The sequence below is a fragment of the Sceloporus occidentalis genome, unplaced genomic scaffold, assembly GCF_023333645.1.
Source record: "Sceloporus occidentalis isolate IW3139 unplaced genomic scaffold, rSceOcc1.0.p SCAF_74, whole genome shotgun sequence".
NCBI classification, from domain to species: domain Eukaryota; kingdom Metazoa; phylum Chordata; class Lepidosauria; order Squamata; family Phrynosomatidae; genus Sceloporus; species Sceloporus occidentalis.
In genome coordinates, this window is record NW_028317054.1 from 216,271 (window position 1) to 288,359 (window position 72,089).

At 38.0% G+C, this 72,089-nt stretch overlaps 2 protein-coding genes across 2 annotated transcripts; both read left to right on the forward strand.

Moving 5' to 3' along the window:
- The first annotated feature begins 27,116 nt into the window (after positions 1-27,116).
- Positions 27,117-46,717, forward strand: LOC149285903 (ubiquitin C-terminal hydrolase PSMD14-like). Its single transcript, XM_089494642.1, has 10 exons — positions 27,117-27,467; positions 28,986-29,057; positions 29,236-29,355; positions 30,647-30,717; positions 32,667-32,817; positions 43,300-43,407; positions 44,319-44,393; positions 44,641-44,766; positions 46,163-46,225; positions 46,619-46,717. Exons 1-10 carry the CDS (start codon positions 27,117-27,119, stop codon positions 46,715-46,717), a joined length of 1,236 nt encoding a protein of 411 aa, XP_089350768.1.
- Positions 46,718-52,787: 6,070 nt separating this feature from the next.
- Positions 52,788-58,298, forward strand: LOC149285904 (T-box brain protein 1). The gene is made up of 6 exons (XM_089494721.1): positions 52,788-53,476; positions 53,916-54,070; positions 54,295-54,416; positions 54,956-55,114; positions 55,611-55,672; positions 57,464-58,298. Exons 1-6 carry the CDS (start codon positions 52,788-52,790, stop codon positions 58,296-58,298), a joined length of 2,022 nt encoding a protein of 673 aa, XP_089350847.1.
- Positions 58,299-72,089: the final 13,791 nt, after the last annotated feature.

The window sequence follows — 72,089 nt, forward strand, 5'->3', positions numbered from 1 at the left end:
TGACTTTAATTAAATAAAATGAGTTCGCATCATGCGGAGCTATACGGTATCATAAATTGAGCTAGAGCGCTATTTTTGTAGGAATGCTTTGGGAGATACTATGGGATAACCACAATGGCCAATTTTCACTTTTACACTATTTTTGTTCCTCTTTTCCATCTTTTCCAACATATAAAGGCTTTTGGTGTATATTTATCATGATGAAAGTAATGGTCCTTGTGCTTCGGAGTCCCTCCAGGGTTGGCCCTGGCACTTTAAGGCATATTCGTGGGCAGTTTAATGGTAAAACATAGTCTTATGTTTTTTTAAATGCGTTGGGTACTTTTTAATAAAAAATGTAAATGTTAAAAATAAATTTTACAAACACAATGTAAAATATTTATATCTAAAATTGTAACATGTTGTAAATACATATTTATAGACTTGAGTACTTGGCAGGTTGATACAGAGGTTTTTTTCCAATTCTACATTATATTATATATGATCAGCAGGGACCTTTAAAAAAAGATTTAGTAAGCATTGTTGTCAAAGGGCCGAAACTTTTAAAATATATATTTTTTTAAAGCCCTAACAGAAAACACAATAATACAGATTTTTTTGTATTTTATTTTTTAATTTTGACATCAAGCCAATTTCTAATATCAACGGTATTATAATCAACTGCATGATTTTAGTTCAAATATTAACTATTATTCCTGGTTATCCGATCTATTTATTGTGTATAGTGGAAAGTATAGTAAAAATATTTTAGTTTTATGAAAGAAACATTGTTTTCTTCGTTGCTCGTCCTGATAGACGTATTAAAACATTGGTTACGAGACATTGTTTATTATTGGGATTTTTAAGATGGCACATCCTCTTAATTATAAACATGTATACTGTCAGGACAGACAGCCATTTTGATGAGGCAAGCTGTGAATCCAGCCCCCAGCCACCACACAATACACATACATGGTCTCTTGGCTACCTAAACTTTTGGCCATCTGTCACTTTCAGTCTGGGACCGTTCGCAAGTTGGTTGGACTTTTTCACCGTGGCAGAAGTGCCAAGGCGTTATACAATGTGTCAGCTGCATAATATTGTTCTGTAGGACGGTTCTTATTTGTGACAGCTATGCACATTGTGGCCACATGCCTCCGTATACACTTGCTCACACTTGTTAACACCTGAGTGTTTCAAACAAAAAAAAAACCCAAAAAAAAACCAAAAAAAATTCAGCCGAAAATAATAAGAATAATAGGAAATAGAACATAGTGGTCTGAGTTAATCCTGGCAACAACAAAGGCAAATCACATTCAGAGAAAACTGTGGCAATCTCGTAGAGAGCAGAATGTAGACGACAAGCATAATGTAATAGAGTGTGATAACATGAATTATATTGAAAGATCTCGGCGAGAGATCGCAGTCCGCGTGACAAAGGTTCCAATTTATTGTATTCCTATCAAACATTTAAATGGAGAAATGCTATAATATGATAATGTTCTACGTGCTCTACATACACAAAACGTACTGTAAAGACAAAGATCAAACTCACGTGTACGAGATTGTTCTGAACGTAAAATGTATGCATTTTAATGTAAGTGCTCTGTGGCTTTGACATACGGTATATATATTACGGCCGTGCATCAGATACTCGTATGGTATTTAATATTTTATATTAATTGTTAAATTTCTCTGGAACGTGTTTCTGAGTTTGGTCAGTCAGATAGAGAGTTCCAGGACTGGAAAGTCTTTACAAGCATGTACCCGGGTAATAGACGTGTGGTTGACCTTTTCATTGTAGGATATGTACTCACAATGTATTTCCCTTTTAAGCTAGTTGGTTAAGTGCCTTTCTTTGGCTTTCCATCACTGCCAGCGAAGAACAAAATGGGAAAGAGCCCAAGTATTGGCAAACTCAATGTTCCTGAGTCCAGCTCAGCCTAGCTAACTAGGCTGAGTTGTAAGACTCTGCATATTGACTCTGCATATTGGCATGAGCGTTCATATGCAGACCACCATCATTGTGCCCATCACATATTAATGTGGAATCTTATTCTAGACAGATCTCAGAGTAGGGCCTTGCTTTTTTGGGTGGTTCTTCTTGCTTAGATGACCTGATCTGATGCTGATGTTTGATCATTTTACTACTGTTCCTGAACTTCTCGCTGTTCTTTAACTTTGGCTTTACTTCCTGAACGTTGATATATGCAATATGTGTTGCCTCCAGTTCTGGATTATCTCGAGTATTATTCTATTGTGGGCCTGTTATCAGTAAAATGAGCGTTTGTGCATGATGTGTGGATTTCAGCTCACTAACACTAACTTCACTGTACTGTCAGGCTCATTATATTGCAGCCCTTAACTGGATGTTGGAGTCCAGAGCGCAGGAGTGTAAGAACGCACTGATTTAAATAAACTTCACAAAGGACACAAGCAGAGTGTTTGGTTATAGGTTATATTACAAAAGTAAAGCAAGGCATCTCACCAGAAGCAGCAGAGTAGGAGGCATATCATGCATATGAGGGTAGAAAAGTCCAGGCAAGTACTCAAAAGGGTCTGGGACAGGTAGCAAGCAAAAAAGGGGACATCCAGTAGGCAGTCCAGGTGAAAGCTGTAGGCAGGCAGGCAGGTAGGTAGGTCCGGCAGGTAGTTGGGTGGGTGGGTAGGTAGGCAGGTAGGTAGGTAGGCAGGCAGGCAGGCAAATCCAACAGGCAGATCCAGCGTCTGGCATGAACTATGGCTCCAAAGAACTTAATGAACTCACAACTCTGTTACAGGGAGGCAGGGATATAAAGCCTGTTCATTAGGTCAGGTGTGAGTCGTCTAGGCTTCAGGTGAGGGAGGCAAGGTAATAGCAAAACCAAACAGCTGAACAGAAATACACAGCACATTAAATTATATACATAGCAAGATATGCATACATGGTGCAGGATGCCACAAAGAACAGGCAACAAGGCAAAGAACACAGGGGATGGAGTGAGGAGCTGAGATGTATAAGGGAAAGAGGGCAAAGGTACATAAAATACAGACAGAAATAAACAGGACAGCAAGCTGTGGAGAGGAGTTTAACTCCAGGCAGACCTCTTAAAGGGACGGCCACGCCTGGCAGTTTCCAAGGCTGGGGCTGAACCCTGACATGTACCTTATGAAGTACCAACTCAACAAGTGCTCGGTTGGCTCGCAGTTAACGTGGGAAGATGCTTTCAGAGTAATCTCATTGTTATCAATAAACATAATGTAAAGCCATTTCAGTCTCTGGAGCGGGACCTTCATATTGTATAATAAAGTCAGTAAAGCTTGAAATATCCAACTCTCCTACAAACTCACGGTTTAGTGAATACACAAGGGATGGTCTAGCCCAGACGCCTCGCTTTCCTAAACTCCAAACCTAAACTTGCGTAACAGGGCCAGGGTTCGCCTTAATGTGTTTCAAATCCAGATTTTAAAAAAACCCTAATGTCTAAAATAGTCTATTGTCAGATGGTTGATTCTTAAAAAATACATAATTTTGTAAAAAAAGTGAGTTCCACTTGTGTTCTAGAACCTTGCTTTTGTTCAGACTTCACAGATTTGACTTGCCCTTGATATTCTGCTAGGAAGCGCACTGTCCCTTAATGACTACTGTCGGCGAAAAAATCTCCACACCCATTACTACCTAACGTGTGTCGAGCCAACCTCTGTGTGTATCCTTCATGGTTTATCTGTGTTACATTCTTATATACGAGGCAGGATTTTAAACCATTTTCCAGTTGAGTATCGCTAATCTACCATGAACCCCTAAGTAATTCCCTTTTACTTTACCTAACAAATTCCCATAATATTTGTGTTAATGAAATAGCTTTAAGAGAATTCTGAAATATCCCCTGAATCCTTATATTCTATTAATAGTATATGTATCACATGTTAAATAATAGGTGTTTCTATTTTTGGTATATAAGTGTCACTTTTTATGTATTTTCTTTTAATACGGTTCCATAAAAGTGGATCTTCTTGTCTTCTGTTTTTTTGACGAATTAGCATCCACATGGACTATAATGACAGCCAATCGCATGCTAGCTGAAGGGTGTGGTTGGCTGAAGCTACTCCCATTAATTTTAAAGGAGGTGCAACAGAGCATACTTAAGTACTCTTCCTGCTTTCAGTGAACACACGGAAGTCTCATTTTCGAATGCCAATCATTAAAGAACGCATGCGCTGATTTGCATGCAGCAAAATGCATTGGTGTCAACGTAAAAAGGACTCCAGTATGCATTCATCTACTAACTGTAATGAGGTGTTATTCCAGTGGAAAAGCAGAATAAGGCATATGTGTATAATATATACTATTTAAATGTCATCTTGGATGAATTTTGGAAGTGTGATAGCAGCAAGTTAATAGCATCTGGTTTCTTGGCGTATTATGGATGACCCCAACTTAAAAAGTTGGACAACACTGTTTTAAGTCCCTATTACTGGCCATAAACTTCATATTTTACACAACATTCCCACATAGACATATGTTTTTAGTGTGTTTCACATAAATACATAAACCTAAGAATGTTGACCCTTCTTGCATGCCTTATGTTATCAATATAAAGAAAAGAGAGATTAAAGTTTTGATAAGAAAATACATTTGGGTTAATTTCATATAATTCTACACACCCTGGTTAGCAGAGAGTCAATCCAGGCCCAAGCAAAAACAATGAAAATGTCATACATGTGAAATTATTTGTACATGTTAATTAGTAATACAAATAATTTTTTATCATAAAACACAAATGAACATAACAAACCTAAACAGAGTAAGTAAATATTGTGAGTATATTTATATTTAATATGTACGCATGTATACTTAAATTAGAGAGTACTGACTAGAATTACTTCTTGTTCCATATATATATATATATATATATATATATATATATATATCATGGTTTTGTGTTTAGGCAATAACATCTTCCAATTCATTAAAGTAACTTTAGAAAATATGATTTTATGTAGTATGAGATATATTATTATAATTAAGATTATAGTTGGTCATTCAGAAAAAGGAACTATAAAAACATGAAAAATGTAATAATAAAAAATACTAATGGTGAGTGAATATATGTATCGGTTTGTCTTAAGTCTGTCAATTCTCGTCTTCTCATACCCCTTGAATATATGTATTGTATGAAACGCTGCTTAAATTGTTGGCGCTTTATAAATAAAAGTTAATAATAATAATAATAATAAAATAAAGAATATTGATACTATATAAAATGTGTGTTTCATCTCATCATCAAACAAGTATTTACTATCATATAAAGTATTCCTGTTTATTACTCAGCATAGTTAATTATATGTGTTTTAAATAACATGCTCCATAAGACCTATTTGGATGCTATACTGCAATCTACGACTCTCTAGTTGGCCAAACCATATTGAATTAGCAAAAGAAAACATTTCCTACACTCCAGTGACCCCACATCCCATTTTGTGGAGACCCTTCACATTTAGCAGGGAACTTTGGAGTAGTGAAGAGACGGACTATACTAGTTATACCATCCCTATACAATGAAACACTTAAAAGTGCCTGGATGGTCTCTACAACATTTTATGTCGACTTATATGAATTAATAAATGCTAGCAAGTTTTTTTCCATGCCGAAACTGGACTTACAATCTATGAATGTTCCTCTTTCCTTGATGTTTAATATAAAGAGATTAAGGGGCAAAATATTATTATTATTATTTATTGTTTCATATAGCGCCATCAAATTCCGTAGCACTGATCTCTTTTCTTGATGACCATAATGGCATCACGGTCCTGTAAAACCAACCGTGAACCGTTCTTTGGCTTTACCCAGTGGCATGCTGAACTTTAAACCGCAACCAGAAGTTATTTTATAGCATATATTATTTTCAGCAGTCTACAAAGCACATTTTATTAAAATATTTGGCAATTGTGAACCATAATATCCAGCCATTCTTCTATTTCTCCATATCATTAAATATTATTATTATTTCAATAATTGTTTGCTGGGCTATTTGTGTTCTAAGAAAAAGTTCTGTTCCTTAAAAAAATAAAAGCACTTCTTGTTCAATTCTCTAAAATCAGCTAAACATATCATCTCGATGTAATACATTTTATATCAAATAAAGCTCAGCATACATTTGGATGAGTTACAGCAAATTTGGGCAGATGAAAACAGAAACACTACCCATCGATTTAATACCATTTTATTTACACATTCAGGCATACAAATGGTAGGCTGTAAGCTTACATGTTTATATTAATCCAGTCCAATAATTATTATGTGCTTGGTTTGTACACAATTATTCCGGATTCCAACAAATAATAGTATTGGATTCGGTGAGAATTAACAGCACATCATGAAGCCGTGAAGACTTAACCTTCCGCCATTATCTTGTCAAAGCATGATTATTTTTCTCAATATCTTTTTCTGTTCTTGAGGTCTCCTGAGATCCAATAAAGCAGTTAGGATTTTCTTTCAACCAAATGCGGCACCGTAGGGGGTCATTGAATGGCTAGTCAGCGTGTATTGTGTGGGAGTAGGACATTATTAAACAAGACAACTGCAGAGCAAGTTGGGAAAAAGGAAATCTATTCCTTATAGCCTAAATTAGGTCATCTTAACCCTTGAGCTGTCAGAAGGTATATAACATATTTGATGGTGCCGTCTGCCCTTACATACAGTCACATAATTTTATTTTTTAAATAATATTTAAAAGAAACATCTGCTTTTTTTTTTAAATATATATATTTGTTATATTTTTCTTCATGGTAAAAATGTATTTATATATATATATTTTTATTATTATCTTTTGTTTATATAGCACCAACAATTTACACATTCTTGATATCTATTTATATATCTATATATCTTGATATATATAATTTATATATATATATATATTAATTTCTACATAAAATAATGTCAGGTAATTATTAAAAATAATTGTAATATAAAGACTAATTAAAAAAAACGAAAACTTTTGCTTTCAGATTTGGAATGCTTATTTATAGTTATTATTTAATGCTACAATTTATATGTATTTCATAGACTCAAATTCTGGTACACATAATATAATAACAATAATAATAATAATAATAATATATATATATATATTAAAAAAAAATGTTGTAAAGTGATTTTAAGGAACTCGTATCTCAAACAATAATACATAAAAATTGCGTCCACTGGTGTATAGCTATCCTCACCATTATTTTAACTCCTATTTTAACAGTAGATATCAAGGATACATTTAAGATGGCAATGATATGGCTGTTAGATTTCCTGCTTGAGTTATTAGTCAAAGTCATTATGTAATTAATAGCATATTTTATAACTGCCTTTGCCAGAAAACATTTTTTTTCTTCATTTCTTGCGTTATCAGCATTACACAGATTTTTTTTTTTTGTCTGTAAGAGTGAGAAAACATAGATAATTAGGTTACTGTACATCATATTTGTATTATTTGGCTAATGAGTGTTTTAACAACATGCAGATCCCATAAATATGCTTCATTTATATTACAAAACTGGATACTAGAAGAATATTTAAATGCTATAATAGGATTTATAGTGCTGCCTCATGCAAAGATTTAAGTTGCAAAAGCAATGTTTTTCATTACTAATTAAACGAAGGAAACCCTGTGACTCTTTATATGAAAACTGAAAATACTCACAAATTATTTAATAAGTGAGGTGTCTGACAACTTTAACACTTCCTCTCTGCCTTGTTAATAATTGTAATTCGAGGTGGACTTTTTTAACCCAGTCTTTAACCCAAAGAGCGAGTTTATTACATAGTAGTATTCCGACCTCCGGATGCCTATAGACTTCGTAGAATTAGGTGTTAAATAGACAAAAGTGAACCAACCTGCCTTTAAAAGCACAGCATGACCATGTAATTCTCTTTCCAGTTTGTGGTAGGAAATGATGAAACTTCTTTCCAAGTAGCTATCACCCAGATTTAGTGTGAAAAGTAGTGTAATTGTAATTCACGCCATCAGGGTCTATCAGCTGTTCTGTAGTTAGGCAAGGCTTGCTTTTCAAATAGGAAAGCTGCCAAATGCTCGGTGATACCTCCACCGAGCTTATCAGATTCAGATAGGAGCCAAAACAGCAGCTGCACACATATGCAAATTGGCAATTAATAGTATATAACGTTCTGCGAAAAAAAAATCTTCCAAACCGAAAAATTCATCGGAACTACCTGAGCTCTAACCTTCGTACTGAATGAGGCGAATTTATTTGTCCGGTGGTCAGGGATTAATTACCCTCTGGAGGTTGCTTTCATTGTAACGTAATAACATAATGCCTTTATTTATTGAAGATGCGGCATGTGGTTTTAAGCTGCCTACATTCATTAAATAAAGTTGAAAGTAATATAAATAAATATATATATATATATATATATATACACACACTATGTGTACTGTATATACAGTATATATATATATTCATATTTTCTTGAAGAAAAAGTATTTTCAAATTGGATATTTAATTACAGTACAGCATCGCTACAATCAAGTCTTCCATCACTCCGTCCGCCATATTATTTCCCCTCAACCGCCCAACGGATTGTTAGATCATAAGTACAGTGCCCTCTTCTCCTTCTGTACCAATATGTCTTAAAATATGGTAATGTTATTGCCAATTTTAAATTGCCTGTGTTAAATATTTTCACTGTCCCCTAACAGCGCTACAGAATCTGCTGGTGTTGTATAAATAAATGTAATGTATTTGTTGCCCGATCTGCCATCTCATGTCTATCATGATTAAATAGGGCGAGCTTAGGCATTGTTTCTCATGAGCAAAACGACGGACGGACAGATAAAGAGAGAAAAAACACTTCCTTCTCTATAGATGGATCTCATATAGGCAAGTTAATGAAGTGAAATTGGTATTCCTGTAGCATGTATAAAGAAAACAGCGGGTTATCTTTCTATCTGGCAGCTGTTAAGTGGTGTTAATTACATGCCATATAACATGGGATATTGCATACAAACACAATATTTATAAATATATAGCAGAAAAAACATTCTTGCATTTTGAATATTAAGGTACACACAAAAGAGGCATTTTTAATAATTCTATTTTGTACAAACTCTCATTAAAAAATCCTGTATAAGAAAAACTTTTAGTATAGCATAGAACTTTACCATAACTAAGTTCATTTATTAAACCAATATATAACTTGTGTTTTGTGTTTGTCAATCCGCGTTTAAAAGTACGGCGCTATGAAACATCAGGAAAGTTGAGATGCCAAGCAGTAGTAGAAATAGCCTATCAATTTCCTGTCGTGAAGTTATCTTCTTTCTCCATACCCTATCTTTATAAATTCTGCCAAAGAAATCAGGAAAAGGAACGGTTACTAACGCAGAAGAGATGAAGGAATTAATATAGAGGAATAACCATGAAACATGGTTCCTCCAATTGGTATAGACAAAATATGGTTCCTATTACATATTTATTGGTCTCTGTGATCTGTTAACAGACCCGTACTGGCCATCTAGCTCACCAGGAAAATCCCGCACACAATGATCATGAATAGGGTAAATCATGCTTCTATGCACTTAAGGGGGCCAAAAAATGGAACAAGAGTGTGGGTGATGGCAAGAGAAATTAGGAGGTGATGGATGGGAATGCCTTGTAAACAGAAACGCTTCCGCCTGAATGTGGGGGGGTCTCCTGTTGTCCTGAGGGACGAGGTTCCAGAGCCGTCCACCTTCTGTACTCTTCATTATTTTCTTGCAGTATCCAAGGGCAGTTGAGGACAAGCAGAGGTCTCTGGGCAGGTGTAAGGGTGAACATGTGCCAGTCTATGCATCAAGTAGTGATTTCGGAACAGTTTTCATAGTTGGCTCGATCTGAGGTTTTACTGAAAAACTTGTCCATTACTGCTCCACGTTGTTGACCTGTTGAGAAGAGGAGACAGTTGATGTTGGGGGTTATCTACGGTGGGACAGAGTTCTGCTGCTTGTCGGGAAGTAACGCTTGGATTCCAGCACCATCAGTTTCATCTGGGTTGAGTCGTAGTAGGCTGACCATCATCTTATGTTCAATGTCTCTGGGGTGGGCATGAGGTGGTGATGGTTGCATGCTTTCTGTTGTGTTCTGATGTTCTGTCCACCTTTTTCAGGTTTGGGGGTATATTTACTGAAATTTGGACTCGTATAGCTTCCCAGTTGACCTGCTCATTCCATACATACTTGTACCAGCTGTGAGAAAGAAAAGCTTAGTTATTGACTAAAGACAACTCATCTGAACTTCGCTACAACTCACATATCCTCAACTTCACTGTACTTCTCCATCTCAAAGTTTAGTGAATAGACCAGTTGTGGTCTAAAATGAAATAGACAAGTGCAGTCTAGTTATTAAAGCGATCTGTGTACATATTTATTTGAAGCACACTTGCGTTTCTTGCTCCCTTTAATGTACATATATGTACAGTAGCAACCAGTTCAAAAAATAAATGTAACAAAATAAATAAAAAATCTTAATTATACAACAATTAATAGTTTACATTTTTGTAATGAGTACCTTATGCACTTCATGTACCTAATCATTGGTAATTGTCATGACAGAACAAAAGATTATCTTCCTAGTTCCTAGATATATGCTATCAGCAGTTCACCTGGAAGGATTATGCAATTAATAGATAATAAAATTTAAATGATAGTTTTCATAGACAGGTATTTCTCTAATGGCATATGTCTAATTAAAATCAACATTACTTACAATTAGGCATAAACAGTCAATAGCATCTGTAGTTAGAACATGTGACATAAAATTGCAGAAGCAGAAAGAATTAATTGGAATAAGCCGCCTACATAATAATTAAAAATTGTTATTTTTTTAAAGATAGATGTCTCCGATTTTCAAGACATATTGAATTAAGTAACAGAGTTTAGATTATGAAGACCTTTTTTTCATTAACGGGTACTATCTGGATAAAAGCACTTACTGCAGCAATGCGTGGCGCATATTTTTATAATTAATAAATAACAATGAGCAAAGCATTATTTTTGTAAAAGTGAGTGAAAGCTTGTTGTATCTGATGGAAAACCATCTGTGTTCATATCTATATAAAGGTCTGCGTAAAGGAATATTCTTGTAGTGAATCCTCCCCCTCCTTACGTTATATACAGTGAGCTGCGGAAACGTATGCGCCAAGGCTCGTATGTATATATGACGAGCTGTCACTAGAGAATGCCTTTTCGAAAGTGATCATTTTTTTATTATTATAGGATGAGTATTTCTGCAAAAGACAGACTTCAGGGATGCCAGTGCAGGTAAAAAGGTATAAAGGACTAGACAGCAAGTGGGGCTAAAAAATATATATTAAAGTAAAGAATGATCAGGAACAGGACAACACAGAAAAAAAAAAGTCAATGAGGCCAACATTGCCACATGAGTGGTAGCAAAGGTACCCATCGGGTCCAAATATTAGGACCAATCATGGCATGAATGCTGATAAGGTTATAGTGAAAATGTATTGCCTATATTCTTTATATCCAAGTAAACAGTAAGCCGAAAAACAGGCAGGTCTCTTTGCTTCCTCCACAACGCCATTGAGGACTGACAGTGATGTCATGCACAAGTCCACTCACAATATGTTGAAAGAATGATGTCATGGGATGTTCGTTTCTGTGGATGTGCTACTCAGGTAACTGGGTGAATAGCCAGAATCTAGGACACGTGTTCACATGCAGGAACCATCCTAGTTGTTTTGGTGGTATTGGTAGCTATTAAATAATTAGTTGACATGACTAAGTGGAGACCAGTCTGCTGGCCTATGAATGTATAATATATACACTACTTATGTGTAAGAAATTATATATATATATATTGATGTGGGAATCTATAGGTTCACGTCGGAAAATGTGCAATGAAAATACAGAAAATAAACTTTCTTTACTGTGCTGGTTGAATAAAGAAAGTGTAAGTAGTATTTAAGCCTCCCCAGTGCTGTAGGCTGCATGGCCAGGTGCTTAATGGGTTAAATCGTAGCCATGCACAGAATTTGCCGCAAAAAAATAAATGGCAAAGAGACAGACAGACAGCTGCAAAACTGGAAAAGGAATGGACACAAAGCATGAGGAATAGTCAAGCTAACATAAGCAAACATAAACAGATGGTAGAGGAAATACTGCGGCACGGAAGAACTGAACTGATCTACCAGAGAGAGCACACTGAGACATGACAGACATGATGGGGAGATCAAAAAGACTTATTTTATTTTGTGCACAGTCCTCCAACTTCTTGGTCTTGATCCGGTGGGGTTCCATAATAAGAAATCAGAATTCTAGCTAATTATTATTAATCATAGTGTTATCAATAGCAACAAAACAAACCAAGAGGAACATTAGTGAAAGAACGTGGAGAAAGTTAAACCATATCTTCAAAGACTTCAAACGGCCAAAGGGAACACTTTTGTTTTTGGACGTGCAGTCATAGTAGTGGCTTGGGTTCTCATTCTTTATAATTACATTGTTACCATACAATTGTGAAAAATTGACTCAAACATTTTAATTAAATATGTGAGTGGGTGCAGAAGACTGATACTCATCAAACGTCCTGAGCTCCTAGAAAAGATGGACATCAAGGGAAAGGAATAACAATTAAGGTCGCTTGGAGGGACAATAGATTAGTATGTTACTATGTTCTCCCTCAAGTAAGGTTGTCACACTGCTGGTGTTTTAGGACAGGCTGGGGAAAAGAAAGCCAAAAAAATTCTTATGGAAGTAACAGCATTGCCAACATCTAAAAAGAAGTCAACTGTAGAAAAGGCCACCAACACATTAGGTTCTAAATCAGGGTGTTATAAAATGCCTCTAATCCTAATTTTCACAAGAATAAACACTTTTTAAAACGTTTTGGGGTTTTTAAATAATAAATTGTGCTGTAAGAGCTTGCAATATGCTTCTAAACCACATGCTTTTAATTGCCGCTTTACCCTCACAGTCATGATAACGACTTCTTGAAGGGCTGCGATGACGCAAGCGACCTCATGTGTTCTCAAGTGCTGAAGAGCGCAGGAAACATTAACTTCTGATTTGTTCTTGAAGACAGATTCAGATGCAATCTTTTTCTAGATTATTTGAGCAAATTTGGTTACCCATAACCCTTTGTTTCTGTAAATCAAAATTTTGATGTAATGTACAACTTTTTTTGTCTTCTTTGTTCATTGTACAGAACTACAGCATATGATCCCACTCTATTATTATTAATTATAATTATTTATTGTTTGTCAGACTGTCCAAATCATCATCACCACCAGTCCCATTAGGCACCAGTATGACTTTACTTTACATACCGATAACTAAAAACAGAACATCTGGAGGAAAATCATAAGGATTTTTATAATATAATGTAAAAAAATCTAACATAATTTTTGTTAAAATTATTCAGAGATCCTGTCCCATACCCCCCCATCATGTGGTTGCCATGCACCCAAGTGATATAGATACCCCCAGTTAAGAACCCTGATTTAAATGATGTCAGCATAAGGCTGTGTATCAGTGTTTTCTGACGCACAAATGTGTGTCTAGCTTTTCTCTTCAATATATGTTAAATAATATAGAGGCACACATGGTCACCGCAGAAGTTAAGAACAACTGCCGCAGAGCCTAAAATGCGTAAAATGAACAATGCGATGCCCTAAAACTACTCCTGAACTACATTTCCCATGATGCCTCTCCCGGAAAGCATGGAGCTGAGCATCATGGGATTTCTAAATGCTTCTCCGGTATGGGCTTTCTATTGGTAATGTCCTGCGGAAAGGCTGTGACATCACTTCAGGACCCGGAAGTGTTTCTTGACTATCGTTTTGAATGAAATCTGGCTGATTCACGGCAGGTGAAGCGGAAACAAGACCCTTTGAAGATAACTCTCCTTCATCCAGACCCTTTAATTACAGGTAATCCCGGTGATCGGAATGGGTTACAGCGAGCTTTCCCTGTTTAAAGCGGATCGGTAGGGGAAGAAAGCTTTACTTCGACCTAGGCCTCTGACGGCCCTGGAGCTCTCGTACAAGCACAGCCTGACTACTGTGCGACTAATCCCGTGTGCTGGCTTTTTATGTGCAGGGGATTGTCAGTAATTCGCACACTACTGTACTTTAAGCGTGTTCCCGGAGCATGTGCCCTGCTGCTGGTCGGTAAAGAGAAGTGCACACTCATTCCACCTCCATGTAAACAAGTACCTCAGTACTGTGCTCATCCGCTGCTTCCTTACTACCGGTATACATCTAATACCTCTATGATTTGTGGAGATATACATCCTATGCACCCCTTTCTACGGGTCGCTTTTAAAGTATGGACCTTTTGCACTTAGAACACAGTTTTATTGTGTCTAAAGGGTTTATGGCGAACAGTCTTGGTCTACTTGTTGGGCTTACATGTAATATATATATAAATGTATTATTATCTTTTATATAGTGCCAACAGTTTACGCAGCGCTTTACACAATACATATATTCAAGGGGTATGACAAGATGAGAATTGACAGACTGAGACAAACCGATACATTAGGTGGAGAGAGCCCGGCCTGCAAGCTTACAATCTTGAGGGAATGGGGTGACAAACATAAGGCACAGAGAAAGGATGAGAGGTAGTGTGGTGGTCGTATCAATGACAAGGAGGTTCTAGCAGCTAAGATGGTTGGTCGGCTTCTCTGAAGAAGTGGGGTTTGAGATGTTTCTTGAATGTTGGGAGGGAGGGTGAATGCTGAAGGTTCGGGGGAAGTAGGTTCCAGAGGTATGGGGCAGCCCAAGTGAAAGCCTTAGCCGGTGGGAAGAATGTAAGGACTGAGTTGGAGAGTATTTGTTTATGAGGGCAGAAATGTAAGGAGGAGCAGTGGAGGGTTTCACAGAGTGGGGATGCAGAAGAGGAGCCTAGCAGCAGCATTTAGGACCGACTGTAGAGAAGAGAGTCGAGACAGTGGAATGCCAACCAGAAGAGTGTTGCAGTAGTCAAGGTGGGAAATAAGTGAATGAACCATTGTTTCTGTGGATTCTTGGGTGAGGAATGGGCGGATGCGAGAGATGTTTTTAAGGTGCAAGCAGCAGGATCTGACGAGGGACTGAGTGTGAGGGATGAAGGAGAGGTTAGACTCAAGGATGACCCCAAGGCATTGGGCCTGGCTAGTAGGAGAGATAGTCTAAGATGTATGTGACAACAGCTTTCCAAAGAAGTTGCTCAGTTGTAAACAATGTCTGGCCCTTGATGCTAATACTAAAACTATACAGGAGGTACCCTGGAAAAAAAATAACTTGGCCTGACAATAGGATTCCAACGCAACCTATACAGAATGATCAACTTGGGAAGATATCAAGCTGGAAATGTACCGATAAAAAGCAATTAAAAAATATCCCGGGTGGATTGTCTTTTTAGTGCTGGGCTCAGCTACCGTTTGTTTTTTGACATTTTACTTTTAAATGGCAAGTGGCCATTACTGTTGAGTTACAAGACTATCCTTTTTTCACTTGTAGAAGTTTAGCATAGTGAAAACGTGGTAACATTTGTTTGATGATGGTATTTCTTGTACAGACGTAATCGTGTTGGTTGTCAGTCTCCTTTTTTTTTCTTTTGTTGTCATGATATGCTTCTTTCCAGCAGTGTAGTGGTAGACTGGGATATTGGACGACTTCCATGCAAATACAAGCCCCCCCCCCCCCGTTTAATTCCGGAACATATGCGTTAGTCAAAAATAAGTGGAATCACAAAACATTTATTTATGCCAGCAGTCAAATCTCAGTTATTGACACTTCTTTAAAGTACCTTATTGTAATGTAAATATTCAGTTTCAAATGTTGTTTCTACCATGACAAATATAGGTAGTTTTGGATTTGTAGTGTAACTGATACCTTACTTGTTTGTTTTATTTTGGCTTATCATCATTAAATGTATGGGGAAGTCATTACTTGTAGTTAAACGCTTTCTTTCTTTCTTTCTTGTCATTGTCATTAATTAAAGATACATTTTATTTCATAATAAAAACTGAAATTTCTTGAGGCATTTAAAATATAGACCAGCCAGTGAGAGAGAGAGACTGTTTAGGTGAACCTTAGAGAAATACAATATATATATTTTTTTTTATGCCTTTTTAGTTTAAAGAAAAAGCTAGTATTGTAGAAAAGTTTAATAAGCTCCTGTTGTGGCACACAGCCAAGTTGACGACCGGCTGTCCCCCCCCCCCCCCAAATATCGGCCCAAAATAAAGGGAGCCGTTTGTACATACTACTTTTCAGTGCTCCCTCACGGAGCATGCTGGCTATTGATCCTCAGCGTTGAAGCCAGTAGGAGAGATGGGGAGATATAGGAGAGGTAATGGCCAATTTTGCCAAAATAACTGGCAAACTGTGTTAGCAGATCCTGAAAAACCCCGGGAGCCAGGTCGCCATGGTGACTAGAAGCCACTACTTGGCGCCCAAGGCTTTTTGGAACAAGGGGCATCTCATCACGTCTCCGCGGGAAACGGTAGGGTGCCGGATTCACTATGGCAGAATATAGGCAGTGGCGTGGTAGGTCTGAGGTGTGGGTGACTAGTGTATGTGTGTGTATAAAAGTGTATGCTTGTAGTATCAGTCAGTGTGTGTATATGTATAGTGCTGGAGTCTGTGAGTGTAACTGTATTGTAGTGCCAGATTCAGTGTGTGTATATTGGATAGCGTGTGTACATGTGTATGAGTGTAGCGTTGGCGTGTATGGTGTTGTGTGTGTGTGTGTTACAGTCTGGCATTAGTATGAGTGTGTATGTCAGCATATAGTGTTAGCATGCATGTATATACATTTAGAATGTTAGCGCATGTGTTAATGTAAGGTGATTGAGAACATACGATGTTTGCATGTGTAGGGCGTTAGTATGTGTAAGCATAATGGTTAAACATTCAAGCTTTTGTCATGAAGGTGTTCACTGAAAAAACGCGATTGGGGAAGAAAAAAGTTGGCTCCTAGAGCCAAAACACATGTGTCAACTCCTGGTGTGAGAGTGTGTACCTGTGTGTGAATGCATGCAAGTGAGTGTGTATGCTTGTCTGTGTGTTGTGTGATAACGCTACATCAGGGGGAGGCACCAACATACAGTGTTGGCACTTTGAGGTCTGCAACTTGGTTTCATGCAGAAGATCGAGCACTCAGGCCCAGAAACGTTTGCCATCGCTGTTCTAGATCTTGGCCGTGCCGCTTGAACTGATTTAATCCCTGCGATTCATCCTTTCGTGCTAGATATTCATGATGTTCTAATATATTACCCGTTTTAATGTATGTCTGAAGAGACACAATGGAGCTCGTCTGCATAGTCTCTTCAAATGGAAATAGCTGCGTGAATCCATGTCCAATGCGAGTGTTAAATACCTGTGCATCTGTAAGGGGTGCCCTGAAAACCTACTGATGTGCTTCACTTGCACCGCGATAGTTTTCTGTAGCACTCATACATGTGCGTGGCCGGGCACACACTTATCCAAGCTGTGGAAAGTTAAAAAAGGGAAATCCCTATCCCATGGAAGATATTATTGTCAAGAAACTGATCTATTTTAGACATTAATAATGAGATCTGAATAGTCTCATTGATGATCTGGCACTGCGTTTAGTCAATGAACGAAATATGGATTATTTTTAATAAAAGCATTTATTAATTTTGTTAATTCAAGAATTTGATCAAGGCAAGTGTGACAGAACAACACTGACTGGTACTCTTTTGCTTTTACCTGAATAGATCTCCAAAACCTGCACTTCTGTATAAATTCGCTCTCCTTGAGTAATAAGGCCAAGAAGTTTACTACACAAACCTGTATGAAACATAGGACCATAACGAGAGACTAGTGAACGGCTTCATAATAATATATAATATAATTTTTATGGTAACTGACAAACCGCAAGTTAATTAGTTGTGGATCTGCTAATGAGGATGCTGCATACCATACAGTACATCTGTAAGAGAGGGTTAATATATGCTCTGCGCAAGATAATCAGTTGTTGATTCCAAAACAGCCCAGGCATTTATTTTACTATTGGGTAGAAGCGTTCATTAAAAGATTATATATATATATATATTATAAAAAAAATTGTCATGTGTTAGGATAACCAAAACCTAAAGAAGCAAAATATGGTTTGTTAATTAGTGCAGGAGATTGCCTCTTGAATTAATATGTGGTGTTAATTAACAGGAAGATTGATGTTGTGTATAATTACCAGCAATGTTTCTGGCACACCGAGTGAATGAATGAACATCTCAGATAGCAGGATTTACTAATCACATCCATGTTCTTTCTCATCTCTTTCCTAGGGAAATGGACCGACTTTTAAGGCTTGGTGGAGGTATGCCTGGACTGGGTCAGGTTAGTAGCTTTAATGTGACGTGACCTTTTTTTTTTCTGGTCGTTTTTCTAGAATTGCTGTGTCGATACAATCAGTAAGTAACTTACTTAGTTATTGCAATTAAGACCCTTTTCTGCTTTTTCTTACGCCCTATAGCTCACTTGTTTTAAACTTAATATAAGTTTGGTGAATTTCATACGTGCCAGAATTCCTGGTTCCTGTACATTCAGAGACCGTTTAATCCAATCAGGGCAAGAACAGCAATCTGGCAGCAGATTGAAAAAGATTGTTTTGCTAAAATGTCTCTGCAGTTTACCCCAAAATAAAAAATAAAAAATAATGTTTTTTGTGTCTGCAGATGTCTGTTTATGGAAGTGGAAATTAGCTTTTCTGACACAGGGCCTTTTACATTTTAGGATGAGATTAAAATGATTGATCATCTTAATTTTTGTTCATATACTCCTATTTTTTTGAATAACATTGAAAGTTTCACAAATCTAATTATATATATATATATATATATATATATATATATATATAAGCAATTCCTAATATTCACAAATGCATATTTTTAAGGTGCTTTCTGTGTCAAACCTCATGTTTACTATTTTTAATTCCTCTGCTTAAAGAAGCCAAACGCAGTTGAAAGAACAAGTAGTAGCTGTGAGGGACCCCCTATATATAATGTTATATTTGATGAATGTTATTGTGTGAAATTTGAAATGTATTTCTTATTTTCGTGCTACATACACAAAAGGACAGGATTGTTTCCTGAATGTAACTAAGATATTTAAAGATGGCAGCTGAACACATCTGGTTTCACAACTACAGACATTAGGTAGATATTCCAGATGGACACAGTGACATTCATAAGTAAACCTCTGATCTTTGTCTACTGTTTCAACGATCTTCGCGTGAAATAGGCTTCAGACAAGTCATATGGCTTTCTCACCTTGCATGTGAAGCCCGACTTCCATCACAGCTTCTCAATGCGCATTTTAATGATGTCATTATTAAGTGTTAGCTGAAATATAAAGAAGCGAACTTCCTTAATTCCAACTTCTGTCATCTGTCTTTGTAAAATGTGAGAAAATGTGTCTGAAAGGTCGACATATGGGCCTCTTACAATTGATTCTGTTGGAGGAAAAATATGCAAATTTTTGTACAAATGGTTTACTACAAATTTTAAAACGAAAAATTTATATAGATAAGACTTTAAAAAAAAACAAAAAAACTTTACTGTTGACAAAGGGATCTACCAATTTATTAGTTCTGACCATAACGAGCGTTTATTTGTATGGCGTTCCTCCCCCCCGGGTGTGGGTTATTCTTCCTCTCATGTACATGATATTGTTTATTATTTATATGATGTATGTTACCGAGTTTGAGAGAACCAGTCTTTGATTTTTTTTTTGATTTTTTTTTAAACACATAGTTGTGCCGCTATCATGGACCACCTGATCAACGTAAGGGTTTGGGGGAATATATCATTTTGTTGCATATTACCGTTTTCAATGCAGAAAACAGAATTTAATCCCTAAAAATAATTGTAACTAGGTGTAGTTATTTCTTACTTTCTCTTTTTCACATTTAAAGACTCGGAGAGGGCAACGTAAACTGAAAATCTCATTTGAACTTCCAAAATGAATTGTTGCACAAAAGCTAAAGGATCGTAAATTTAGTAGTCTAAAGATTAAATAGAAACATAGAATTTGACGGCCGATTACCATTCGGCCCATTTATTAAAGGGTACGAGCCCTACCGAAACAGAGAGGGATCTGTAAGTGAGATTTATTCCCAGATCCAGTTTGTGGCCCTACAGCCATTAGGGCCTAATGAATAGTAACACAAACCATCAAAGTTTGCTGTGTTCCTATTGGTTGTTTTTGTTGTTTCTGTTAACTGTTTTGCTGCTGGAGGTTAACAGTAAAGAAGGTTAATGCAAAATACGAAGCCTCCTGTCTTGCTATAAAATTACTGTATATGTGTGTGTATATATATATATATATATATATATATAATCAATATTACTTATAATGTAGGTTTTTAGGCCAAACAAAGAATAGAACACTCCTGATCCCTGTGTGTGTGTAAATATCATCATATGATGAGTATAATGTTATAAACATGCTCCATGGTAAAGGTGAGTTCTGTGAAAGGTCTGTCTTGACTCCTGCCAGCCTGTATTTAGAATTCCTTTTAAGTTAATGTAATGCATGTTTTAGGAAGGAGAGACAAATGGCACAGTGATTTCTATATTAAAATATTTTCTTAGTGTGTTTGCATCAAGTGGACCGGGAACATTTCCATATGCCATACATCTCAATATTGGCATTCATCATGTTTCTTAATACACGACGATTGCCAATGTTCCAGAAGCAGGAAATTTCACAAAGAAATGAACACTATGCCTTAAAACTTTTATTCTTGAAGCCACATTAATTTCTTTTAGCTTTTTTTCAAATTACGGGCCTTAACACTTTGCTGCATATAATAGTAAAGACTTCTCCTCTCCATTATTTACTACCTGTTGATTGTATGTTGAGGGGAAAAAAATGATTACGTCACTTAACCTCACCTGGCTTTCCCCTTTTTTTGCCCTTTCTCTTTAATCCTTTTTGTTTTGTTCTTTCTTTTTGCTTTGGAATACTGGTAAACATGCATGGCAGTGGCCATTAAACTGCAGCAACGCACTTGCCAATTACCCATCAAGTTCTTCCATCTGTGAATGTATTTTATCAGATGGGATCGTTGGGAGTTTTCCAGAGAAGGGCATCATGGATGGCACTCAAGCTTTAGCTCTTGGAATCTGAAGTCCCAGGCATGAAATTGGTTATTAAAAAGAAACTGTTTTCTACAGCTTATGAGAACACAGTCATAATAGATATTAGGACCTGTAAGACCTGCCAGTTGCATCAAACCACTTTCTCATCTGCTCATGGCTAAGTAAGCAATAGTTGTCACATTTGAGTGGCTTTCTGGAACACAGAGAACGCTGTGTTATTCAGTCGTGTTTTTGCGTGGCTGCATGGGTTACAGAGTGTTGGTTAGGAAAGCATGCCTTCTGTTACTCAGGGCAAGCTAGCCTGTGACAGGGGTCTGCTGGGCCCAAATATGTTTAGATTGTCTCTGCCCCCCCCCCCATGTTTAAAAGAGAAATAGTGATATCTCATGAGTTTGATTCTTTCACCTTCGGGGTGGTGGTCGGTTCTGCCATCTTGAGATGCCGCTTCTTTTCATTTTAAAATAATTAGTCTTCCAATTGGATGTATTATTATTATAATCCTTTGTATAGCTCCAACAGCTTAAGCGACAGCATGCGGAGGTTATACATAGCTGCAGTCAATAATAAGATGACTATTCGTAACAATGTGTCATCCGTAAATGCCCAGGTATGGACAGCCAGCAGATGCTTTCTCTGTGGCTACTAGATTAAAAAAATAACCTAGTGAACAGCCTACTTTCCAAACCATAGAACGCTGACAGTTATTTAATCCTTAAGGCTCATTTTCTCGTGATTCGGCTCCAGATACCGGTGGAACCTCATAGTGTTTGTCAATTGTCATCCTCTGATACTGTGTTCTCTTATAAAGGCGAAAGGCTACTGCCCATTAGGAAACACAGGAGGGCCAGTCTATTAAATTATGTAATAAAATAAAAAATTCAGATTTTTGTTATTTATTGACACACATGAAGCTGGAATTTTTGTTTTTATGTTTGTATATGTGTCCTTAATTTATTTGTTTAACCCCTTGATGACAATTGCCGGTCCGGGCACGTCACGGAAATTCATGTCGATAACGACAAATGACGTGCCAGGACCGGCACGTCATTAAACGGGTGCAGAAAGCGATCTATTTTCGCTTTCTGCACCGAAACGGCGTTGCTGTAATGCCTCGACCTCGAGGCATTCAGCAACGCCATTATCGGCACAAAGGGGCCATCTCTGGCCCCTCCCCGGGGCGTCAACATCCGCCATACTTTGTATGGCGGCGGACGCCCGTTTTAAATGGTGTCGCTGGAATGCCTCGATCAGGAGGCATCCAGCGACACCAAACACTTACCTTTGGATGGGCTGTGACCGCTCCGGAGAGCGGTCACAGCCGCAGCTGCCGGTGATCTTCGCCATCTGCAAGATGGCGGCGGTCCGGGAAATTTCAATAAAGAAACAATAAAGTCTAAAAAGTTGTGTGCATGCAAAGAGTTAAAATACCAGCATTTAAAATACCCTGTGGTGTCTAGTTTTCAAAAATATATGGTTTTGTTGGGCACACTGAAATGGCCCGGCTCAAAGATGTACCAAATAGGGCACGGGCAGTGGATCCCCAAATGCCAAAGTTCAACATTGAAAAATGTGCATGCCCCAAATGTGGCTCTTTTGCCCCCGAACAGCCAGGCAAAATCATTCATGTGGGGTATCACTGCGCTCAGGAGATGTTGCTGAACACATATTGGGGTGTTTTGTGATAGTGACATATACGAGAACTTTTTAATTCATACCTGAAGTAAAATGTGTGTGACAAAACAAATGGAAAAAAATGACTATCACAAAGTTTGACAAAGACTGGTGGTAGATATGGTGCATGGAAAGAGTTAAAATACTAGCATTTGAAATACCCTGGGGTGTCTAGTTTTCAAAAATATATAGCTTTATTGGGCACACTGAAATGGCCCGGCTCAAAGATGTACCAAATAGGGCATGGGCAGTGGATCCCCAAATGCCAAAGTGCAACATTGAAAAATGTGCATGCCCCAAATGTGGCCCTTTTGCCCCCAAACAGCCAGGCAAAATCATTCATGTGAGGTATCGCTGTACTCAGGAGATGTTGCTAAACACATATTGGGTTGTTTTTTGATAGTGACATATACCAGAACCTGTTTATTTATACCTAAAGTAAAATGTGTGTGAAAAAACAAATGCAAAAAAATTACTACCATAAAGTTTGACAAAGGCTGATGGTAGAATAAGTGCTTGGAAAGGGTTAAAATACCAGCATTTGGAATACCCTGGGCTGTCTAGTTTTCAAAAATATATGACTTGATGGGGTAAATTGCATTGGCCGGCTTCAAAGATACCCGAAATGGCACATGGGGGGAAGAATTACCAGATTTGGAAAAAATGGCTTTGAAATAGCAAAACGGTACCTGTACTTATTGCTCCATAACGTGCAGAAAAAAGCAAAAAAACATAAAAACATTGGGTATTTCTAAACTCCGGACAAATAGTAGAATCTATTTAGCAGGTTTTTTTATTACCTTTTATAGATGAGTAAAAGATTTTTCAACTAAAAGTTAGAAACAGTCATTTTTTTCAAAATTTTTCACCATATTTTATACTTTTTTTAATAGTAAATAATATGATACAATCAAAACAATGTCATCTAAAGAAAGCCCTTCTTGTCCTGAAAAAAACAATATCTAATGTGTGTGGGTTCAGTAAACGGGAAAGAAGAAAATTACAGCTAAACACGAGCAGCGCAGAAATGTTAAAACGGCCATTGTCACGAAGGGTACAAAAAGTAAAATCAGCCTTTGTCACGAAGGGGTTAATCGCAGTTTAGTCATGTTATTACAAAGCCAATGACCAGCATGATACTAATAGGCTTCAATGGTGTGCTTACAAAAAAGGGGTTTTTACACAGTTCCCAAAAAGGTTTACTCTTCCACAGGTTTAAATCTGTTCAGTCTTTCAACAGGACTCTGATCCGTCCACTTTACATTAACTTCTCTGAAGGATATATTGAGTACTTCCAGGGTACTTTTTTACTAAACAGAACTGACATGTGACTGTTCCAAAGCAAGAAGAAGAAAAATAATTTTCATTGAAAAGATGAAATTTCAACCACATAGCTTTTATATTGTAAGCCTCTGTTGGCTCCTTTCAAGCTAATTGTTAATAAATCTTCAAAAACAATGCAGGTGGTAATAAAAACCACATTACTAACATATATTTACAGCTTCTTAACTGTGTTTAAAAAGGCCAAATCGGAGAACAAGAAAACGTTTGGAAGGATCTTATTATAGGACGCCAGATTCATTTTACAGTTGGAGCATATAGGGATACAGTGAAACATAATTAGGCCAGCGCAGTCTAGATATTTTTGTTCCATGTTTATTATGGTATTTTGTTTATAAGTATCAGGACCATTTGAGGAAGGAACATTCATTGGCGCCATGCCATGCTTTCCATAAATAGGCTTTCAAAGCCCTCATAAAGTTCCTGCTTTGCCGATCTGTTTCGTTAAAAGTATTCTTGTCAAGTAGCAAAGAGTAACAGATTTTCCCCTATGCCTTTAATAAACATTATTTTCTATCCTGTATCCCCACTACTGACTTGTTTAGCGAAAATGGTTACAACTTCATGGACACTAAAGACCTTCAGCTCATCCCAAACTATGCCTAGAGTACATCATTGCCGGCCTCTGTGCCGTGGTGTATTCTGCCCTAGGGTGGCATGTCTTGGGGGGGGGGGGGGTGGTTGGTAGCCCCTCTGCTGCAAAACAGGGGGTATATTGCCTTTTTGGCGATCATGCTCTGTTGTTCTGCTGCTTGGTAGGCGGGTTGCAGAAACGAGAGGTCTCCCTTGTTTACCGTCCTAGTTACACACTGGAGGTTTGTGCATCGCGGGCACGGCCTCTATAGGTAAGAATCAATAAACGTTCCAAAGTACTTGGTACCAAAGTACTTGGTACCAAAGTACTTGGTACTGTACAGTTTACAGTACATCAAAGACCTAAGCCTGTAATACATCACCATTAACCATGTGGCAACAAAGTAGAGCAAAACAAGTTACTTTGATTACATGTCGCATGAAAGAAACATAGTACAAAATGTATAATGGAGTCTTTAGTCGAAGGTGATGCCTTTTTTTGTGCCAGTTTAGTGACTCCCATAAGTTTTCAGGATCTGGGAGGTATCTCTCTCATTTTAGTGCTATGTTGGCAAAAAGTATCACCTTATACTATAGACTAGAATTCAGCTAAGAACTACTACAAGTACGATTGCCAAAATCCATGAGTAAATGGACAATCTTTTATTTAACATTTTACATGTATTAGTGTAATACAAAGTTTGGTTTTTGGTATCTTTTTGGCTTCTTAAGTAGACCTTGCATAATGCAACTCCTCAAGATGTACTCCTTATAGTTGATAGGCAAGTCTCTTTGTTATCTCTATTGGTACATCCACTTGTGGAGACGTAGAGAATATGTTCATTTTGCCTAAGCGTTTGCTTAGCAGTCATTCGGTTTTGGTGGGAGGTCATGTGAACATAAACTGTAGATGATAAAATTATCCTTCTTTTTTTCCAGATGAAGATATGCTGGAAAATAATTAAGGCCACAACTGCCTATAAACGAAAGTATATTATTCCAGAGTTTAAAATAACCTCTTAGCCTCAGTGAAGTTGGTTTCGTGATAAGGTTTGGTAATTGGTGTTAGAAGCATGTACAGCCTTTCTGTCTAGAGAGTATTTGCCTTCGTTATCCTGTGACCTGCAAAGATGCATGCGCGGAGAGACACTTATGACAATATTAAGGTCATTAGATAGTTTCTTAAAGATATGTTGCACCTTTTTTATTGTCGCTATTGTTTGTCTTCTGTAGTTAAAAAAAAAAAAAAAAAAAAAAAAAAAGAGGACAAATTAAACTGATCAGTAGAGGCTCCTTTGTTCTGGTATGGAGTCCAACTGGGAAAAGAAGAGCTTTGTAGTAATAGTTTTGTCGTTACTGTTATTTTACGTCTCATTTTAATGTATAGACATAGATACTGCTTTCAGTCTAGAGTCTCAGACAACAACCACCCTTGGGGTATTTTGTCCACGAACCGTTTCCGTTGGGATCCTGATGGCTTCTGCGGATATTTCTGTGATTATCAAGCATTTTTTTTACTTTTTATTTATTTTGTGCGATTGTGGTAAGGTGAGGAGTTAGTGTTTAGAATGAATAAATGTAAAGAAATCATAAACAACCATGACAAAAATGTATACTCGGGTTTCCCTGAAGTCAGTGGAACGTTTGATCCTTTAAAGCCTACCACATGCCCCTTTTATGCTGTGGTTTTTCTGTTTAAAAATGGCCCGTCATTGAGCTACGAATTTGTTTTACTGATGACGATGATTCTGAAACCGTAGTTCTGTATATTAAATAGAATTCACTGTAGTTAGATATTTTCAACCTAGATCACTCCATAACTACCATAACGTTTATATTTGCTTTGTGACCATTGAGGCTCTTCTACAGATGTCCAGACTGTAGATACTGAATAGTCACACATGTTGATATTTAAGTATTGTCTTTCTTTTAACCGTCACAAATGCTTGATTAGTACAAATTATTCTAGAGTTTCATCTACATTTAATTTTCAGCTTGAATCGCTGACCCGACTTAACGGTTTGATCTCTGCTTTTGAATCTTACTTGGGCAGGCGTCTACACGATGAGGATTATAGTCCAGTTTGGATGTCCTCAGGAGCTCCTCTTTAAAACGTTCTCTGCTGTTTTCCTGAAAACACCTGGTTTCCTCTGAAAATCCTGGTTACGTCTGCCTCTTAGCAGGATCTGTGTTATGTTGCGAAATGATCATGATACGCGATTCGCCCGAAACGCTATTTCTGTATTCTCCGTTGGAAATGGGCTTGTTGAATTCATGTGTACATATCTTCTAACATCATACATGATGATCTCTGGTGTCCCTCTAAATAAGTGCTAATTTCTCCCCCCCCCCCCCCCAGTGTTTTGCAGCTTTCCTCAACCGTAAAATGATAGCATTTTAGTTTAATACATTTTATTAACTTTGAGATAAAAATTTGTTGGTTAACCCTTTCGGTCATGGCTGCCCCACTCATCGCCTTGTCATCGAATGGGTTAAACCAGCAGGAAAGAATTCATTTCCACTTTAATGACCTAGGCTTGCAGCGCTTGGACAATGGGGGACATGCTTCTGACTTGTACTCCTATTGCCAATTAACACCTCCTGTAACAGGTTGCACAGCGAGTCACCGAGGCAGACACAGTAGCTGGAGTTTACGTGCCGCTTGTTTTTCGCACTCGTTGTTTAATGCTCGCCGAATTAAAGAATTAAAAAGCTGGTTCTTGGCTTTGAAAGAACGACGTATATGGGAAAAAAAAAAATTGAGGTTTCTCCACCTTTTACATTTAGAAGGTTTGACGTGTAAATGTGTAAACCTAATTGCGGCAAATGTTTTTGCGTTTATTAAGTATCTAAGATTTATATATCGTATGTAGACGTTTTCCCTCTGTGACCACTTCACAGCTCGTTATCTGTATATTATTTTTTAAATCTGCTTTTTCTTACCTTTTTCTGTCTAGTTGCTCTGGAAAAAAAACTAATATATTATTCACACCTATGTGCCTGGACGTATTAGAAATCGCAGAGCTGCTATTGTAAACATCTGGTTTTCGGAAATAAAATTCTGGATTTTTCTTAGCCCTTGTTAACGGTCGTTACTTGGTCGGCGTATTTACAGCAAACAGAGTTCAGCGTCGCGGTTTTCCTATCAGTCGTTTTGACTCTTGTTTAATCAGCAGGTATTTAATAAATCTGGCTAAGTGATAGAAGTTCACACTAACAGGAAGGTGAAGTTAAACGGCTAATAGCGTTAATAAATTTGCTAAAAAGCCTGAGCGGATCACACATTAGATTTGTGCTGTTACCATCTGAAGTGCCTTTTGTAGCACTTTGTCAACATGCGCTGCCCAATGCGAAGCGAGCGAGCCGATACATTGCGTTTAAACATAAACGCAGCCAACACGTTACGTTTCTCAAGCGTGAAGTTATGATATGCCGCCTAAAACATGGCTTCTTCGACTTGTTAGTATTTATATAGCATTTAGATTGTTAGCTCCTACTAACAGAGCCCTGCCTACTCCATATATCATAGTACTATAGTACTTTCGCTGCACTGGCCCATAAAATGTGTGTGTGTGTGTGTGTGTGTGTGTGTGTATATATATATATATATATATATATATATATATATATATATATATATATATATATATATATATATATAGCCATCATTCTCTGCTTTTTCGCAATTGCGTTCTGATTCCATCATTATTCTGGGATATGACTCAAAGCCCAAGATAGAGACTCCAGGTTCTAGATTGTTTTTGCGTTCTGACTGAAGGTTGTGATTATTGCCCTGCAGGCAGGTCAGTTCACTGGCTAACACGTTTAGACAGTTAAAGGCAGATTGTGGCAGCTATATATGTATGTGTGTGTAATTTTTATTTTTTTGATTGTATTTTTTTCGTGGGGCTATTAACCAGATCGATTTTCAAGTGTCCTCTAACCTGCCTCACTGGTGAATGGTTTAGAATCACACCTGATCTAATGTATTTACCATTAGCTTTTACCATTAGCTTTTTTAAATTGCACAAAATACATGTTTTATTACCCTGCAGACTGAAATATATATTTTGTTGTGGCGAGTCCTTTCTCTAACAAAACTTTGTCTGCTGTAATCTTCTCCCCAAAACCTCTGTTCTCCTCTTCTAATCGCTTCCCATAAATGTTCCCTAATATGTGTTTGCTCAGATTCAATTTATTTATTTGGACTTTTATTTAATTTATTTAATTGTCTTGTTTTTTTTCTGTTGATTAGTTGCAAATTGTTTCGGAATATTAAAAAAATGCCTGATTGTAACCATAAGCTAAATTTTGTTATATTTCAGGGACCACCAACAGACGCTCCTGCAGTAGACACCGCAGAGCAAGTCTATATATCCTCTCTAGCCTTACTTAAGGTAAGTTGAGTATCCATACATGATCAGTCTTGAACATCTGAACAAGCCAGTTGACCATTTTACTTAAGTCCAGTTTGGTATGACCTTTTTTATTGCGTATGTAAGATATATTTGTTGACAGATTAAGATAAAAGTTGACATGCCTTAGGTTAATTTGTTTTAATATATCCCGGTCTAGATGCTGAAACATGGCCGTGCTGGTGTCCCTATGGAAGTCATGGGACTGATGCTGGGAGAATTTGTGGATGATTACACAGTCAGAGTTATTGATGTATTCGCTATGCCACAGTCCGGAACGGTGGGTCCTCCTATTCTTACAATCAAACGTTTACATGTAATTTAAGTATTTTGAGTGGATGGCTCTAAAAATAGACATTCACTTACATTGAAGACTAAGTATATAAAAAAGAGCCAGGAGTCTAAATTAAGGAGTGATTTAATGCACAGACATAGAATCTTATGACCGGTAAGGGCAATCTGTGAAGTCTATTCTGCCTAGATTTTTTTTCTACCTGACCAAGAACTCAAACGTTACTATCCTGTACATTAGATAACAGCCAATGATCAAGTATTTCTGTAGACAGATGCTATGCGCACACACATTAATGTTATAAATGACTATTGTAGCTGGAAACAAATGATTTTTAATGGAATATCTTCATAGGCGCACAGGGCCCCTTTGTCAGCAACCATAATTATTGTGTTCACTAATCCAAGTTTAAGTATAAAAGCCCAATTCATCATCCGAAAACCCTTGCGCAGCTAGAATTTTTAGAAAATGTCTGTGACCCCAAACTTTTTAACGTGGTGTGTGTGTGTGTATATATATATTATATTATGTATTACATACACACACACACCCCCCCCACAATGACCTGTGTCTAACACCTAATTAGTCGTGTCTTCTAAGTACACATTCTAAGAAAGATTTTCATAAAGCAATGTGGTCAAAGCATGAAACAAGTATTTGAAATGACTTCACATAATACTAAACCTATGAAGAGGATTTATAATATGATATATCCAAACGCGCGATTGCCTAGGTTTATAGGTATACACAACAGAGAAGCCTACGTCTGGGAAAGTGTCAGGTTCCCCTAAAGAACTGACAATCTGTGACGAGTAAATGTTCTCTTGGCGTGGGTTACATAGACCAGCATGTATGTCTATATCATGCTTAAATAACAATTTTTTTGGTCTCAGACTGTACTTTCCATACTGCAATCACTAATGTTTGGATTGGCCTTACTCATAACTGTGTAGGCTTTCTACAAAACTGTCATGTTTGTCACAAATTGCTCCATTTTGCTAATTAACGTGATTTTAGAAAATTAATCCTGCTTCTTTTAACAGTTTTTGTGCCTTGTTTTGTAACAGCAATAACCCTTTACCATTAGCTATCTGAACAGCTTGGTTTGCAACTATCATTCCCCACTGCAAATATTGAAATTGTACATGCGATCATTATAGCGCATTGAGTTTTGGGGGAAAAAAAATCCAAATTTGCAATGTACTGATTATGACAAGCATGCTGCGTATTAAACTAGACGGAAAATGTGGATATTAATAACCAAATGTGTGTCTTGTAGGGTGTTAGTGTGGAGGCCGTCGATCCGGTGTTCCAGGCGAAGATGTTGGATATGTTGAAGCAGACAGGAAGGTAAGAATGTGTTCTTGAAGCAGTCCCATCTATGAAATTAAATAATGAAGGATGGACCGCGAGCAGAGTCCTTTTCAAAGGTTTTCTGCTTTTAGCGTTCCTTCCCATTTTAAGCTATTTGGTAGCCAAGATGGCCAAAGCATAGTCCAAACAGTTAAGACTTTTCATGTTAAGCAAATAAACCTTAGCTTATCTGTCATATTGTTTTTGTATCTCAAGGTTCATTCACTTAAAACTGTTTCAGTTTCTATGACAACAGCGCTCGAGTCCAGTATTACATTTGGTGGAGATTAAAATATTGGGAGTCTGATGATAGAATCTTTAATGCCACCCGTAGCATGGCCACTTTGTGTTCTCAGCACACAGAGTGTAACGACACATCCACAAGATCATATTTATATTTTAATAGAGTCCGCTAGCACACAATAACATCAGGACCCCAATCCTTACTTTTAATAAAATTATCATGGACCCTTTTCTTATGCAATCAGTAGGCAGTAGCTCCATGTAACAAACCGATGGAAGCCAGAAGAGAGAATGTACTATACTGCTTCTGTTATACTGGCCAATGTGGCCAATGTCTAGTTAAAATGTAGACGGTACTAAAGGCGGTAAAATACATATGCAAGGTACCCACTACGTTTGTATTAAGACAAAATATGGGCACGTCTAATCCCATTGGAACATAGAAGTGTTTCTAAAGCTGCATTCTTTATTTGTATTTACTAGTATCTGATTTAAAGAAAAAAAATCTTTTTATATTTTCCAAAATATATTTTTTTGTTGTTGAATGTTCTACATTGTACAGGTTTTTTTTTTATCCCCCCAGGTGGTTACTTATTAGCCGTTTGTATGTAATCTGAGCCCAATCTACTAAACAAACTCCATGACTCCTCCTTATACTGCCTATAGTAAACAATAGAAGAGCTCAGTCTTAATCTCCTAGCTGGACACCCAGACTAAGGAAAGACCATGGAGGGCTTCATTTTTACTGCCATAAAGAATAAGCTCGTTTTGGTGTTTGAGAACAGAGAACATTCAAAATATTACATGACTGACAACAGGGGCAGCCTCCTACAACTTAAGGCCCTGTAGCCGTCGATCCCTTACACCTCCCGTGATTGGCATCCGCTCTGGTTGCTTACCTCTTTATTTGTCGTGCATTTTAAACACTTAAGTATAGCCCTGATATTTTTGTATATTTATATAATAACCCCCAAACATAATATACAAATTTCTTTAGTGTGCTTTTTTTTTTTTTATAATAGTATTAATTGTTTGTCTGTATGGAAGCACCATTGCATTTTCATTGATCAATCTGGTAAGATTTGGGCTAACAAACTTGCAACCGACCTGTCCTTAACGGCTTTAACCACTTTTATTAGTAAACGGCACTTTCTGGCGTAACGCACGCAGTAATTTCTCAAAATCATCTTCCACGCCGTTTTATTCTTTATCTCTCAACAGTTGTCCTGTACGCGCTCAAAATTCTTTTACTGTGAAAAAAACTTTGAAATTAATGTTAGCAAAAGGCTCAGCAGCTGAGCGGAACAGTGCAAATTGCTTTTTGACCGAGTTCCTAGTTGTACTGCTGGCTTAATTGATATTTAAAGAGAAGATATTTACTCGAGTGCTGAAAGGGTAAAAACTGGCTCTGGGAAGGTGTGGTAACAGGGTGATATACTGAAAGCACAATCTACTATCGCTAATGTGCATCCCTTAATGATACCACTCCTTTGTCACACGTATTCATTTTCATGCTTTCACGATGATAGTATGGTGAACGTTCCTAATGGTGCCTTCTTCACGCCACCGAGCTTCCCGTTCCTCTCTCTGATTTAAACTCTGTTAGTTTAGTGCTTCTTTTCGTATCTTACCATGTTATTGCTTGTACCGTTTGGCGTCTGAACAGTTTTTTATTTTTTGTTGTTTTTTTTTGCTTGTTTCAGGCCCGAGATGGTGGTTGGTTGGTATCACAGTCACCCCGGCTTTGGCTGCTGGCTCTCCGGCGTCGATATTAACACGCAACAGAGCTTCGAAGCGCTCTCAGAAAGAGCCGTAGCTGTAGTGGTGGATCCCATTCAGAGCGTTAAGGGAAAGGTACGGTAAAAAAATATTTCTGAAGACTCTTTACTCACCGGCGTAGGATCCTTTACAGCTGCCAGCGTTCTAAGTCTCCGCTCCGTCATTAATATAAACGCAGCCTGCATTTTAATGCTCGTTATACGTATCACCTGCTTGCACGCCTGCTTTCTTTTCTAGTTTTTCACGCTGCAGTAATCATTACAATGTCTTTTCTCCCAAGTGGCTTCTAACGTACTTACGGGTGGGATGGTTCCTGCCGCCGAAAGTTCTTTTACCTTTTGTCGGCTAATTGCTTGATTTCATGTTTATGAGAGAGAGCTCATGCCTATGATTAGCGCATTGCTACGGATTAGCCCATTAAACTACATTTTCGGCAAACTTTTTGTTAAAGAATCCATCCAAACATCACATTTTGTCCTAAGGAGACCGATGAATGACTAAGTACGCCAAACGCGTCTGAAAAGAAATGAACTTGCAAAGCATATTGGGTTGTAGTTGGGTCTTTGTTTAAATCTCTTTTGTTCTTGTTTGGTTTCTTTTTTTTTTTTTTTTTTATTATTTCGTTCTAGCCCCATATGCCATTTTCCTATTTCCTGCCTCGTGACAGCAGGGTGCAGCTCTATTATCACCTTCTCAGAGCTGTCTGCAAATGTGAGAGGCAATTCGATTTTGCTCAGCCACAGGGAGAGAGCGGATTAGAAAAAAAAGTCACTATATACAGAAATTGGCTTGAACGGTTTACTGCTTTAAAATACTGCTGAGGTGTCTTGTTGGAACATGTCACTTCCATTGTAATGTAAAATAATGGATATGATAAAATGATCGGGATGCATTATTATGGAAGTTTGCCTTCCTCTTAAAATAGTCTATCATTATGTATCTCGCTAAACATTTTATCTGGGCACCGGAGCAAGCACAGTGTGTTTGGGGAAAACGTACCAAGTTGCATTTACATAATATTTTGTGCGTGTTATTGTAAAACAATTCCCAGCAAGGTGGCATACCTGAAATATTAAAAAAATGAGCAACCATTGTGTTCTAATAAGTCTTGTTTTGTCGGCACTATATAAAACGCATTCGAAGAACAAAAATTGAGTTTGTGCTCATTAAATCGGCTTTGGCTTAATGAGTTAATTAAATATATACGCTTAATTTACAGACTGCGCCATTAACGCATGGTGGGGTGTTTTTTTTTGGTTTGGGTTTTTTGTACTAGGATAAGGAAGAACCAAAAATATAGAATGAGAATAGGTTTAAATATTTATTTTATTGGCAGTTGCGTCATAATTTAAAATTAACTTTGGACTTTATCTCCATGCGAGTCTGATGTTTGGAAAGTGTAAATATAGGTAAAAGCTATAATTATTTTTTAAAATATATTAATGCCACAGAGTAGCATTAGCATTTATTAAAGAAGTCTAGGATAGAGAATTCAATATTTAAAATATGTTTTCCCACTTCATCATTGGCAATGCTTTAAGTGGTCCTTCAATGTGGTCTTGGGAATTTAAGTTTAATTGTATTAATATTAAATTAAAAAATGTACACCACGTTTCTGTGCCATCTTCAACATTTTTTTTTTTTTCCTGAAAATGCATTTGAATGTATTTTTTCCCCCTTTATTTGTCATTGTATTTGTTATTTTTTTGTAAGTGTTTTGTATTGCCTAGTAGAATTTTAGAGCATGTTTCCTTTGGTGTTTTAAAAAAAAATACATTTATTTCCATGGAGAATAATTGCTTTTGGAAGTTTATTTTTTTTCGGGGTGGGGGGTATGGCCATATATTATATTTTGGAAAAGCTATGAGACCCTATATAATATTTATTAATAAAAATAACACAAATTGCCGTCTGTGATTTTATGAATCCATTTACACTTTCTTTATTTTTACTTAATCCCAAACATTGAGCGGGGAAAAACCTTACGTGTATTTTCGACATACTTTCTGTTCAAAGAAACAAGGAGTTAAAATGGCTCTCCACCTAATGTGTTTCCAAGTTCTTTAGTAAATAGAACCGGAATATTCTCAGAGGACACGTGGAGGAAATGCACTTACTCCTTGGAATTTGTTTTCCAGATTTAAAATTGACATTTTATAAATAATTTCAATGTGTCTAACTTCAAGCACACAATCACAGCAATTCAGTGATATTCATTTGGCATGAGTCGGTTTCGGTTCTTTGTGCTTTTTATCGAAAATGGCATAAAAAAGTCTGATTTCTCTGAATTTTTTATGCTGTGGGCTTGCGGAAAGCAGAAAATGATGCTTTTCTCTTGTGGATGCCTGACGGTACACGACAGCAGAAATACCCTGATGATTCTAAACCCTAGCTGCACTCGCCGGGTCACATGTCCATTTAAATTTTTAACGATTCTGGAAGGTTAGCAGGATGTTGATAACCGATCTGTTGCAGGCGATAAAAGATACTTTAGAAGGGACATCAGTCCTTTTTTGACACCTGGCATATCAGCGATGTCTGTGTGATCACGGAATACATTACAATAACATGGTTGACTTAAAATGTAAATCGCGTATACAGGTGGCTCAACTGCAGCTCTAAGCCAGATAAAGCTCCGTTACCGAGGACTCGAGTGTACTCGAACAGGGGTGCGTTTACAAATTGACTTCAGAACAGGTTATTGGCAATCTCCTTCCATTCGTGAATGTTAGAGGTAAATGTCCTCACCATCACGAATGCTTCAAGTGCAGCAAGACAGACGTCTACCTATGACTAAATAAAACCACATGGGTAAGGAGAGCGTCAGCTGAAGTTTGAGGCTTAGTGGAGAGGACAGTGTTTCTGCTTATATGTGCTGTTTTATGCTTAAAATACAAATGTGAAGTGTGTACTTCCCACAAAAATGTGATCCATATGAATCTGTAGTTCATAGGGTCTTTTGATAGGACGTCAACAATGGTGTCAAAACGTACCCTTTAAGCCGTGTGGGTTCTTGGTGTTTTAGTGAGTTCATGTTTACTCGCCTGTTTTTGTAGTGATGAGGATCATTCATTGAGCCTTTGGTGTGGTTGGGAAGTAGAGAGGAATGTGTGTGTCAAGTTAACAGTTGTTAGTTGCGTTTGAGCCTCTTGGGGAAAAACCATTGGGGAACCGCCAAGCTGGTAGGTTTTCTAAAGTCTAAAATTGAGTGGACTTGAGGTAGGGTTGAGTTGGAGGTAGAATTGATTAAAGTAGCGCTGGTAGAACCATTGTGTGCTCTGCTTGCCTTGTCAGTAAAGGAAGTGGAGCGCCGATGGCGTGTACGCAACTCTTGCTCGGCTGCTGTGGCATCACTGGCGAGCTTTCTCACCTCTATGTTTTGCCGATCATCCAATTCAACTGGCAACATGATTCCACTCTCTTCAGAGCTTTAAAAGCTAAAGCAAATTAATTTTCCTTCCAATTTTCCTGCAAAAAAGTGGCATTTAATTATTTTAAGCGGCCAACATATTTTACATACTGTTATAAAGATGAATGTGTTCATGTAGATTGTATATGATGGTTATGTGCCTTTGTAACCCTACCCATGGGATTTGGAGGATTTTTATTCTCTTTTTTGCCTGTATTCAATAACCCGTTAAAAAAAATATATATATATTTTTGGAAAAGCTAATTCTTCACGAAGGTCTCCAGTGCTTGGGAGTTCACCTCGTAACGCTGCTTGGGGTTTGGAGCGCAGCTCTTTTATCAATTACAAATGGGTATATTAGTCCATTAAATGACATTTCAAAATACAAAGTAAACATGAAATATACAACTTGATCTGGTTTTTTTTGGACACTGCAACCGATGCAATCATCTCATATGCTCTAAAATGCTGCAGTGCTGGACTTTAATTATCTGCTAATGTGAATAAATAAGGTTAATTGGTGTACGATAATAAGACACTTTCTTGTTCATTTCTTTTTACAACAATGAATACCATGTAATGACTGACTTTAAATGTCTTTAGAGCCAGAATTCTTGCCCATGCATTTTATGGTGCTAGTTGAAGCCACCTTCCTCATATGCTTCTTACATTCACACCTCATTTTATTTAACCCTTAATGGAAAAGCAAGGAGAACGTTGTTTGGTGTCTTTACTGCCGTATAATAGTGCAAATCAAGTGTTTTGTGTGTCTCTGCCTGCAGCGGTAGGAAACAAGACGGACAACCTTCTTTCTGAAATAGGTATAATATATTAATATCATTGTCAGCGAAAAGATCTTTTCCTTTATGTCCGAACAACCATCGCTGACTATGTAGAATAGGCATCTGCTGTAATTAATATATTGTATATTATAATATTGAATATATATAGTATACCGGTGAGCATAGTGAATACTAAATCATATAATGTAGCATAGTATTACATTATATGATTTAGTATTCTATAATACAATGCTCATCGATATAGAATACTAAATCATATAATGTATCAATGAGCATAGTATTATAGAATACTAAATCATATAATGTATCGATGGGCATAGTATTATAGAATACTAAATCATATAATGTATCGATGGGCATAGTATTATAGAATACTAAATCATATAATGTATCGATGGGCGTAGTATTATATGAGCATTTTTTCATTTCGGCACTGCAAATAAGAAAGTTTATATAAACCAGTTATGTTGGCTTACAGTTTTAGAAACTTTTGCACTGAAGGACAAAACGCCATTGCAAGAATTGCTATAAAACTGAGAAATATCAATTCCTACAAGATTACGTTAAATATAGTTGAAAATCGTCCCGCAAGCCAGTGTATCTCAATATTTGTTCGATCAACATGAGGCAGATGACAAACCGGCAGATTTTTTTTTCCCTTTCCTTCCTCCTCTTCTTCTATTTAAAAGGAGCCAAGTTTGGAAGATTTAATTGTTTGAAAATAATCTGGCAATTATTTTATTTTAGGGGAAATATTTATTTTTTGCAATCCATGGGTCAGTCACCTGCCATCTTTGTATAGAATAAATATGGAATTCCATTCTTGTTTTTCAAGCCACAATGAATTCACAAGCGAACACAGATGTACAAAAAAGATGCAGCTTCTATTTCCTATTGACAGCTTCCAAATATTTAGTATCCAATTCCAAGAGTTGCAATTAGTACAGAATCCACAGTTCTCCAACCACACATCCCACCAGCTAATTATATTTGCAAGGTCAGAGAAAATACATATTTCCCGAGAAATAAAGGGCTGTATTAATACATGTTTTCTTCTTGGCTGTTAAAACCACAGTTTGTTGATCTGGAGTATAATGTGTACAATTCACAAATTTGTCTGATAACAGAAAGTGGTGTGTGATTGTGTTTATTTTACTAACCAGTATATTCACAGCAATCACTTCCAAATATCTCTCCAGTAAAGATGTGTTAATTACAAAACAGACAAGGTCTTCTATTATATTAAAGCTACTAACAAGAAGACAGCAGGAATCACACATTTAAATAGCATCATCAACCTCTATTTTAGTCCTCTGTTTTGATCCGCGCGTTGCACGTAGACCAAAGGTTCTACTAAAGACGAAGTCTATGAAATAGGCAGCGTTATATGAACAAAATTTATTCAACAAGAAACAGACCTTTTAACTTGATTTTCAACAAGCCCACGAAATGATACGCTCTTGTATGCTACCGATTCATACAGTGATAATGGAGGCAATGGCTGGAGGGTTCCCTTACCTACCCAAACCGCTAATGGTTTTGTTATAACTTGTCTCCTGCTACCGAGACCTCGTATACAAGGAGGGTTACTTGGTAGAGGGTCTTTTTTTTTTTTTGTGTGGTCAAAAGCAACAGTGCCATCTTATGCGTCCCTTCTTAAATTTTAAGGGGTAACTTGACTATATTAGGAATTATTGTTGAATGGTGTTATGCAGGTCATCCTAATTAGTTAACTAATATTGATGATTTAATGGAATGAGTTCTCCTAAAAGAACAGAGTACCAAAACTTTAGATATGCCACGATTTGTTTGCTTGTTAAAAAACCATGCAAAGCAGCAATTGCGTTCCATTTGATTTTATTTATAGAGCGCCTCTACCCACCAGATCAATGAAAAGCTTGGCCAACCACCTTTATGGCCTGCTTACTGTTGTGGAGGGATAAACCAGCATGTTTAGTGGCCCTGTTAGTATTGCAAGGGCTAAATGATTTTTCTTTTGAATATTTTAATGATCATTACCAAAGAAATTGGACCTTTTTTCTATAAAGTACTCAAATGGTTTTGACACTTTTTTTTTTTTTTTGTGCTTAGCTTCCAATAACGAAACAATGGTTCTTCCATTGACATAACTTTAGTGTTATCTCGCACGTGCAGCAGAGAATTGTATTCACCTTTATCAGAGAACTGTAACATAAATGACTTTATGATCAGTGTTATGACAACGGCTTAATCTTGGAGTTTTAGCTTAAAAAGCAAATTGTCTGCTCCTTATAGCCTTATTTTACTAGCATAAGGTTTGTAACCCAGTCTGTAACAAAGACAAAAGTATATTCTTTGCTGCCTGTGTGTGAGAAGCATAAAGGCATGTGTTTCGTGTTAAGATTGTTCTGCGTAAAGTTTGTCTTAACATAAGACTTGTTTACTACTATGTGCAGTTTGTTGGTTTTTCTCTATGAAGAATATCACCAGAGTTTTCTTTATTATGAAGAACGCAGATTTTAAAGTAAAAGACATAAAACATGTCTTGAAGTGCCCACTAGGATATTTTTTGTAATCTTACTGCTGTGTAATTAACACCTATTCGCCTATAACTCATTAGCTCTGGACAAGAATAAATCTATTTATTTTTATATAAATCACCAAAAATGTGAACTGGCTTTCTCAAGAGACTTTAAACGTGGCACGGTTGTTGGAGTATTTCAGAAACTGCTGATCTACTGGGATTTTCACGCACAACCATCTCTAAGGTTTACAGAGAATGGTCCGAAAAAGAGAAGACATCCAGTGAGTGTCAGTTGTGTGGACGAAAATGCTTTGTTGGTGTCAGAGGTCAGAGGAGAATGGGCAGAGTGGTTCCAGATGACAAAAACACAACAGTAACTCAAATAACCCCTCGTTACAACCAAGGTATGCAAAATACCGTCTCTGAACGCACAACACGTCGAACCTTGAAGCAGACGGGTTCCAGCAGCAGAAGACCACACCGGGTGCCACTCCTGTCACCTAAGAGCAGGAACCTGAGGCCACAATTCGCACAGGCTCAACAAAATTGGACAATGGAAGACTGGAAGAACGTTGCCTGGTCTGATGAGTCTTGATTCCAGCTACGGCATTCAGATGACAGGGGCAGACTTTGGAGTAAACAACATGAAAGCATGGATCCATCCTGCCTTGTATCAATGGTTCAGGCTGCTGGTGGTGGCGTAATGGTGTGGGGGACATTTGCTTGGCACAGTTTGGGCCCCCGGATCTCCATCCAATAGAGCACCTTTGGGATGTGGTGGTTTGCATCATGGATGTGCAGCCGACAAATCTGCAGCAACTTCGTGATGCCATCATGTCCATATGGACCGAAATCTCTGAGGAATGTTTCCAGCACCTTGTAGAAAGTATGCCACGAAGGCAGTTCTGAAGGCAAAAGGCGGTCCAGCCCTCTACTTGTAATATGGTTTGGACCAATAAATGCAACGGCTATGGACATAGTGATAACACTGTTTTTTTTCATTGTTTTTTTTCCAAGAAAATAACAGGGACACATCCAAAAGTTATGCATAAGGTTTTTTAAATATGTGGGAGACGATTCAAGCACATACAAAGATGACAAGAAATTGGAATGAAAAGGCGAAGCACAGACTGCCTTTGGCAAAGGGTTGTTGTTGGGAATCTTTCATAAGCATCACTGATTTAGATGTGATAATCCTGTTATTTTCCGCCCTACTATGGAGCTAAAAACAAACAGAGGGATTTTTTTTTATGGATGTATTTGGGGTTTTTTTTTTTTTTGTTTGTTTTTTAATAATCCTAGAAAATATGGTGGCTCACAAGTCCTCCTTGTTACACCGCTTTAAACATTATTATGACTATTATTACGAATTATTATTACTACCACTAATTATTATTATCTATTGTTTATAAATAGCACCAAAAGTTTATACAGCATTTATTACGTATTTGCGTCAGTTTAGGCTAGTGGCAAACTAGTCGAAGATTGTGGCTTCTGCATATATAGATATCATACACTACAGTGGAATTTCCCAGACTCATTTAAACTTTCCTTCATCTTTTCTTCCTCTGGTGGTATACGTGGTAATTGTTTATGAAGAACTATGGAAGTGTTACGTCTAACCCAGACGTTTTGTGGATAACTTGAGCATTTGGACGTTATACGGGCCAGCACCAGTGAGCTTCTACTACATCAGGGGTGGGCAATTAATTTTCCCATGGGGCCACATGAGAAATTGGAATGGTTTTAGAGGGCCAGACCTCTACAAACTACAAACTCCGAAGCCTTGTCCATTTTGTTAACTTATGTGCTGTTTAATAAAGTTATTCAAGCCTACGTCATTGGTAGAGGTGCTTGAATAAGTAAGGCCTGAATAACTATTAGCACAGCACAGAAGTGAACAAAATGAACAAGGCTTCGGAGTGCATACCGTATTTTTCGCTCTATAAGACGCACCTGCTGATAAGACGCACCTAGATTTTAGAGGAGAAAAAAAAGGAAAAAATATTTTGAGCTAAAAAATGGGCTAAAATATTTATTACAATAACTGAATAAGCTATGAACACAGTAAGACACACGCAGTAAGACACACACAGACACAGTAAGACACACACAGACACAGTGAGACACACACAGACACAGTAAGACACACACAGACACAGTGAGACACACACAGACACAGTGAGACACACACAGACACAGTAAGACACACACAGACACAGTGAGACACACACAGACACAGTAAGACACACACAGACACAGTAAGATACACACAGACACAGTGAGACACACACAGACACAGTAAGATACACACAGACACAGTGAGACACACACAGACACAGTAAGACACACACAGACACAGTGAGACACACACAGACACAGTAAGATACACACAGACACAGTGAGACACACACAGACACAGTAAGACACACACAGACACAGTAAGACACACACAGACACAGTAAGACACACACAGACACAGTGAGACACACACAGACACAGTGAGACACACACAGACACAGTGAGACACACACAGACACAGTGAGACACACACAGACACAGTAAGACACACACAGACACAGTGAGACACACACACACACACAGTAAGATACACACACACACAGTAAGACACACACACACAAACACAGTAAGACACACACACACAGTAAGACCTCCCTCCCTAACCCCCCTTCTCAGTATCTCCCCTCTAACTCCCTAACCCCCCCTTCTCAGTATCTCCCCTCTAACTCCCTAACCCCCCCTTCTCAGGATCTCCCCCCCGCCCCGGTCACTTACCTTAAACTCCTGTGTTGGAAGCGTGAGGCGTTTGTCTCGGGTGCCGGCGCTTCACTGCTGATCGCCGGCGTCTGACGTCATATGCCGGCGCCCAGCGTAAAGCGCCGGCACCCGAGACAAACGCTTCCAACACAGGAGTTTAAGGTAAGTGACCGGGGCGGGGGGGGACACTGGACTCATTGGTGAGTCACCAGGACACTCTTTGCGGGCCGGTCCGAGCTATTCAGCGGGCCGGATGTGGCCCGCGGGCCGTGCTTTGCCCAGGTCTGTACTACATGATGAGCCGAGCTGGCCCTGCATAGGGCATCGCATTAACATTGGAACATGTTCAACTTAAACGTATCTGCAAAGTCCCTGGTTACTGGAAAACAAATTAATGTTGAAGCGTAGCTACACTGAATATCCAAATACAAAAGCATACTTTTTCCCTAATCTTATGTTTTTATTTGTAGTATATTTTATATTAGTTTTATTTTATATATAATATATGTAATTGATGTGTTGGAAATGAATAAATGCCAGATTGTGACTTGGAACTCACGGGTCGGCTTGAATGTAAGCCGTGTGTGATTGGCAGGGGATATTAGAGGAATGTTCCTCGCTGGTTATAATTTTGCTGTCATATGGGTTATCTTTTGTAGTGTAATTGATGTGACAGGAATGGGCCGTGGACTCGGTCCCTCGGCTTGTGCTCACTTTCACATTCAGCCTTCTTCTGACTTTGAAGATGATGAGAGAGAAGCCAGGTGTCCAGCCTGTGGACCTTACTGTTAAAACCTGTTTAAAAATAAGCATCCATACAGTTCTCTTCAATAGCAGGAAAATGGAGAGCGGGGGGAAAAAAATCATCCCCGGCGATGATGCTTTTCGTTACAGAACTACATAAATGTCCTGATGGCTCACTCAGCAGGGGGGGGTCCTTTTTTATTAATATTATAATTAAAAGAATGTTTGGGAAACTGCCAACAAGCAAGCGAGACGTTCACACCAAGTCCATTGTTGAGTCCTGCAAGGGATTCATATGTTTGCTTGGCTTTCTTTTACAGGTCGTCATTGATGCCTTCAGACTGATCAATGCGAACATGATGGTCTTGGGACATGAACCAAGGCAAACAACCTCAAACCTTGGGCACTTAAACAAACCGTCCATACAAGTAAGTGCTGCCCTTGAACCAATGCAAAGGATGATTTTTTTCTACTTCTAAATCTTATGTAATGGTGTTTTCTTATAAAGATAAAAAAAATATATATTAAGTTCTACATGTGTCCATTTAACATATTTATAGTGTGCATTTATTTGCCCCCACAAAGGTCCATCTACATCTCTAATTTTATTAGTTGTAAATGTCTTGTAGCAACAAGCCACTTTTTTTCCAAATGATTAATTACGAACTCACTCGTTAATATGGTGCTATAGGTTTCCTGCGTGTTTGAAATTGTAGAAGTATCTTGTTTTAGAGCCAATCGTCTTGGGACTTGTGGCTTTGTTTGTGAGAGGTTTGATCCGATGCCTATTATGATTTAAGATTATTTTTTTTCTTTGTTATGCACACCCATAGTATAAAATGCATCTAGCATACGTTCCTAACGTTCTGCAGTCAGAACGAGTAAAGCCAATATGAAGTCTAATGAGGATGAAATAGCCCTTGTTTGTTTTTTTTTCTAGCTGGGGATGGACAAGCCCATACTTGCATGTTTCTAGAGAATACATTATACTGGACCCTTTAGCCAGGGTTTAATGACCTATCCTGTAAACATCATAGCATCTCGCATGTTCATTATTTTGAAGAAGAAGAAAAAAAAAAACGGTTCCCTTTGTGTCCAGAATGATTAAAGCCAATCCCGCCTAATTAACGAAGAACAGCATTCTGCTTTAACTAAGCAGAGTGTGTGCGTTTTTCATAATGCCCATTGATACTTTCGAAATAAAGGTCATACTTCTTAATGTAAAACATGCGTACGATGATTTCTAGCATCACACGGTATATAACCGCTCATGTGTTGCTGACCGTAAAAACTTTTTATGTGTATTTGCTTATAACTTATTTTATTTTTTTTTTATTAGGCTCTCATTCACGGCCTGAACCGACATTACTACTCTATAACCATAAACTACAGAAAAAATGAACTGGAGCAAAAGGTATGGCATTTCTGCTACTCAGTAACTTGCATGGAAGAGCTTAAGTGTCGTTATATTTAGTCACTTAACCGCCCGTTGCCTTTTCTTTTAGACTAGAGTCAGTTAACACGTTTAGTAATCACACCTTCCTAGGTTGAACGTCCTTTCTTTATGGCTCTCTAATCACTGGATTAAGTCACTTGACTCCAGATTGTTACATGCTGTAGTTTGGTTCATTAATCTGATACTTTTTTTTTTTTTTTTTGAGATGCTGCTGAATTTGCATAAAAAAAGTTGGATGGAAGGCTTGACTCTTCAGGACTACAGTGAACACTGTAAACTCAACGAGACTGTTGTAAAAGAGATGTTGGAGCTAGCAAAGAATTACAACAAGGTATCAAGAATGCACGTAACATAAGACCATTTCAGCTTTTGTATGAAGACAGGATGTATTTTTAGGAAAATTTAATTTGCGGGTTATTTTCCTTGGTTGAGCAAAGGTTTGTGCAAAATAGCGTGTGCAATAAGGTTATACAATAAAAAAAATTCTTAAATATAAAAATAATTAAGAGAACACATTGATACACAAATGCTTTTTTTTGAGGATATAACTCCATGATTATATATCACACACCTAGCTTTGCTTCTGAAGTTTTTTTTGTTTTTTTTTATGTAAATATATCCTGGGTTTAGCAAGCCTAGCCCAGATTTACACAAATATCTAATGTAGCTTCCATTCTGGTCTATTAAAAGGATGCATTAAACTTAGTTAAAACCCAGGAGGCTGCTACTGGTTTCTGAAAGGAACAGCATAAGTAGACTCAACATTTCTGCATAATGCAGAGCCTTGATGCTTGGCCGAATATTTCAGTTGTCACCGTCTAATCTGAACTACTTATGGGGTGGATAAGTCCATAGCTTTTAAAGCCTTATTGTGTGCGTTTTTTGCTCTGCTTAATATTGACTTTTATGGACATAGCCCTTCTTGGCATCAAGGAACTTCCTTCTGCCTCATGTGTCCATCACTGGCCGCCCTAGTTTAAATTGTCCCCCTGTTCATACAGCGGTTTCTTGCAGTTCTGATTATGAAGTGGTTAAAAATATCATGATTCCTCTGTGTTGGCTCATTACCGAATTCCATTTACATATATCAGAAGAAACTCGCCTCGCCGTGCAGTGGGAACTGATTAGTAACTGAGCCTGTAGCGCGTGTTGTCATTTCGTTTTTTTCTTCTTTTTTTTCCCCTTCTTAGTGTGGCTGCTGCCGGTGGATCGGAGTGGGTGTTAGGCATGGCATTGAGAATGGATCTAGTTAGCTTTGATTGATTTGAGAGTGAAAACCCAGCAGTCACTCCACTTGGGCGCATATTAGTAATTGTTTGTCTTAGGCTAGAAGAACACATTCAGGCATCTTTAGAATTGTCAGACTTGATTAGAATATACTTTGTTTAATTGGACTCGCACACAAAGTAAGGGAAGCCACCTGGTTACCACGACAAGATTCGTGTAAGTTTCTGATTATAAATAATTTTAATGACACCAAAAAAGTTGATACAAAAGAAACACCAGCAATATAGAATGGAAACATTGATGCAACATACTTATGTCGAAAGTTATCTGGGTCATTTCATTGTGTGAGTGCTTGTTTAGAGCACTCCTTTTTATCTTTATAAATTATATATATCATTATTATATATATATATATATATAATTAGTATTTTGGTTTCTTGTTGAAAGTGCACCAATATTTGATCTTCTTATCTCTCCTGCTATCTTGTTTTTCTCTCCAGGCTGTAGAGGAGGAAGATAAAATGACACCAGAACAACTTGCAATCAAAAATGTGGGGAAGCAGGTAAGTGGCAAGAAAGAAAGAAAAGCTTCAAGGCAGAAATTATACTATATTGCCAGGTGCATGATAATGATAAATAGTGCATTGTGGGCATAAGGCAGTTTTAGTAAATATAATTACAAATAATATATATCCTCTGACCTTTACAGTATAGTAGGTACTTAAAAAATGTTTTTATTTTTGTTTTTTTATTTGCTGTCAGTGACAAATTCACTTAAATATACCTTAAAATCAAGCTCAAGGGTATCATTCCAATTCCTTCCGTTACATCTGTTAATACAAAGCTAGCCTATGTATACAAATGTGGATTTTAGAATATATTATCTGAAATTCTAAGGAAATTTAGGAAAATAAATCTTTTGGTTTTAATTTTTATTTTCTCCTTGTTCTGCTTAGGACCCCAAACGCCATTTGGAAGAACACGTGGACGTTCTGATGACCTCAAACATAGTCCAGTGTTTAGCAGCGATGTTGGACACTGTTGTATTTAAATAAACGGTGTGCGAATGTCTGTCATACAAGTTCAGCGGTGTGGCCGGATTACACAAGGAATCAGCAGTCCATCTTATTATTGCGTTACATTGTCATGTATAAGTATATACACAGAATCAAATATCACTTTGCGTTTTTCCCATTCTTAAAATTAAATGCCATCTGGGCACTATTTGAAAGCAAGCTAAGTATCTCTATAAAACAATTTGTTCGGATGAATATGACTAAGAGCCACTCTTGTGGAGACTGTATTAAAATTATTTCAATTGTTGGGGAGGATTCTACTATAAACTTTACTATAGATGAGTCAAAGACATCCAATAACGTGAACTGCTGCTTTAAATGTACAACATCTGGCATCGCTTGCAGTCTGGGACCAGCGCGGTAACACCTTTTCAGTCTCCGTTGTGCAATTACTTCTGTTCGTAGACGTCAGGGTGTTCGCAGACTGCAAAGTAGATTGAGACTACATTAGGGCAAATTTTATTAACTTTCCATTTGATAGCAAAAAAGAAACATGTAGCACAAATGATATATTGTGTTTCCGCATAATAAAAATATTGTTTGAAAAATACTGTGTAAATTATATTACTAACGTGTCTCTGTATTTATCTTATTATAGATTTAGCTTCTAGTTTAAATAACCTATCTACATAGATCGGTGAACATTGGAATACATAGTAGGGCACACAGCATTCGCCACCAGCTCAGAAATGGCAAAGATTTTATTTTTTCCCCCCATTCTGATACTTTTTGGATTACAAATGACTTTGCATGAGTGGGGTTACCGGTAGGTAAAGAGGCTTGCCAGTTGGTATCAAAGGAACATATTCTACTTTGTTATATGGAAACTATATTTCTTTTTTGTTTCCCTTTCTAATTTACTGTCCTGTTATGAATCTATTAATAAAACGGGGAAAGTAATTGTAAGTGCCCCCCAAGTGGCATAAACTGTGTACAAGTTCGAGTCGGTAATTAGATGGATCTGCTGTACTTTTGACTGGCCCAGGAGCAGAGGGACTTACAAACAAGACTGAGGTGGACATGTATTAAAAGGTGATAAGTCTAGTAGCATGTTTAAATAGGAAAGAAAAGAAAAAATGGTGTTCTCAGGCTTGGACTACTGGTGGGGAAGCTGATAGAATAAAAGAATTTACCAAAAACTGCTTAAAAATTCTGTTCTATGGGAAAAAGAAAAAATGCAACTCTACATGGTAGAGTACTCTTTTCATGTATCTTTTAATTTGCACCACTAGATATTATTTGCCATTATTACAACCTTCCACCACATTCTTGGTAAATTCTACCATAGTGATTTCGGAGACCTTTTGAAGGTGTATGTCAAAATGGTTAAGGCAAGTAGGAAGCTATGATTAAAAAATATATATAATCATTATACCCATTGCTTAAGCCCTTTTCTTTGCCACCTGAGGCTGTGTCTCATTGAGCCTCATTAACTGTACTCTTGGCACCTGCCTAGTGTTTGGTGTTCTGGTCATCCCTCTGCTTTACATCTGTCATTAATAGATGTAGTTCAATTAAAGTGTTGCTTCTCTCTCCTCTGGAATGTGTTCTATGGAATCGATGGACACCTGGCAGGAGACGTGGTCTTCTCTGAGTTTAACGAGTTAAGAATGTGGTGTAGTATGGAATCAGAGGAGTCGCCTTTATTGCATTCTGTAAATGTCAGTTCCAGCACGAAGTACAGTTTGAACTTACAAAATGCAGCTGAACACCACAGAATCCGGAGTTTTGACTTCCAAGTTCTTGTGCTTTACACCTGCCAGGTGGGATGTTGTGAATGATGGAGGGCCTCCTGCTGCAGTCATTTTAACAAAATCCACCCTTTAGAAAACAGAATGTGTAAGAATTTTCAAAAAAATGTTCTTCGAGCCAAAATTGTGTTGATAGTAAAGAAAAGGCTATTTCATTTAATGAAAGCTGAGAAGTGTTTTAAAACTCCCATAATAGTTTACTGAGCTGAAGGTATGAATTATTATTTTGATGCATAATTTCATGTAAGATCTGAATACACAACAAATGTGTCATAGATAGAACATTTTTTTTAAATTGACTTTCATGTATACATCACTATCTGCTGTTTAACTTCTGGTGGGTACCTAAATCAAGCCTATTACCTACTTTTAGATTAGGCTAAACCGTAGTTTGCCTCTTCTTCCCTGCATAATTTATTGACTTTATGTATTGTAAAGTCTTTTTTATAATATAATTATGATGGGCTGCTTTGAGTAAAGAACGCCTTTGTTTCAAACCCATGGATACATAGTCTGTGTAATACTTGACTCCAATTGCATTATAAAAGACTTGCTGTGAATTTAGCCTTCAAGAGAAGGTCTGAGCTGGCCATCCATAATGCTGCTAAATTTGGAGGATGGTTGTCGGGAACCTATTAATTTGTACATCTCACCTTACCTTAGTTTAGTTTTTGTACATCCACTTACTCATTTCCCATAAGACTTTTAATCTTATATTACATTTTATCTCCAAACAAAAGATGTCTGAGCAATCAAGGCAGATTGGTTGACCATGAGGCACAACAGTTTATTTAAGTGAAGAACAATTTAGTTTCAAACCTATGGATTACCTGATCAAGGTTCATTTGTGTGCAAAAATTGGGTCTTACCAGTCTCACATATGCAGTGTACTTTGATATAGACTCATTGCCATTATATAAACAAGCATGCATATCACAATTCAAGATAGGTATCCTTGCTTTAGCTCTCACCTTGTTTAGAAAACCAGAGATTTATTTTTAGTTTATATAATAAACACATTAGTTTATTTGAACCTGAAACCTGAAGGGGTTTCCAGATTTCTTCCTTACAGAAGGCTATTTAATTAGATGGGCTTGTGGTAAACACTGATCAAAGGCCTTTGTTTAGGAGGTCCCTACACTGAGTTTTATTTTGAAGGCTATGCACTGAGGATACACACATTAAGTGTGTTTTTTGTAAAGATTACATATACTGTCCACCTAAGTAAAGAAAGCTGTAACTTGGTGGATGTCAGAATTTGTCATCAATAGCCACATAAACACACACACACACACACACACACACACACACACGTTTTAGCTCCTTGCCTTGTGGCTTCACAATTTACCATCTGCTTACTAGTAGAGTTTTGTTCACTGAGTTATTATTGAGCTCCTCATGGAGGGCTGCATATGTGTAAGGCAACTGCCCACTGGAGAGTGCAATATTTGCTGGGGTATAACCACAAGGACAAGTATACACCTTCGTTTCCAGTGGTGCACTTTACAAATGTACCTTGAGGTCAGTCCTTGGACATACTTGTTAGACATGATTTTATTAATCCCACCAGACCATTATACCACAGGGTGTTCTACTGGACAGTCAAATGCCTGGGACAGGTGAGTAGGCGAACTTCTCTTGGAAAGACTCTAAAAATGTATTACGTTAATGCTAGAAGGGCCTTTGTCAAGATGGTCATCCTAACAAAAAAAACAAAACCCATTCCAGATGGAACAATATGAAAAGAATCCTGTGCATGGCTGCATGAAGAGCAGGACTAGCATGAAACAGCCCAATGGACCAACCCCAGCTAAAGGAACCTGTAATAAAAATATGAATATGTGATAAAAGGATACAGAAAGGACCCAGTTGTGTAAATAGTTTGTTGTTCTAATTAGCACGGTAGTTATGTTTGGAATTAAAGATTTTTTTTCTAGTGGACTGTGTTCAGCTCCCCCTTTGTCAGTTCTCTTGGTGCATGGTTCTGTCAATGCAATACTTTACATCTTCTCAGTGCATTAACTACAGGAACATCTTTGGAAAACACAAAAAATGCAGGTTTTTTTCTCCACATGAAAAGGTCACTCGGAGAGAAAACAGAAGATCACCTCCGTCATACATTTGTATGTATTAGTGATACAGATAAATGCAAAACACTAAAAGACACTACCACTCTTGGTGCATATATTCAAGGGGTTGATCATAACAAAAAAATTTAAATAAACAAGATCCAATTGTAATCCAAAAAATTATTTGGTATTTTGGACATTTGATTGAATTCTAATACTTTACCATTTTCTTATTATATTTGCAAGAATAAATATAATTTGACTTTGCATTTGGTTGATGATAATGCCATCTTTTAAATTGGGATTTGGTAATTTTTTACATAATGTAATTAGTAATAATAAAAAATACTATGATTATGCATAACAGTGGGCACTGTGCATGGCTATGAAACTACAAATTATCATCAGCTCCTCATGTAAATGTGTCCATCTAAATTTACCCATCACCAATTTGACAGGTTCCTCACTTTATTTACTTTTGCTACAATTTATCAAACTCACATGCTGGCCTTTTGAAAGTATTGTTAACATGAACTGCAGCTGTTTGAACTACACCACCCATCATGCCCAGCCATCCTTTCAGTGCAATGGGATTAGAAGCCATTAATTGCACTAGCTCCAGAAGCTTTGCATTGTTGAAAATGTAGTCAGGACATGAACAATGATGTCATTGATGGCTCATAATTAATAGGAAACCAATGTATTCTTGGAAAATGTTATAACGTCTGCTATAGGTTCCTATTAACTAGAGATGGTATACATAAGCAATCCTCAGCAGGGATAAGGTCCATTTATATCATACATGTTATTAGTAGGGTCCCCATGGTCCCTTATTATCAGTGGTGCATCATTTAGAGTTCCTCTAATTTAAAATAGGGGGTCTTTGTACCATTGTTGATGTGCCCCAGTAAATGTACTATAAATACAGGGTATATGTATAACATTGCATAAGGCAATATGCATGCATTAACATAAAGAGTGATACAAAGAAAAACAGTAAAACAATATAACAAAATGTAAAGCTTGTTAATGTAAGCTTTTATTTATTATAACTATATAATGCGTTTTAATTGTATTCCTCTGAGTTGAACCAGTAACTAGAAAAATATTTATCAACTCTAAAAAAATAAATCAATTTCTTACAAACAATTAACTGTTTCTGTGCTTTAGGGCATCTAATATAGAAACACTGAACAATGTTTAAAACCATAAATCTTTGTTGAGCTCCATTTTTTTCGGATAGATCGACTGAAAAGCCCCTCTTGTGTTTAATATGTAATCTATAATCTAATATAATATATATATATATATATATATATATATATATATATATATATATATATATATATATATATATACTGTAAATGGATAGATATATTATTTTCTTTGGGGTTTGCACTAAGGCTTTAAGAATTAAATATTTAATAATACTATAAAGGATGCCATAAACATCACTCCAAATGCATCATGTCACTTCCATTCAGCATCTTATAATTATTTCAAATCTTTCACCCAAAGACTCAGTGTTTTCCCTTTCGCCTGAAATCACACAGTCCAAACGCTTATATATATATATTTCCTTCTTCTTCTACTTCTACTTCTTCCTAAAAGGTGCCTTGAAATCAGTGCTTGCAGCTGATAGTAGGAGGTGTAGGAAATGCCCCATATAAAAACCCCACATGGTGTATGGGCTGAGCATTGTGATTGCAGTAACAAGTGATCTTATCATTTGTACCTAACAAGCACCTAACTTAGCTTATCTACCCCGAGAGGATCTCATCAAACCCAGGTCATCATCACAATCCACCGGGAAAGGGTTAAACATTCTAAGGGGTAAGATACCTTCAAAATAAGGAAAAAATAAATAAAAAAGGCACCAACACCCCAAACTCCCCCCCCCCTAAACTGTGCTTCAATTTGCCATCCCAGCAACCAGCAGACAGGTGATTATCCTAATTAATGTCTATCTAATTAAATTACTGTCAGCAGTTAACCAATGGCAAGAGCTGTCTCATCAGCTCCAAGTGAAGCAGAATCAAAAGTGAGTTGTTGTGTTCCTGCCTCATGGAGTCAATTGGCCAATCTGGGCTGCCAAGCAAAGTGGATTCAAGCCCTGGGAAGAGGCAGTAGAGTGGGGTGGGAGATTTAATTGTTCCCCTGGATGTGTGGATGGTTCATGTGAGTGCACTGCAGTAACAGGGGGTCTGAGGGGTTAGTTGGATGCTAGCTATGCAGTTAGATCACTGCCTCTCTCCTTCCATCATGCTGTCCAAGAAATTCCTGAGTGTGAGCAGCAGCTACCCTCATCCAGGAGGATCTGAGCTGGCTTTGCATGACCATCCCATCATCTCCTCCACTCCTGACAACCTGGGGAGAAGTTCACCTCTGAAAAAAACTAGCAGGGGGATGACGAATCAGTCTGATCCAGACAATTTCCCTGACTCCAAAGACGCACCAGGGGACGGCCAGAGGAGTAAGCTGTCTCCTGTCTTGGATGGGGTCTCTGAGATTCGTCATAATTTCGATGGATCTGCAGCAGATCGCTATCTCCTCCCTTCTCAGTCCCAGTCTGTATCCTCGGCTCCCACTACTATGTTTCCCTACCCCGGCCAGCATGGACCTGCTCACCCAGCCTTTTCGATCGGGAGTCCCAGCCGGTACATGGCTCACCATCCAGTGATCACCAATGGAGCTTACAACAGCCTCCTGGGCAGCTCTTCCCCGCAAGGATACCCCGGCGCCGGATACTCCTACGCCCAGCAGTATGGACATTCTTACCAGGGGCCACCTTTCTACCAGTTCTCTGCCGCCCAGCCCGGACTGGTCCCCGGGAAGGCTCAGGTCTACCTCTGCAACAGGCCACTTTGGCTGAAGTTTCACCGGCACCAGACGGAGATGATCATCACCAAGCAGGGCAGGTAGTGGCACTTCCCGGCCGCCTGCGGCTCAGCTGCACTCACCGACGTGTTTCGGTTTCAGGCACCGAATTTACTCCCACGTTTAGGATTTCTTTTTTTTCCCGTTTATACATTTCACTTTTTTCATGCTGTTTTACGTTAGTGTTTTTTTACAATATTTTCCTTTTTTTTTTTTTTTGCTTTATTTAATTCATAATTAAAATATTAACTGCACGGGTTATTTTAAAACATAAATTTCATTTTTTTATTTTTTAAAAAAAAAACTCTAGCATGTGTTCCTTTTTTAGATGTAGTTGTATCTTTTAGTAGCAGATTATTTTATAGTAGCATTTTGCATGCACAAGCTTTCTGCATCTGAATTTTTCTTATATTCCTTATTTTATCCTTAATTTCCAACCTGCTATTCTCCTTTCTAAACTATTTTTCCCCTTTCCACCAGACGCATGTTCCCTTTTCTAAGTTTTAATATTTCTGGGCTGGACCCCACGGCACACTACAATATTTTTGTGGATGTTATCCTTGCTGATCCAAACCACTGGCGGTTTCAAGGGGGAAAGTGGGTTCCTTGTGGCAAAGCGGACACCAATGTACAAGGCAAGTCCCAATTAACACATTTTTTGTTTTGTCTTATCCTTCCACACTTTTTTTTTTTTTTAGGTGAGAAACATTCATTAAAGCCTTTTGTGTTCAGTCTAAGGAGCAGATGACACGAAAAATAGAAGGGTTTTTTTTTGTTTTTTAAATGTAAATGATCCAAACTGGGGAAAAAGGGAAATTCGGTTTTTAAAAAATGTGGTATATATTGTGTAATCTAACAGGTAATAGGGTGTACATGCACCCAGATTCCCCCAATACTGGAGCCCACTGGATGAGACAGGAAATTTCTTTTGGAAAAATGAAATTAACCAACAACAAAGGAGCTTCTAATAATAATGGCCAGGTAGGTGCAATGTCCTGCTATTCATGTTCATGTGTTTATGAGAAGGAATTGTACTTGTCTTGTATACTACCCAGGCTTGCTCTCCCCCAGCACAGAATATATTTATAGCATGTGTGTCATTCAAAGCCATCTGTAGAACGCATTTCAACACTTGCAGATCCTTGAAGCAGTCTGGAATAAATTACTGTGCATAATCTATATTGGCTGTTCCCAGCTCGTTCATTAGGATATACATCCAGTATTCTGCATTTTCACACTTTGCAGTTAAATTCACATTATTTTTAAAAATGCTTTTGTAAGGCGATCCATTAATGAAAGATCTGCAATGTGTTTATGTGATATCTCTTTGCATGGAAATTATATCATTGCCTAGACACGCTCAGTGAATATTTTAAGGTCTTAATCTATAATAATAATAGTAGCAAAAGGTCTGTATGTTGGCCACAATCTCCCTTTTCATACACTGATTTAATCTATATATATATATATATATATATATATATATATAATCTCAAATGTTTTATGTTTTTGGGGGGCAGATGGTTGTTCTGCAGTCTCTTCACAAGTACCAGCCCCGGCTCCATGTGGTGGAGGTGAATGAAGATGGTACAGAGGATACCAGCCAGCCTGGAAGAGTTCAGACCTTTACATTTCCAGAGACCCAGTTTATTGCTGTGACTGCCTACCAGAACACTGATGTAAGCATTAGTTTCCAGTCTCTGTGTGTCACCCCCAAGCTGTACAAAAATGTTCAAAATCGCCCCTACTTCTATACATAAAGAAATGTCTATTCTCTGTGGCTCACAAGGTGTTATCTTATTACAAAATATTTTTGTGATAGGGAAAACCCCCCCAAATTTTGACTCATTTTTTACTGCAAAATGTGAAATTAACATTACAATAAACGTATGTGCAGTCCATTCATATTCGGAATATAGTGCAATAAAATTGGATTAAAAAATATTTTTGTTAATATATATATTTAATGTTCTGCAAATTTATATAGATATATCTCTAGAATGAAACATTAAATGACGCAGAAATTGATATAAAGACGATTGTTTTAAATTACACATGAAATAAGTGAACACACCCAAATATCGAAATGCCTCAGTATAAACTATTTTAATTTAAACATTTAAAATTCGTTTTGTAGGTGCTCAAGACTAAATCTTATACTTGCTTTTGTCCTAGATTACACAGCTAAAAATTGATCATAATCCTTTTGCGAAGGGTTTTCGGGATAATTATGACACGTAAGTAAAATGTTCAAATTCCTCTAAACTTGATCAAATTATCCACGTATTATTTTTGTGTGGGAGTATATAATATTTTTTTTTTCCTTAAGTACCTAATCATACAGTTACACTTATTTAGTAATCTGATAACTAGCACTGTGTTTTTAACTTGGAACAGGTGGGGATTTTAATACTTTTAATAATAATCTGAGGTTGTCCTATAAACCCTCATTAAACCAGCAAATTAAAGTAGAATCACATTTATTTGTATGATTAATTATAATAATACATCGGGCACTTAGCAGCCTACTTTATGTTAGAGGCAGGGTAATGCCAGACATGGTATTAGATTTTTGGTTATAAATTAGAACACCATAGGTTTGTTGTTGTGGCCAGAGCAATTTAGGTGCTTAATGCTTATGTCGCCTGCATGGACTATAATGCCTCTGGCTGATTCTGATGGGAGTAGAATTCAAGGTTTTTGCAGCAAGTTGCTGTTCCGTATGTGCCAGCAGGTCTAAGGAGTTACCAAGTATATATAGTAGTAATGATTATGCTTTTGTTAACTGTTGGTTTAATGCAACATAAACCAAGTTTATGCTGAATTTCTGGATTATTGGATCTATTACATACCCATTACTACTGTATCAGACTTCAATGCCCTACTGTAGTAACACATTGTGTATGTGGAGTTAAAACACAGTGTATATTGACAGACTTTTAGTGAATCCTATCTATTAACATTCCTATGAACTACCAGCTACAGTAATGTATAGCAAATACAGTATATTAGTGCATGAATATATTGTTAGATTTATTTCACTGTGCTATGTAGTAAGATGGGAAGGTACAGGCTCTGGATTATTAAAATACATATTTTTAGGAATTTCAGTGATTTTCAGATACATCTAGACTTCTGTTTTTGTCTTCCTGACATATAAATATGAAAATGTGTCTTAATCCATTGTATAGAGGATGCTGCTCTGTGGTGTATATTGTGATAAAATAATAGTGTGCTGTATTTGAGATCTAAAAATGCTTTATGATAACGTTCTCTAAAGAAGACCCTGTACTGACTCTTATAATCCTGCCAATACATTGTGACTTAAAAAAAGGAAGGGGCGGCAGCATTTATCATGGCTAAAGTCTGGCCAACATGTTTATGGAACGAATACATTGATACACTTAGAGTAGGCCAGAAAGGATCCAGGCATCGTGCAAAAACTTTTAGGTTTAATTGCCGTAGGAAACAAACAAACTCTTACTGCAATTACACCTAAAAGTATGTATGTGTGTGTGTGTATATATATATATATATTTATTTATTTATTTTTTTATAGAAAAAAAATGCAGGTAGTGACCCAAACAATCTTTGTTTACTAGCCCAATGGGCCATACTGTCCATGCGCTGGTTACATTAGAACAGCACAAAGTATCTATTTACTAGGAAATCGTACACTACTGTTACATTGCTGTGTGTGTATGGATATATAATCTCACTCACACATACTTTTCTTCGTGATATGACTGCAGCGCGCTCTGTGCCCTACTATACACAACAGACCCTGTGCAGTTGAGCAGATCATGTGACATTTATAGCTGCTGTATAATTAGTCCACTTTTTTTTTTTTTTGTTATAAAATCTGTTTTTTGGTTTTTTTTTTTTATGTTGAGTGATCAGTGGCTGATCCTGTGTGACTTAGTTAATGACATGGCCTTCAGGTACTGTACACGGGGTAATAGAGCCCCGATGATGAGACCCATGCTTATTTGATAGCCCAGCGCTGACCTTGGTTCTATGTCTTTCAGGATCTACACTGGCTGTGACCTGGATCGCCTCACCCCATCCCCCAATGACTCCCCACGCTCACAGATCGTGCCCGGGGCCCGCTACTCCATGGCAAGCTCCTTCCTGCAGGACCAGTTTGTTAGCAACTACGCCAAATCGCGTTTCCACCCTCCAGGAGCCGTGCCCGGGGCAGGCACTGACCGCAGCGTCCCCCACACCAATGGGCTGCTGTCTCCCCAGCAGGGGGAAGACCCCGGTGCCCCCTCTCCCCAGCGATGGTTTGTGACCCCAGCAAACAACCGTCTGGACTTCACCACCACCTCAGCCTACGATGCGGCCACGGACTTCGCCGGCAACGCTGCTACACTGCTGTCTTACGCTGCTGCCGGAGTGAAAGCTCTTCCCCTGCCAACCGCCGGCTGCACCGCGCGCCCCCTGGGCTATTACAGTGACCCCGCGGGATGGGGCGCGCGGAGCCCACCCCAGTACTGCACCAAGTCTGGCTCTGTGCTCTCCTGCTGGGCCCCTGGGGGGCGGGTGGGGACTACCAACCCCTACCTGGCAGGAGTGGAAGAAGCAGAGAGTTTGGCAGCAGACCGATCCCCCCTTGGAGAGGACACCAAACCCAAAGACCTGTCTGACTCCAGCTGGATTGAAACCCCTCCATCCATCAAGTCCATGGACTCCTCAGACTCCGGAATATACGAACAGGCCAAGAGGAGGAGGCTCTCACCTCCAGACCCTGCGGTATCTGGCAGCTCCTCGCCCCTAAAAAGCGAAGTGCTGCCCTCTAGGGACTGTGAGAAGAACTGCGCTAAAGACCTAGGCTATTATGGCTTCTACACTCACTCCTAATCTATGCCACTGATTATAGTCTTAAAGCGACACCTCTCGAGGACACTGAATAAGCTAACATTGGGATCCACAGCACTGACATTTCTACTAGAACACTTATTATTGGGGTCTCTCTCACTCTTCCTTCTTTTTTTCTTTTCTTCCAATATCCACCTACAATCACCTTGAGGACACCTACAACTTTCTAATGGCTTCCTTGGGACCCGGATTCACACCCTTCACACTTTACTCACCTACCTTCCTTCACCCCTTTTCAACCCCCCCCCCATTGGATGACTTCAACACCAATGTGAAGGGTATAGGGCAGATCAGCACCGCGGACAGCACTGCCTCTGCTGCGGCCGCGCCGTGGACAGCGCCTCCTGCTATTCCCAAAGTAGATGCCTCCTTGTAGCACGGTCCTTAAGGAGATCCTGACTTTGTTCCTGGTCCTCCTAGGCCATAATTTTTTCCATGGTAGGGATTTTAAACAAGCTTTTAAAGCTGTGAAATTACTGTCTATAATTATGTTAAATTTGTGAAGTCGCCAGTACAGTTCCCTTTTAAACTTTATATATATATATATATTTTTTTTTTAAACCTTTTGCCATTGATTTGGTTAAACGTTTTGCTAGATGTTGCGGAATCGGCTGACAACGAAATACCTGAGATGTGCACTTGTATATTTAATACTAACGTCATTTTATCTGTTTTAATAGCCTTTTAACCCAAGGACTTTTTTTTTTTCCCCATAAAACTGCTGGATTTACAAAAGTGTCATACACGTTAAAAAGAAACTTATGGTATATTAACCTTTTATTTACTGTGCCAAAATCAGGGCATTGGAAAGCACCGAATCCTTTCATACCATCCTTTCATTGAAATTTTAATTATAAATCTATTTGAAAAAAAAACCATGGCAAATACTGCATTTCCGAACTGCTGGTGACCTATAGTGTAGTCCAGTGAGAATTTTAAATGTGATTTGTATATGACATTCTAGAACCAAGGTCCGTTTTTAAATGTCTGGGAGAAAATGCATAGTATAGCGGATTCTTTTTTGTCTAAGTCTTGTTGAATTTAACAAGCGTCATCATTATAGATTATGTGAAAAGCTGGATTCACAGTTTATTTTATAAAATACTCTATCCAAAAGAACAAAATGCAATTCTCTCTATACATATGTGTACATTTCGGGATGCTTTTTGATTTATTTTTTATCACTGCATTTGGAATTATTCGTTGTTTGTGATACCAGCCTTTGGAAGACTTTGTGCAACTTAGATGTTTTTAATTTTTTTTATTTATATATAGATTTATTTTTTTTTCGTTTTGTATCGTCTGTATTACGACTGAAATAAATCCTCAAAACCTTAGTTTGTTTCATAAACTAGTTTTTTGTTTAAAAAGAAAAAAAAAATAAAAATAAAAATTCAACGAACCAATATTACTTATACGTTTCCGTAGATATATATTAGTTCCGTAGCTATATGTATATATGTATTCCATGAATTTGGCTAAATTCATAAATAACATTTCAATGCACAACGAATCTTATTTTAATGGTATAAATTTCGTGAAAAGCTTTAAAAAAAAAAACACCATATATATATATATATATATATATATATATATAATCGTAATTATTTCTCCTACAAACTCGGAAAATTAATTGTTACATGCTATTCTATATTTAAGCAGGAATAAGTTCCCTTAATAGAGAGGCACTTAGGATCTCTTATATTAGGGCATATACATTAAATCCGACAAAGCTAAAATCTGTAGATGTCGGAATATATAATTTCTAAACACACGTACATAACAGGTGAATCAAATTCAAGAATTTAGATTTTGTAAAATGGAATATATATATATATATATATTTACATTTATATATTTTTACATTTATTCAAGTTTATAATTCAGACACACGGCACTTATGCTTTCATTTTATTATCTAGGTGGGAACATTCGTATCCCAATACAATACTGACAATTTTTAGGTTTTGAAATTTCCTTAACAGAATCCTTTTCACACTGGAAAGAAAATATTCAATAATTTTGCATCAGTTTACATTGATATAAATTTTATACTTTACATTAAGATTCTATATTTGTGTAAGATTTATAAATCCAAGGTGAATATGGGATTTTATGTACTTTTTTTTATTTTTTATTTATTTATAGAATAAATGTATTTGCAGTTTCAATCGGTACTTAAAATATAAATAGGACTACAGTGCTTTATATAATTTGATTGCCAATCATTCTTTTGGACTGTGATTTTAGCGTTCTAGATTATAGGAACTCCGAATTCCTGTCTATTAGCAAAGAGGTTCACTGCTGTATAATGAACTTACTATGAAGTGATGGGAAATACTCTGGTAATATTTAATGAGAATCTAATTAAGCTAAAACACCCCACCATTCCTATATGACCCTGATCTTATGATGCAGTGTTAGTCTGAATTTTGGATCAAATCATTATCTCCATGCACAGGATCAGGTTATCAGGATCTATTTTATACTATTTGTGCTTCCTACGCAATTTTTTTTTTTAATTTAGTGTGAAAAAATCATTAGAATTTTAAATAAGCTTAATTGTGAGGTATTCTAGAATTTGTTTAAATATGTAATGATTTTTATTGCCGTTGTTTTTGTGTATGTACCCCTCCTGATCACTACGGTCTCCCCCACTCCTGTGCAGACAATAATATCCTTGTCAGGATATTACTATTATCAGGTAATATTTGTGAAAATGGGAAGGTCCCCTAGGCATTTGGGTTCTTAATAGCTTTTCAAAGCAGTAGAATCCCACCAGACATCGAACAAACTTGCATATTGAAAGCTGCAATTTTGGACTTTTAATTTATAACACTGATTCAGAAGTTTTATTGGTTCCATGATGTTGGATTGTGTCCCTTTTTTTCCCCTTTTGTTTAATAGCTGGAGTTATTACTAACCATATTCTCTCAGCTTACTTAGTTTTACCAAGGAATATTCCAATATATTGTTGGCTGACAAACATGTAATATTTAGTTGTCCCATTGCCCTTCTGAACAGGTGAATAATCATTGTTCGAGATACATTTGTGCTATTGTGTGCACAAGTTCTAGATAATATAATAATTACTTCTTAGGAAAGAAGATAAATGCTTGGACCATCCTACAATTTCCCATTTTCTGTAAAATACCATCAAGGCTCCATCATGGGTTTACATATTATACAATTCTCTGCTTTAGTTAATTTGACCTCTGTTTATTAAATGCCACTATGGGCCTCCTATTTATTTATTATTGTTGTTTTTTATCTTTTATTTATATAGCGCCAACAATTTATATTCAAGGGGTATGACACGACTAGAATGAACAGACTAAAACAAACATTAGGTGGAGAGAGCCTGTGTGTATATATTTTATATGTATGTGTAGATATACAGTAGATATCTCCTTTTTATAGTAGCCATAAATATTGTAACATTGGATAGCACAATAAATGCAAGTCAAAACAAGACTTGTGGGCTATACATTGTATTTAAAGATACATCTCTTCAAAATCCTATAGGCAACGTGGTCATGTTATCAGCATAGTTTTTGTGCTAAGACTTAGTATTGCGCAAAGAAATAAGACGCCTTTTAATCTTAAAGCATTCTCGCTGTGTTTTAAAAAATCTGCCAAATGTAACTGACAATCTTATTTTAAATCGTCAATTTCCATTGCCTTGCTATATTGTTGGTGTATGTGTAAATATATATATATATATATATAATATATTTTTATTTTTTGGCCCTCCACTTGTTCTATTGCCATACTGCTGTTATTTTAAACATGTTATTGACCGGTGGAGATGGGGGAGAAAAAAAAGTTTCTTTTATTATAAGCAGAACACTCACAATCTTAACCGTTTCTGGGGTAACTCCTGCAGGGACACAGAAACCTGACATAAACATCTGATGCAAAGGGCCACAAAACACACAATTAGTTATTTTTTCTTTTCATTTTTTTCTTAAATTTTTCCCCTCTATATAGGCAAAAGTGTTTTGCACACATCTTGTGACAGGTGTTTTAAAATACTCTTCTTGCCATAAAAAGATTCAAGGCTTATAAGATTTATTTAAGAACTAAACACTACCTCCTTCCTGACTTCTTGCACCATATTAAATATGGTTAATTTATATCAAGAACTATACACCTCCACACTAATTGCCATCTGGTTTGACGAGCTGCTTTTTTTTTTTTTTTACTTAGAAAAAAAATAATATAAAAAAATAAGTAACTTTCAATTTCTCTGTTTAAAAATATTGAAGAAATCTTCACACACTGAAATGAATGTATCCATTTGTTTACTTCTTTCTACTCCATTTTCTTCTTCTTGTAAATGTGTTGCTTAAATATGCTTTTGATTTTAGGTTTGTTTGTTTTTTTGAATACAGTGTATCAGAATTCCGGTGTTGTTTCCCCAGACACATGTGAAACTAGTTTTAAGCATCTCTTTCACTCATTAGGTGCTACAGAATTTCAAGTGTTTACATCTTTTTGTCGAACATATTGTTTCCTGCCTAAGTAAGATAATCTATTCCGGTTGTCTCATTTAAATAAGTGCAATAACAACAAAAAATATGTCCATGTGCCAGTTTTTGTAGGATAATTTGAGGATCTAATTATATATCGAACATTTTCACCCAAACTATGTCTCTGAGATTGTAAACAAAGGTAAAAATGTAAGTATGTAGCATGTTTACATAGCGCTATCCATAGGCATTTTTCCTGCTCCAGACACAATCGGCACAAGTCAAAATCCTGGGGAGAGCGAGACCTGATGTAAGATTTTCACTTCTCAGGGGTTTAGTTCGGTGATATTGTTTGGGAAGTTTCTAAAATGTTGCAATAGTTTTTTTTTTTTTCTTTCTACTTTTTATCGAATTGAAGATACATTTGGGTTCATTCACAAAAGGAGTAATTGGCAGAAGAGCTACAGTTTCAGTTCACTGTCATCTACTTGACAGAGCGGCCGCTTAACAGTGTGGCAAAAGGGCTATTGGCCCCAGACAGTGGTATGTTTACTTTGGGTGCTGCCCTAGGCCTGACCCATGCATCCCCTTTGTTGCCGCCATGGTGCACTGGGATGTGAAGTTTCTTAAGAGCTTGGTAATGCATCCTATGGAGAGATTTCCTTTGTAACCGGCACCTTGAGCAGTGGCACGGCAGTGGGGCACATCCCTAGGCCAAAACATTGCTTGTCCCAGGGTCCCAACTTGCTACTTATTTGCTGCTGTAATATGCACAGGAGTAAAATTCTTTAGGTTACCTGGAAAAAAAATAGTTTGGTTGGGTACTTTAATTGCAAAAGAAAACAAAAGTCTCGCCCTTCACCAAGCTCTAATTAGTGAAGTACTTTGGGGGCATACAGAAGAGCTCCACAGCACCTGAAGGGCCTCTTCCATCATCTGATCTTTCTAGTGACCTCCATCAAAGTGTAAACTAAACCCATAATGGCTTCTTGGCAATGAAAGAACCCTTCTATTTGAGAGGGAAAAAAAAAAATCAAAAAACCCAAACACATTCTGGAGAAATATGTGATGTTATAAGACCATTAACTCATGTGAGGGTAATAGACCAGAATATTTTGTGGTGCATGATACTATGTCCTAACTCGATTAGGATGTGTGTAAGTGTAAGTGTGTGTCTGTATCTGGGTGTGATGTAACTTGCGTGTTGTGTTTTATAGGTGCACAGCGGCTTTCAATGCAGTCCATGGCTTCAGTAGGCCAGTTGGGGAGATCAAAGATCTCAACTGTAACTGTTCCATTTTGCGGCATGACATCGGGGGGGCTTGATCGGCTAAGAGGCAATCTGCTCTCTGATTTTGTAGGCTCAGTTGGCCTAGCCCATGTTACGCCACTGTTGATATGTATGGCACATGGTTAAGTATATAGTTTCTATAGGAATATTTCTGAACAGAACAATGCGTCCATTACTATCATAAATAAAGGTAGCACACACAATACATTATCCTCTTATATAAACCAGCATCTGTGTTATCCAGTAGAATATTTACAAAATATCCTTGTTTTAAACGTTACACTTATCCCTATTGGCATGTACTTTGGAAGTAGAATTTTAATCGTTCAAAATTTGTCTGACCTTAGCTCTCTATTAAGTGTATTAAAATACAATTGAACTAATTTGGTTCATTTTTGTGACAGCAGATTTAGGTAGCCTGTGTATTGAAAAAGCTTCGATAAGAGATAAGAAAAAGACCTATACTTTTATAGTTTGTAAATTCTTAGAGGGTTTAAATAACACAAGGGCAACAGGAGTAGATTTGTGGATTTAAATTTTTTTTTTTTTTTTTACAATTTTAGTTCTTGCGCATTTGTTAAGGCAACTCCATATTATTTGTATGTGTTCTTGACCCCCTGTCAGGGGAAGGCTGGCACCTTGTGGCCTAGGAGGCAGTTCGGTTCTGGTGACATTTAGAGGCCTGTTTGAAAGGGTAGGTCCCTGACACCTTCTGGATTTACCTTTCAACTACGACAGGATCATCTCCAGGTTTAGGAAACGATCTAGACTCGATTTTGCACTCCAGGACCATCACCGCCAGCAACTTAACTAGTTGATACACACACCCCGCAGCATTCTATGCGACTAAATTTCCAGAAATATTAGGGGGAAAAAATGGCCCACTTACATAATCTTGTGGCCCCCATGTGCCTCCCAACTGAAATGCCATCATCCACTGCCTGCCAGCACCACTGGAGGAGCATGGCTGGTTAGAGGGAGAAATAAAAGGAGCATGAGGTCTGTTATTACCGAGCTCTGTGTCCCTCCTTCCTCACGAAACATTGAAGCCGCACACACCGAGACTAAGCAGTGAGACAGAGGTCTGTATGAACAGAATTTGCACTTGTGCTACAGGACTTCAGAAAGGTAAGTGTAGGGTAGAGTAGATAGTGAGATAGAAGGAGAAGAGATAGAAAGAAGGGAGGAATGAGAAAGAGGGGACAGTGAAAAGGGGGAGATAATGAGAAATAAGATAGGTGGCAAGAAAGGGAAAAGATAATGAGAAACGTGAGTGATAAGAGAGATAGGGACAAAGGGAAGAGATAAAGAGCAGGAGAGGGAGAGAATGGAGAGAGATAATGAGAGATGAGAGTATGGTATATATGTATATTTTGACAGCCTATCCATTACTAAAGGGTATATACGCACAAGGGGCATTCAAAAAGTTTCCGCACTTTTATATTTTCTTTGGAAACGGTGAAGGCGGGAGGAGTAGTAATTGGTTGTGTCTTAGCGTGTCATGTGACTAGTTCTGTCTGGCAGTAACCAGAATGAGGAATCTGCACACTCCAAAAGAACTCAGGTGCTTAACTGTGCCAGGAAGGGCAGGCTCCCCAGTAGATCAAAATAAATAAAGGCTCCAGGCACTCAAGGGTTCCAGCTCAGGCAGATTTATTAAAGGAAGACAGAAACAACATTTCGACCTCACAATGAGGTCTTTATCTGTCTGGCAAGCTGGCTGCCCTTGCAGTTTCGAGTTTTCACCCTGGGGTCAAGATTACTGCAAAACGTATAAATTGCACGAAAGAGGAACAGCGTCATATGCTTCTTGTGGGCAGAAGGTGTGCCGGGAGCACAAATTAATCTTGGCATGTGTGCTCAGTTGAAGAAGTTGCAGGAAAGTTGAATGTGAGTGTTGGATCTGCCTATGCCCTGACTCATGACAGCCTTAAATGTTCCCGACACATGGCCTGGTGAAGAAGGTGATGATTTTCTCCAGAAGATAATCAGTGGTAATGAAATGTGGGTTCACCATTACGAGCCTCGAAAGCAAGCGGCAGAGTATGCAGCGGAAGCATCCATCCTGATGATGTTGATGTGAAAGCAGAGGTGCATCAGTGGCTACGCGTTCAACCAAAAACATTTTTTGATGATGGCATTAAAAAGTTGGTACGACGCTGGGAAAATTGCATTGCAAAGGAAGGAGACTATGTAAAAAAAGTGATGTAATTTGTTTTGTTTTGAAATAAATAGTTTAAAAAAAGTGTAGAAACTTTTTGAAGTCCCCCATGGGTGGGCATGAAGTCAGCTGCTGGGCCACTAAAGTTTAGCCAGCTTTCTGTTCGCCAATAACCTAGAGAGAGGCTTAGTAGAAGGAGAGTTGTGGTTTCAACTCCCTTTGCATAAAGCAAATGTTTGTAGTGTTCATGGCTGATGTTTGTGAGTTAATAGATATTTTTAAATGTTTTTTATTATTATTAAAAGAAAATATAGGAAGCATTATTCTTTTGAACGTGTTGACTGCTACTTGTGGGGATTTAAAGTTGGAAGCCAATTCTTAATTCCGCAGCAAACATTGTTATTGGTGGGAAGACAAGGCTGTTATCTGTGTTGAATTGCAGAATACAACAGATGCTAAGATGACCCCTTCTTGCAATCAGCTAGCTTTTAGTTTTATGTCCAAAAATAGGCAAATATTCCATTTCTATCAGCCTAAATCTTTGTAATGTCATTGTATGAGGTACACAGCACAAGTAATAACAAGATCTATCTGTAGTTCTAAAATACTGCCAGTTTGTTACTTTTCTGTTTGTCTTTGTTTCAATATTTAATTGTGCTTCAATCTGAGAAATAAATCTTTCAAGGTGTTGTCTTGCTGCACTGTGAAAAACACATTCATCACAGTGCACTAAATGATTGAAGAAACGGTCAGCCCAAGACTATCTACTCTTTTCTGGACCCTTATACCTTGTGATCTATTTTACCTTCTCACCCCATACCTGTCTCCTTATCCTACATACGCTATCTGACTAAAATTATGTGGACTTCCAAAACCATAGGCCTTAATATGGAGTCCCCCTCCCTCTTGAGGCTATAACAGCCTTTGGCTGTGGGAATTTGTGCCGATTCAGCCAAAAGCACATTTGTGATGTTAGGTACTGATATTGGACAAGATTGCCTGGCTCACAAGTAGCCTTTTAATTCACCCCAAAGGTGTTCAATGGGGTTAAGAAAAGAGCTCTGTGCAGGACAGTGAGATCAATCAAGGCTATCCACCTGTCCCAACTCAGGGTAAAGGTCGTTAAAGAAGGAGGGTTTGGCATGGGAATGCCAAGCCCTCCCCATAAAAGAATTGGCTTTCTACAGAAAAGCTAACAACTGCAAAGCTTGAAGAGGAATGATCTTCAACTCGTACAGAGCCGGCCTTAAGTGTTCTGGTGCCCTGTGCGGACTACTCCTCTGGCGCCCCCCCCATCCCCAAAAAAAGAAAGGAAAAAAATCTCCCCCCTCTGCCCCTTCTCACTGCCTTCCCCCCTCTGCCCCTTCTCACTGCCTTCGCCCTCTGCCCCTCTCACTGCATTCCTCCCTCTGCCCCTTCTCACTGCCTTCGCCCTCTGCCCCTCTCACCGCATTCCTCCCTCTGCCCCTTCTCACTGCCTTCCCCCCCTGCCCCTTCTCACTGCCTCCCCCCCGGCCCCTTATCACTATCCACCCCCCCGCCCCTTATCACTATATCTACCCCCTATCCTTACTTACCTTGCTGCCGGAGTCCTGCGGTGGGAGCGGGAGGCGTCCGTCTTCCCGCTCTGCCGCGTCACGGAGTCATGGAGAGTGAGGGGTGCTGAGCGGTTGCAGAAAACTTCACGAGCAACCGCTCGGCACCCCTGCAGGGACTTAAATGAAAACACCGTTTTTTTGTTTAGCTTTATTTAACATGGATAAAGTTAAAAAAAAAACAAAACGACGTTATAATTTATGTCCCGGACGGCACCCCTGTTGCCATGGTGCCCTGTGCGGCCGCACAGGTCGCACACCCCTAAGGCCGGCCCTGAACTCGTAAATGGTTGACGCTAGTTGGTGAAATTCACAAGGAGGCCCCTAAGCTGACGACTCTACTTTATACCAGGAGGATCAACATTGGCACATGGAAAGTGAGGACCATATACGAGTCAGGAAAGACGGTGCAGGTTGCAGCTACCACCTTACCCTACTAGGCATTAGTGAGACAAGATGGATGCAAACTGGGCAGAGATGACCGATGACAGGATATCTGTTGCTGTATTCAGGACATGAAGAGAGTGACGGAGAATGGAGAGAGATTTGTGAACCTGTGTGCTCTCAACAACCTGGTCATCGGAGGCAACATCTTTCCTCCCAAGCAGATCTATAACCTAGCAGTGTGACAGAGAATCAGATTGGCCATGTCTGCATTAGCTAGAAGTTCAAAAGATCCTTGCAGGAAATAGATTTAGAAGAGGAGCAAACATGGCGTCCGACCATCACCTGCTGGTGACCAGACTGAAGGTAATGTTGCAGAAGAATTAGATAGATAGAAGAGCGAAGTCCAAAGAAGACTTTGGACTGACGCAGAAGAACAGGTTTACAGTTCTACAGGAGCTGTTTAAGGAAAACAGTGTCCTCAACAGCTGGCATAAAGTAAAAGAGACACTTAGATCATCATGGCAGAAAGTGGTGGGAGTCAAGAAACACAAGCAGAAGGAGTGGATCACATTAGACACCTTCACCAAGATAGAATACAAAAAGAAGCAGGTACTACTTCATTTCAGCCATGTTGGTAATCCTGATCAAGAACTCATCCAACAGAATGGTCTGCAGAGCGATTAATGAAAGATAGCTCACAGATAGTTTCCCGATGAGAACCGGAGTCAGAGAAGGATGCTTATTGTCACCCTTTCTCTTACGCCTCGCCATCTGTTAGATTATGACGACATCCACCAGCAAGCGCAGAAACAAATCCATTGGATGTTGTGGACCCAGCTCGATGACCTGGACTTTGCAGATGAGTTTGCACTCCTTTCGCAGAGCAAACAGCAGATGCATGAGAAGGGTGAAAGAATAAAATTAACTGAGAGATGAACACTAGAGGGCCCCACATTACAATTTTTAACTGCTTTATAGTGATTATTGCTTTCAGAATTTGTAGTTAATTTAGTGATATTTAAAGTAAGATTCAAGCCCTTCTTACTGGTGGAAATCTCCGGGGCTCGAGTTGCTCAATGCATAATGAAGTTGCTCAGATAAAATATCTCGACCCACCTACAAATGACAGGTTGGTCCACCAGCCATAAGTCCATACATTTCACTAATTAATTGTTGCAGATCTTAAATATAATATTATTGAAGCAAATTTGTATCACATATAAATCTCTTGCGTGGTGACATAGAGATGCAATGACATACATCATATGTGACCCTTGCAAAGATGTCTGTAAAAAAATCTGATTATAAGTCTGGCATGACCGTGCTATAAAACAACCCTGCCTTGGTTTTATTGAAAGTGTAATCAGTGATGTATTAAGGCTTTATGATGTCGTAGGCATGGTCAAGGCCAAGTTCTCCCATCCACATTTACCACACCATCATCTGCCCTCCCTTTTCTCTCCAAGCACTGCTTACTGCTGCAGAGTGCAGGGATTTGATCAAGCCCAGACATGCCATCCGGCACACCGGGTAAATGCCTGGTGGACTGGTGGCTGACATCGGTGCATTCTTTCCTATGCTGCCCCCCTCCTCTGAGGCAGATTGGGTCCTGCAGTGTATGGCCCCTGGCAGAAATATACACAGCCTCACACTGCCAGGGTGTAAAAATGTAGCATCTAGCTGCATGTACATCATTTGGTGGCCGCTAACTTTAAAGTGCCAGAGCCGCCTAGTCATCCTCATGTCATGAGTCATTTAGGGGCTCAGTATTTGTGCATGGAGCACAGCATGAGGGAACTGTACTATAGGTTTGAGCCAGCAGGAGAACAAACCTTTCTGATCTCCCCAAGCGGCTTGACTGTGCTGCCTGCCACCTAGTAGTATCACTTTATGCACACACACCTAGGCATGCGCCTAGGCTGCTACAGGTTGCCCCCCCTCAGCCCTACAGCCCAGGGTCTATACCTAGGGGGATAGGCCAAATACATCACTGCCTGTAACAACTTCAGGCTTCCCTAAAAAGAAAAGTTCAGTCAGATGTACATGTAGAGTTATAGGCCACGAAAGCCTAAAAAAATCTAAATACATCTTATGATTCAATAGCTTGTAGAACCACTTTTAGCAACAACAACCATTTTCTGCATTAATTTAGCAGGCACTCACATCATAGTCAACCCAATGATTGCAAGGTTCCCAGGTCCTCCTGGCAAAACCCTTCCAAACAAACCAAACATGTTCAGTATTTTTCTTGTCATGTCATGAACTTTAACATTTAACATGCTAACTGAGACCTGTAGAGTCTGAGATGTAACTCTTGGTTTTTGTGCAATTTCTCAGAGCATTTTACCTTGGGGTGAATTTGTTGGGATGTCCTCTCCTGAGAAGATTGGCAACTGTCTTAAATGTTTTCAACTTTTGAATAATCTTTCTCACTGTAGAATGATGGACTTCAAGTAAATGCATCCCTCTTCATAATTTTCCCATGATAATCTGGGTTTTATCCTGGATGGATTGATATATTGATAGATTTTTGTTAAATACCAGTAAATGTATACCATCACTTTGCATTAGGGAAGTGCATTTTCGCCTTCTTAATTTTTTTTTGTTTTGTTTTAGATTGCTATATCTGCTTTGAACTTTTTGTCCTTTCATAATAACCTTTTAGCTTTTTATGTAAATATTAAAAGCATACTCAGGATTTAGAAGGCTAGTCTGAATACCGTATTACCCCTGCTGATCCATAAGGATTTAGTATATTTTCAAAAGGCATTTTCAATTTAACATGAAGAAGCTCGTAGTATTATCTGTTGTTTGTTTTGGTTTAACTGAGAAAACATGACGATTAACTCCAAACATAGACATATGACTAGGCAGCAGAGAAAGCTCATGATAATACCCACAGTGAACGTTATTATGTAGTGGTCAATACAAAGGAACTCAAAACCATAAATATAATAAGGAAAATGTCCGGAAACTCAGCCGTGAGCAGCAGTAGTGTTTGGTTTATGCAAAACATAGGGTTTGCACCCATACTGGACAGTAAAAATTATTTACCATACATGAGATTACATATTCCTGATACACTGATGCTGGTGTCCAAGTCTCGATAGGGCTGTAATTTTAGCCCTTGAAGAGCCTGTAGGTAATTTTACTTTAACAATCCATTTCAACGGACATGGAATGGAAGGTACAGCGGCATAAATGGTTGTCTGGTAGAAAAAATGATAGGGGCAGGGGGACTGGATGGGCTCTGTATCTCTCATTGGTTTATTTATTCTATTTCTCTTGGCCCCTATCCACCACACAGAGAAGGTTAAGAACAATGAGGGATTGTAGCTCTCTTGGTTATCAGGCGACCACTATTTCTTTTTTGGGAGGAGTCACATTTAACCTGGCAACTCAAAAGTTAATTTATCCAAATTGCTTGCTTATTCACAACTAGCATCAAGGTGTATCCCAGTGGGAGCATTTATAGAAGTGCAAATGTGAGTTGGTAACAGTGAATACAAAATTAAATAGCACAACTATGCCACTAGAGGGCAGCAATGTATTTTTGGAAAAATAGGACTTTCTTTCCATTTTGATCAGTTTATTGTAACGCATTCTATTTCATTTTGTAACAATTAGGAAGCAGGTACAAAGTTGACAGCATAGGTAACATACAAATATTAAACATTTCTGAGGGTGTAGCATGTTTACCTTTTCACAGAGAAAAAAGGATAAAGAGAGAACATTCATAGGACATGTATTATTATTATTATTATTATTCTTTATTAAGCTCTGACACATTACATAGCACTGCACAATGGGTTGTGCTTGGTTAACATATACATGTTAAGGGGCAGTACAGATCAATCCCAGGACCTA

Coding starts and splice junctions, on each gene's coding strand:
- LOC149285903 (XM_089494642.1), top strand. CDS start 27,117: ATGGCTGCCCCACTCATCGCCTTGTCATCGAATGGGTTAAACCAGCAG. Junction 30,718..32,666: donor ATGTTGAAGCAGACAGGAAG/GTAAGAATGTGT, acceptor TGCTTGTTTCAG/GCCCGAGATGGTGGTTGGTT. Junction 32,818..43,299: donor TTCAGAGCGTTAAGGGAAAG/GTACGGTAAAAA, acceptor TTTCTTTTACAG/GTCGTCATTGATGCCTTCAG.
- LOC149285904 (XM_089494721.1), top strand. CDS start 52,788: ATGCAGTTAGATCACTGCCTCTCTCCTTCCATCATGCTGTCCAAGAAA. Junction 53,477..53,915: donor ATCATCACCAAGCAGGGCAG/GTAGTGGCACTT, acceptor CCTTTCCACCAG/ACGCATGTTCCCTTTTCTAA. Junction 54,071..54,294: donor AGCGGACACCAATGTACAAG/GCAAGTCCCAAT, acceptor GTAATCTAACAG/GTAATAGGGTGTACATGCAC.